The 72,089-nt window shown below is 34.0% G+C and overlaps 5 protein-coding genes and 1 pseudogene across 5 annotated transcripts; 2 read left to right on the forward strand and 4 right to left on the reverse strand.

The window, feature by feature from the left end:
• Positions 1 to 13,868: 13,868 nt before the first annotated feature.
• LOC108211967 (gibberellin 20 oxidase 1-D) lies at positions 13,869 to 15,818 on the forward strand. The gene is made up of 3 exons (XM_017383701.2): positions 13,869 to 14,577; positions 14,860 to 15,181; positions 15,332 to 15,818. Exons 1-3 carry the CDS (start codon positions 13,886 to 13,888, stop codon positions 15,635 to 15,637), a joined length of 1,320 nt encoding a protein of 439 aa, XP_017239190.1. The 5' UTR covers positions 13,869 to 13,885; the 3' UTR covers positions 15,638 to 15,818.
• Positions 15,819 to 22,515: 6,697 nt separating this feature from the next.
• On the reverse strand, positions 22,516 to 24,669 carry LOC108210535 (receptor-like serine/threonine-protein kinase At4g25390). Its single transcript, XM_017381862.2, has one exon. It carries the CDS (start codon positions 24,572 to 24,574, stop codon positions 22,634 to 22,636), a length of 1,941 nt encoding a protein of 646 aa, XP_017237351.1. The 5' UTR covers positions 24,575 to 24,669; the 3' UTR covers positions 22,516 to 22,633.
• A 7,832-nt stretch (positions 24,670 to 32,501) lies between these two features.
• LOC108215397 (subtilisin-like protease SBT1.3) lies at positions 32,502 to 35,462 on the reverse strand. The gene has a single exon (XM_017387898.2). It carries the CDS (start codon positions 35,053 to 35,055, stop codon positions 32,728 to 32,730), a length of 2,328 nt encoding a protein of 775 aa, XP_017243387.1. The 5' UTR covers positions 35,056 to 35,462; the 3' UTR covers positions 32,502 to 32,727.
• Positions 35,463 to 42,949: 7,487 nt separating this feature from the next.
• On the reverse strand, positions 42,950 to 44,582 carry LOC108213485 (3-ketoacyl-CoA synthase 5). Its single transcript, XM_017385284.2, has one exon. The coding sequence runs from the start codon at positions 44,460 to 44,462 to the stop codon at positions 43,107 to 43,109; it is 1,356 nt and encodes a 451-aa protein (XP_017240773.1). The 5' UTR covers positions 44,463 to 44,582; the 3' UTR covers positions 42,950 to 43,106.
• A 9,847-nt stretch (positions 44,583 to 54,429) lies between these two features.
• Positions 54,430 to 56,607, reverse strand: LOC108211513 (pectinesterase-like; annotated as a pseudogene).
• A 5,200-nt stretch (positions 56,608 to 61,807) lies between these two features.
• Positions 61,808 to 65,098, forward strand: LOC135151359 (uncharacterized). Its single transcript, XM_064089767.1, has 2 exons — positions 61,808 to 64,287; positions 64,363 to 65,098. Exons 1-2 carry the CDS (start codon positions 61,808 to 61,810, stop codon positions 65,096 to 65,098), a joined length of 3,216 nt encoding a protein of 1,071 aa, XP_063945837.1.
• The last annotated feature ends 6,991 nt before the right edge of the window (positions 65,099 to 72,089 follow it).

The following is a 72,089-nucleotide window of genomic DNA, read 5'->3' on the forward strand; positions in this document are numbered from 1 at the left end:
TTTTGAAAGATTCCCCTCAACCTTTGTTTAAGGCCTCAGAAGCTGAACCTCTGTTAGAAACTCCTGTTGTCATTAAATATGAACTCAAACAGGAAGACCTTAAAATGAAAGAGAGTAATGAGAAGAAAGATGAGATCCCGACATCACTGAAACCAATCAAAGTAAAAGGCAATGTTAGGTTGCCTAAAGCTGGTTTAGGTGTCAACTCTGAAAGAACCAAATTCAACAAGCCTAATAGTTTTGTGAACAGTAAGAACAGAGATAACAGATGTCATTCTACTGAGAACTTTAAAACTGTTAACAAAGTTAGAGTAGAATCTGTTGACGTTCCTACTGTGATGACTGATATTCCTGTTGCTCCTGCTTTTGATGCATGTCATAAATACTGTGGTGTTGATAATTGTATGACTTGTGCTTTCAATTTGATGTCTGCTTATTTTAAAAATTTGCATGCTAAAAATGAAAACACATCACCTAGACAACACACAAACAACAAGCATGCTAGATCAAAGACTGCTAGTCCTTCTCACAAGAGAAAGGAGACTTATGTTCCAAAGCCTAAAACTAAGTTTTATAAGGCTGTTGTTAAGGAAGTAAGTTCAGTCAAGTCTGAACCAAGTATCAGTCCAAGGGGCTCTGTTGTTACACCTGATAGAAATCAGTTCTTTAAGTTTGCTGGACCCAATCAAGTGTGGGTCCCAAAGAATGTTTAATCAAGTTGTCCTTTGCAGGGTGCCAGTGGAGTTGTTCGTGTTACCTGGGTGCTTGACAGTGGAGCGTCAATGCACATGACTGGCAATAAATCCCTGCTGGAGGACATAAGAGAAGGAGCTGGCCCTACAGTCAGTTTTGCTGATAATAGCAAAGGTCGTACTGTGGGATATGGCAAGTACAAAATTGGAAGGATCATCATAGAAAATATTGCAATAGTTGAAGGACTTCAACATAATCTCCTGAGTGTCAGTCAATTTTGTGACAAAGGATATTATGTTCATTTTGAAAAGGAGATATGTATCATTAAACATATCAAGGATAAGCGTCCTTCACTATGTGGCATAAGGAAAGGCAATATATTCGTAGCTGATTTATCTTCAGGACCAGGAAACGAAGTTCACTGTTTCTACGCCAAAGCATCTGCTGAAGATAGTTGGTTATGGCATAAGAAACTCTCACACCTCAACTTCAAAACCATGAACTCTCTTGTCAAGAGAGATTTAGTGAGAGGTTTGCCTTCCCTGGAATTCTCATCTGATGATCTTTGTGAAGCTTGTCAGAAAGGAAAAGCGAAGAGAGCATCTCACAAAGGCAAAACCATCAATACCATTACAGATCCACTTCATTTGTTGCATATGGATCTGTTTGGCCCTGTTAATGTTGCATCCATTGATGGAGGAAGATATGCCTTGGTTATTGTGGATGACTTCTCAAAATTTACTTGGGTTTACTTCCTGGCTTCTAAGGATGAAACCCCGTTGACAGTGATTGATCATATAAAGTCAGTTGAATTAGAAAAGGGTGTGCCAGTAAAAGCTGTAAGGTCAGATAATGGCACTGAATTCAAGAATCAAACTCTAATTAACTATTACTCTGAAAAGGGTATTAGAAGGCAGTATTCAGCACCAAGGACTCCACAGCAGAATGGAGTAGTCGAAAGAAAGAATCGTACACTGATTGAAGCTGCAAGGACTATGATTGCTGAATCAAAGCTTCCACTGTACTTTTGGGCTGAAGCTGTGTCTACTGCCTGCTATACCCAGAATAGGACCTTGATCAATAAAGATCATATGAAAACTCCATTTCATTTGTATAAAGACAAGAAACCATACGTCAAACATCTTCATGTCTTTGGAGCCAAGTGTTTTGTTCTCAAGGATGGTGAAGAGAACTTGAACAAGTTTGAGCCAAAGGCATATGAAGCAATTTTTGTTGGTTATACAAATAATGCTTATAGAGTTTTTGTAATTGATACTCTGTCAGTGAAAGTTAGTGTCAATGTAACATTTGATGACACTAAACTACCAAGTTTACAATCTGCTGATCCATCTGAATCTCTGAAGTTTGATAACTATCCAGATTCTGATTCAGATGATGATGTGCCACCTGAGGTTGCAACAGGTGATGACAACAATGATAATGATCCAGGCAATGGTGGAGGAAATGGCAATAATGCTGGAGATTCCACTAATGCTAGTGGTGGATCATCAAGTCAACCTGGCAACAGCTCAGGGGGAGCTGGTGGATCAACTAGTCATACACATCAGCCTAATGATGATACTGCTGAATCATCAAGGACACAACTTCCAAGGGAAAGGATTTGGAGCAGAGATCATCCCTTTGATCTGATTATTGGTGATCCTGATGTTGGTGTAAGGACTAGAAGTGCTACGACAAATGAATGTCTATTCTCTGGTTTTCTTTCACAATTAGAACCAAAGAAAATAGACGAAGCACTTGCTGATCCTGATTGGGTTCTTGCCATGCAAGAAGAACTCAATCAATTTGAGAGACAAGAAGTCTGGGCCCTAGTTCCAAGACCAAAAGGAAAGTCTACAATTGGATCTAGATGGGTCTTCCGTAACAAGTTAGATGGTGATGGCATTGTTGTAAGAAACAAAGCCAGACTGGTTGCAAAAGGTTATTCTCAAGAAGAAGGAATTGATTATGATGAAACCTATGCTCCAGTTGCTCGTCTTGAAGCCATCAGAATATTTCTTGCATTTGCTGCACACTCCAACTTCAGAGTTTATCAAATGGATGTGAAAAGTGCATTTCTGAATGGAAAGCTGGAAGAAGAAGTATATCTGGAACAGCCCCCTGGCTTTGAAAATCCAGAATTTGCTGATTTTGTGTACTTCCTATTCAAAGCTGTCTATGGGCTTAAGCAATCACCAAGGACATGGTATGACACCCTCTCTGAATTTTTAATTGAAAATAAATTTACTAGAGGTGTCATAGACAAAACTCTCTTTTACAAATTGCATGATAATGATATGATATTTGTTCAAATATATGTTGATGATATTATATTTGGTTCTACTAACGACAACTTGTGCAAGAGATTTGCTAAGTTAATGCAGAGTAATTATGAGATGAGTATGATGGGTGAACTGTCCTACTTCCTTGGTCTTCAAGTAAGCCAAAAGGAAGATGGAATATTCATTTGCCAATCAAAGTATGTCAGAGATCTTCTAAGAAAGTACAATCTAGAAGACTCTTCTCCGGCAAAGACACCCATGGCCACTGCCACAAAGCTTGACCAGGATAAATCTGGTAAGAAAGTTGATATCACAAGCTATCGAGGTATGATTGGCTCTTTACTTTATCTTACTGCAAGTAGACCAGATATCATGTTTGCAACATGTTTATGTGCTAGGTTTCAAGCTGATCCTAAGGAATCACATCTTATAGCCGTCAAAAGAATCTTTAGATATCTTAAGGGTACACCTGGTTTAGGTATTTGGTACCCTAAGAATACTGGTTTTGACTTAACCGGCTATACAGATTCTGATTATGCAGGTTGCAGGATTGACAGAAAGAGTACGTCTGGAAGTTGTCAATTTCTAGGACGTCGATTGGTTTCCTGGTACAGCAAGAAGCAACACTCAGTGTCCACTTCTACTGCTGAAGCTGAGTACATAGCTGCTGGCAGTTGCTGTGCTCAGATTCTCTGGATCAGAAACCAATTAAATGATTATGGTATTTCGATCGACAAAATTCCAATATTTTGTGACAATACCAGTGCCATAGCCATTTCAAACAATCCAGTGCAACACTCCCGAACCAAGCACATAGATATCAGGTATCATTTCATTCGAGAACATGTCATGAATGGTACTGTGGTGTTACATTTCGTACCCACAGCTGATCAGATTGCAGACATCTTCACTAAACCACTTGATGAATCCACTTTCTCTAAGTTGGTTTGTGAGCTAGGGATGTTAAATATGCCATGATTCTCTTTGTATATATTTTATATGAATTATATATATTATTATATATTTTTGTGAATTTTCTGTGTAATTATATCTGTTTTACTAGTTTTTATATAATTGTTTGTAAATTATCTGATAATTTTTCTGTGTAATTATGCATGTTCATATGTGTCTCTATAATTTTCTAAGTGCTGCATACTCTCCTGTAATATTCTCCATGCATTTAGATAATTATATGTATTTATTTTGTATTTTTCAAAATTAATTAAGCATAAATATTTGTTTTTAAGTTAATTCATTTTAATGAATTAAAGTTAAATTCATAAGTATTTATATTTAATTAAAGTTGAATTTTACAAAATATATGTGTAATATTTTATATATTGTGTGTATTAGATTTTTGATTATAAGTGCAAAAGGTTTTAATTGTTTTTAATAATCAAAAATCCTAATATTCTATTTTCAGTTTTATTAAAATTCCGTTGTATTGAGCTCGGTATGACATTTTTAGAAAATGTCATACCGGCTGTAGCTTCTACGGTACTACACACTACGGCATGACTTTCTAAAAGAAAGTCATACCGTAGTCATTACCTACCCCCTGTACAGATCTCGGTATGACATTTTGAGCAAATGTCATACCGCACTTCACAGATAGTCATACTCACTCGTTCGGTATGACATTTCTTTGTTAAGTCATACCGACCATTCAAAAGTCGTATGACTTAACAAAAGAAAGTCATACCTCATTTCTTCATCTCCTCCACACGCCTACACGCACAGACATTGTTCTTGAGCTCGATTTTTTCAAGTTTTTGCATCAAAACTTGCTGGTTACTTTAATTCAAGCCCATAAAGCTTGCTGGTTACTAATTTCTCACCAAGACAAGTCGAAGTGCTGCCGGATTTTTGATTTTTCAAACCGAGTTTGACTGGGTCGACTGAGTCAAGACGCGTTGGACCGAGTTTGCCCGAGTTCTTGCCGGTTCTGTGACCCTCTTGCCGTGGATTACTTGTTCTGATCAGTTTGTGGAAGTTTGAATCTGAAGTTTTTGAAACCCTTGTTTTTGGATTTCGGATTTTAGGGTTTTAAGAGTGTAATTGGGGATTTTTGAAGTTAGTGGGGGCTAAGACATTGTTTGGAGACTAATTTGTGCCATTTCAAGGATTAATTAAATTTTAATTCGATTTTACACATTTAAATCGAATTATTAATTAATTAATTAATTGATTTGTTAATTATTAATTGAAATTTGTGAGAAATTTGAAAATTATTATTTTATTTGAAAAATTCTCACTTAATTCATTTTTTAATTTTAAAAATGGCCGGTCGTTTTGTTATCGAGGAGACTAATTTGAATGGATTTTTCGACCCCGAGGCCAGTTTGGCTCGTTTTAGACCGTGGGTCCGGTTTCTGAATAGCCAGTCGCTCGTCAGCACTGCTATTACAGCTCATGCAGATCTCCAGATACAGCCTATTCAGGACTTCTACACGACAGCCCTGAACACTACTTTGTTGGATAATCATCGGATTTCTGGAGATGTACACAGAGGACGTACGATTACTGTCAGCACTGATGATGTTAATAGGATTTTGGGGTTTCCCAGGGATAATTTTGTTGAACTCCCTACCGAAGCTGAACTCTCCAATTTCTTCGAGACAATCTTATATCAGGGAGAGATCAATTTGCCTAGAATGTTGAAAGGCAATCTGAAGCCTGAGTGGGATCTTTTCTTCGACACTTTGGCTAAAGTGTTTGCTCCGACCACTCGCAAGAACTTTAATGTGATAACCTCGCTGCTTCAGAAGATTGGGTTCAGCATTGTTTATAATCGTCGGATTAACTTTGGAAAGCTTATTCTTCAAGCCATTCTTTCCAAGTTAGGGCCTCTAAGGAACCGATCTGTTGAACAGAACGCGAAGGTTGCATGCTTTTATCCTCGCTTCATCATGTTGTTTCTGAATGACAAGATGACTGACGCTGAGAAGGAACACTACTCCAACTCTCCTGTGGCACAAGTTCCTCGTGCCTGCACCAAACTTATGACTCAGTTGGATAACAAGAATAAATTTGCTAATGTTCCACTAATCACCACTCCTCACTTGCTCCAAATGTTCAATGCTCCTCTTCAACCATATCAAATGCAAGTGGCTCCTGCACCACAACCTCAGCAGCCTCAACAACAGCAGCAGCAGCAGCCTCAAGAACCTCAACCCCTGCAGTCTCAACAACCTACACAACACCATCAACAACAACTTCTACAACAACAACAACAGCAGCATTCACCTCAACAATCTCAAGAAGCACAATCATCACACCACTCATCCAACCAATCATCATATCACTCACCCATCCATCAAACAGAACAATCTAACCCTTCATTTGAAGATCAAACTTTGGATTATGATCTCTTCGAGCATCAACCATCTTCATCTGAACCTCTCCCACACCAAACACAATCCCAAATCATCCCACAAACACAATCTACCTCACAACCCCTACCCTCTGACTCTCCTATCAACCCAGAGCTGCAGTCCTTCCGACAGGACCTACAGGTAGCTCAGGTACTTTCTAACTTATCATCTAATTTTAATGTTGATACGTCAGATTATCGTTGTGATCTTGTTTGTGACATGGATTTTGTTTTCCAGCCTACCAGCAATGAACCTGAAAACACACAGGTTCATAACCTAGCTGAAGATTCTCTTCAACAAATATTCGTTTCTCCAAACACATCAACCAACACTTCAATGCAACCTGTTCGTAAAGTTGCGAGGAAACGGAGTTCGAGTAGTTTGATGAATAAACCCACAGCTCTGTCTCCCTCAAAGAAGCAAAGGGTGGAAACTTTGGAGACAACTGTAGCCTCATCTGTGCCTTCCCAACAAGGCTCAGATTTTGAAATGGCAGATAAGCAGTCTCTGGACCCATTCTCTCTACAGGATGTGGCCATTGAAATTGACCGTCCGGCCGCGGTAACTTGTACAGAGTCAAGCACTGCGCTAGCACTCACGCTAGTGCCAACCCAAACAGATACACAGGTTACTATGTTTACTGAGTGCACAGATTTTCAAAATCAATGTATTATTTATGAAAACTTTGCTGATCTCCCTTTCTTTTCTGATCAGGCGGAACTTGGCAGCGTGCAAGTTAATCTGCCCTCACAGGCTTCCGGAGGACAATTTGTTCCTCCACTACCTTTGAACCCATCTCAGGGGACATTGGTAGTATATACAGGTACAGCGGGAAGAGTGAATGAACAGAGTGATGTAAGGCAAACACCGAGCGATACACATGCACGTGAGGCTAGTGAAACAGCTTTGAGTGTACGTGAGGTGAGTGCACACACTGACCCTGCTCTGTTTGAGGAACAAATGGCTAAGTTACGAGCAGAATTAGCCAGAATGATTGCTGAGAATGAAAAGCTCAAGGGTGCACAGTTGGTGACCCTGCAACAGAAAGCTGAGGAGAGGCCATCCAGTTCTTACAGGGATGAGCTTAAAGAAGAAATACATGACTTGGCTGTTGAAATGAGGTCTAATCATGAACTTTACATGTCCAAATTTGAGACCATCGACAGCAAGTTAGATCAACTCCTCCGAAACTCCAACAAGTCTGACGATCAACCCTCTGGAGAGGATCCCTCAACTAAGGGGGAGAATAGAGACAAAGGTGACAGGGATGATAGAGGCAATAGCTCAAATCAAAGCAACAAGGGAAATACCACTTCTGGATCTGCCCCTGACAAAGAAACTCATAAGTCTAAAGGCAAAGAACCGTTACATCAGTCCGATAATGTTTTCAATTCTGATAGTTATGAGGACTATCCACAGGATATGGATGATGATGACATCTTCGATGCTACCTATCGTCAAGCAGAAGGAGAAGAAGGTATATTTGATGAGGGTTATTTGTTTCAGGATGAAGAACCTGTTGACCTTGAACATGAGGAGAATGTCCGGAAGTTCAAAGCTGAAAATGAAGCTAGGAAGCGTAAGCTTCGTGATTTCCAAAAACTTCTAGAGGACAAGTTGATCACAGAAGAACAAATCAAGATCGAGAAACAGAAAATCTATGATGCTGCAATCAAGCAGAAGAATCTTGATATAAGGAGAAAAGAAGGAAAAAGCTGGGACATTGCAAGAAGAATATTTAATGGACCTCAAAGGGAGCCTTTCGACGACAACAAGTTCTTATCTCTGATCTATGATCTTAGAGAGGTAAACCCTGACGAGGATGTCTTTATGCATGCCTTTGCTTTGGAATTGAATTATGTGACCGTGGGGGTCAACAACCTGCTAGAGCAATGGGAGCTAATTATCTATACACAGAGGAATGGTTCTTTCAGATTATCTGTCGAATCTCTGAAATCACTCTCTGTATCTGAGCTCTGGGTGCTTCGGAATAAGGTAAAGCGCAGCTCCAACCTGAATGAACTTCTTCGTGACAAACTGCTGGAACAAGCTGTATTCAACAGTCCTCAGGTTGTCAGGAATCCTTACTGTATTAAGTTCGTTCACAAGGAGATCTTCAGCACTGTCTATCTCAACGAAGAAGCCTTGCGAAAGTATCCAGCTAAACAACTTGCTCTTGCCTCCACACTGTTAAGAACCAAGGGCTTTGCTTCTAAAGCTAAGTCTGATGCTGATGATGTGATTCTTGCTCACTGCACTCGAAATAATGTTGCTCAGTATTTTCGAAGGATGAAAAATGTTACAAAATCTCAGCCATCAGACTTCCGCGAAGACCCTGTGGATTTGGAAGTACTTCATCAACTGGCTCTGGCAAAGGAACGAAAGAAGCGTGGTGAATCCACTACATCTGAAGTGCCAACCAGGGAAGAACCATCAACTCCTATCCTTCACACGTCTGATATCGAAGAAGGAGAAGTTGATCTTTAGATTCATTAGGGATTTGTAATATATGTTCAAAAAGAACATCCTTTTGTAATCTATTGTAATCTTTTGAATTCTGGTCAATGTTTAATGGAATACCAGAAACTTTTTGCTATTTACAATTCATGTTTAATCCTTTGTCTTATCAGTTAGTTGAGTTATCCTCTCGATAATTTGCATGTTATATTAACAAACAAATAGGGGGAGATTGAAAGGCATATGTTTAGCCTATTTGTAATTAAAGAGGTACCAACTCAACTCTGATAAGAAAGCAAGGTAAATAGCAAGTACTGTTGAAGGAATCCGTACGAAGAACGTCAAGTGATTTATTGAAATTATATGTCTGAAGAATTTCAGGATGCTGCTGCACACCACTGGAAGAAGTTCATTAATATGTTCAAGCCTCAGTGTACAAATAATCTTTTGTAGCACGTCCAGAATTCCAGAAGGTATAAAGTTTTAATACTTTATTTATTCAGAAGATTCCATACTATTGTTACTAATGAAGAAGAACTACGAAGACAAAGAATCGACGAACAAGCCACATCTCAAGTGTCTATTTGATAAAGAATATTTAATTCAGCTAGATACAGATGAACCAGACAGTACATTTGTGTGTCAGCTACTCTAATTAAGTATTCTGCATCAACTACAAGTGGCCGTTCAATCAAGACAAAGATCTACAACTTTCATCAAAGCCTGGAGTCCCTGTTGTTGAAGAAATATAATTTAATAAATATTTCTTTAATTATTTCACTTATCAAAATAATTAAATTAGTTGTATAATTTATTTATTAAATTAATTCACCTTCGAATTAATTTAATTTATGAATTTATATAATTAATATAATTAAGTGAGTGATTATTGAGTATTTATTCAATTAAATATAAAGGTTTTATTGAGTAAATGACTCGGCATGACATTCTCAGAGAATGTCATACCGTGTCATTGTTTTAGACTTTCTCAGCATGACTTCAAGAAGTCATACCGTGTCTGTGCTACAGACATTGTCCGTATGGCTTTAACAAGTCATACCGTTTGCTTGCTTTAGGCTTTGTCTGATATGACTTATTAAGTCATACCGTGTCATCCATTCAGACATTGGCAGTTGTGTGTATGACTTACGTTATCATGACATATAAATGTCATACCGAAGTGTTCTACATGGCTTTTGATGTGTAAGTCATACCGAATGACTTAATGACCAAGTTTAAAATGTCATACCGTGCCTATGCAGTATGACATTGCTTGTTTATGTCATTCCTTCTTCTTGTTTGGCATGGCTTTGTTGTTTTAAGTCATTCCTAATCTAGAAAGTCATTCCTTTCAATGTCATACCTAGATCTAAGTGGTTTGCCTATAAATATGGCCTCACTTCTTCATTTCTAAGTGTTCATTGCATTGTAAACTTTCAAGTTGTTTGTAACTTGCTATTCGTTATATCCACAGTTTTCTGTGCTTTGATCACTCGGTTGTTTTAATCACTAAACTAGAATACATCCTGTCGAATTTATTCTACGAACTTTAGTGGACATTAAAACGAACCTTATTAATTATATAACGACTTAAAACATTGTTATATTAATTAATTAAAATCTGATTAACTAGTTTAATTCAAATCAGATTATTCCGCCGCGATTATTTTGTGACGATTGTATTCAACCCCCCCTTCTACAATCGTTTCAGGACCTAACATATATATATATATGTATATATATCAATACAAATATATAATATTGTAAATGATATATTAATTTTTTTCTACTTATATAATAGTATTGTACTATTTTATAATGTTTTAATGAAAATCAAATATGTTCTAATTTGAACATTTTTCATAAATTTGTTTGACATCTATATGATGATGAAATGATAATTTTTTGTTATTTAAATATTAATTTATTTTCGATTAATATGTATGTAAATTAATATGATGACTCATATAATTTGATCATGAAATTTCAGAATTCATATTCATATGTCTTTAATTCAATAGGATATACATGTACTATTTCAAGAAGGATATTTCTTGGATCGAAGGTCTCCTATTTTTTATTATTTTTTTAAAATTGTATATTCACATCCATTTATAAGAAAGTTGCCCTTAGGGACAATTCTTGTTTCAGTAATAGGTTTTTATGTGAAGAAGGTCAGGGCAAGTCTTCGACTTTTGACTTTTTTGTGGTAAAATTAGAAGAAAACACAACAATAAAAAAATATTAATTAATGAAATATTATTTCGCCCGAAAAGATGCATAGAGAGACTTACAGAAGATGAATCTACTTATCTACTTATATATATAATAGCACAACAGGTTCGTGGTAAACCTCCCTCCTGAGCAAATAAATTACCTGGCTCCGAACCCGAGCCTAACTCCGAACCTACCTTCTCCTCATTTATATAAAAAAATTGTTTTTGGCAAGAATTCCGAACCCGAGCCTAACTCCGAACCTACCTTCTCCTCATTTATATAAAAAAATTGTTTTTGGCAATAATTGAACCCAGACCTCTCTAATTCTTGTGCACAACTTAAACCAATTGAGCTACACAAGCAATCAAGTTGTTATTCTAAAACATTAACCACATACATTAAAACTGTGGTATTTATATTCTTTCCAATATCTTATTTATTTAAGATAAATTATTATTTCGGCTAAGTCTCGTATATTGTTTAAATGATAGATTAATATCAATAAACTAATTATTTACATAAATAAATTTAAAATTGAAAAAGAATTTGAATAATAGGGCTCGAATCATGATTCCACTTTCTAAAAATAGATATAATTCATATCCGAATAAAAATGAACAAATTTAAATCTAACTTATTCTAACAAAAAAAATTCAAATCTAACTTAATAGTTTAAACGAGTACCAATACAATATTATAGAAATTTTAATTAATGAATGTGAGAAATAAGCTCAAAAACTAAGATTTCAGTGAGCATCTCTGAAACAAAAAGTTCATGGGCTTTCAACGACTATGTCATATTAAAAAAAAATTATTATAAAAGGTGATTTATAAAGAGATTACAATATTTTGAAGAACACTAAATAAGGTAACTAAAAGAATATTATTATTTAGAATATTTTTTATTTTAAAATTATGAATTTAGAATTGGACGTGTAACTAAATCTGTTTTAAAAGATTGTAGATATAAGAATAATGTCAAAGACATCAAATTTGGTGTTAGAATATATATCTAAATGATGTAATTTTAATGATATATGAATTTAAAATATTATAACTTGTGATATAAAGTCGATTTCATGGAAATTCTATATTGTTAATCAAAATTCAATCAAATAATAATAAAAAGCGTTTACGAGACCTACTAAAAAGAATTGAGTTATAAATTTTACTTGATTTGTTTTTAAAAAAATAAAATTACTTGGTTAAAATAAAATAACACAGAGAAATAAGCTATATATATTAAAGTCTTAAAACCATAACTTTTAATATGCCGTCGATCAATATATAACATACCAGTTAAATAAAATGATTCAAACTAAAATTAAATTAATTAATCATTTAGAAATTAATCTAAAAAAATATAATTAATTTTGAACCGGATAATCTGACACGATACGGTGAAAACTGATATCTGATTAAACGGAAATAGATCAAGAATTTTTTTTTCGTAATCCAGAATATTGGATATCGAATATTTGAATTAGTCTTTAACAATTAAGCATGATGTGCTACATTGCTCACCCCTAAGAAATACGAGTATCAAAATATTTAAAAATTTAAGTTTGCACAAAGCTAAAAAAATAAACACACAACTACTTGAGCTAAATATATTATGTTTTTGTGAACTTCATGAGGTGTGACTTATATCTCCTCTGTTTTTGTTATTTTAAATTTCAGGAAATCGTTGTTTGAGATCTGGTTTATAACAATTACATGAAAAATCATTAAAAGTCTTAATCATCAAGCTTAGAAAACTAATTATAAAAAATTAAAATTTAACAAGCCAATATTATAACAGATTGTATCAAAGTAATAATCTTCTAATATTTCTAATTAACAATAAAAATATAAGACATTAAAGTATTTTATGTTGATATGAAAATTAAAAGGTTAAACCACATTAAAGATGTCAGAATTTTTTTGGGCACAGTTATAGGGTTATTAGTTGAAATTATACTTTTATAAAAATAAGGTATTGGTCTTTTTAGTTGTTACAATTTCTATTTATGCAGAATGTGTGCAACATATGCTAAAAAAGACTGTGTTGATGATCTGCCCATCATGTGTCACTTAACTATGACACCAAATCTACGCTCAAAAAAGAAAAAATAAATGTAAAACAATGTACGCCACACATCTTCTTCTCACGACGATTTAGGATATCGTAGTTCAGCATATCAAAAACAAGTTTTCACCAAAATCATGTTATATTAGATTAAATAATTTAATAATTTTCAACAATAAATTACAAATACTTTTAATTGAGGAATAATATATTTAAAATCTAAAAATTCTGGTATTCATGTCGAATGTAATTTTGAACCTGTAGATAATATGATGATGACCTCTATATCCTCACGAGTTTAAATATAAGAAATGAATTCAGTAGTAGTTTTTGATACATAATTTTTAAAAAAATATAGTACTTATTATTATTATTATTATTATTATTATTATTATTATTATTATTATTATTATTATTATTATTATTATTATTATTAATGCTATTAGGTTGCAAATATAACATTTTCATATCTGCTTATTTTGTCAAAAAATAAAAAAAATCATCAACATTATTTAATTTTCATATTTGCTATTAGGTTGCTCGAAACAATACGATGACACATCAATATTATTTAAAACACGATATAAACTAGAGACCCGTGCCTCGCACGGGTTTTTATGCTAGTTTATTTATGATAACTTAACCTCACCTGTGCACAGGATAGAAAACCGGTAAAATAAAATTGTCATCCTGTATAGCTTCACGCCTTCACCAGCCAGAAGCTGTCGTCACCTTCTCTAATTGTCCATTTACGTGCCTTTGTCCTGTAATTTTGATAGGTGACAAGTCCTCATATGGAAATAAAGTTTTGGTACCCACTTCGATGTAGCTTCAACTCGTACTTGCACCTATATATGTTGCATAACACTGAACAGCCTATATATATGTCATACCCTCCTCCATCTTTAACTTACCACAAACTACAAGCATATCCTATCGACTGTGATAAAACAATGGCAGCCTCAACATTCCTATATCATCGTCATCAACAACCATTCTATCCCAAGTCACTAGTTTTCGATTCCTCGATTATTAAAAACGAGCTGAACATACCTCAAGAGTTTATATGGCCTGACCATGAAAAACCAAGCTCACATACTCCACAACTCGATGTTCCTCTCGTCGACGTAGGAGGCTTTCTCTCTGGTGATCCTGTTGCAGCTGAGAAAGCTTCGAAACTCGTGGGACAAGCATGCCGAGAGCATGGATTCTTCCTCGTGACGAACCACGGGGTTGATGGAAACCTAATATCGGATGCTCACAAGTCTATGGACTTGTTTTTCGAGCTTCCGCTTATGGAAAAACAAAAGGCTCAAAGAAAGCTGGGCGAACATTGTGGGTATGCTAGTAGCTTCACAGGGAGGTTTTCTTCCAAGTTGCCGTGGAAGGAAACACTTTCATTCGAACACTCTACTAAGAAGACCTCATCCACCTTGGTCGAGGATTATTTTGCAAGTGCACTAGGCAAAGACTATGCTAAACTTGGGTACGTACAAGAATTCTTAATTATAATAACATTATGGGTTTGGCTAGTGTGTGCCCATGGGAACATGCTAAGAGCTAAATTTGATATGTGGAGTTTTTGTATATGAAAGGGTCCATTATTATTAATAAGTAGTAGCCAATCAAAAATAAGTTAAATATATGAAATTTGGTACTTAGCATGTGCTGATGGGCACACCATAGAAAAACCGTAACATTAGTAGCTGGTTAATTGCCATGGTCTCCTGTACTAATCTATCTCTTGCATGCTTGCCAATTTAATTAGGAAGGTTTACCAAGATTACTGCAACGCGATGAGCAGGCTTTCGTTTGGCATCATGGAGTTGCTGGCAATCAGCCTTGGCATAGATCGGTCTCATTTTAAGAATTTTTTCGAAGAGAATAACTCCATAATGAGGCTCAATTACTATCCAACTTGCCGCAGACCAGAGCTTACTCTAGGAACTGGACCTCATTGCGATCCCACTTCATTAACCATTCTTCACCAAGATGATGTTGGCGGCCTCGAGGTTTTCGTGGACAACCAATGGCAGTCTATTCCTCCTAACCCCAGCTCCTTTGTTGTTAACCTAGGCGACACTTTCATGGTATAAATAGATGATTTAAACAACATTGAATCATCATCATGTATATATTGATGGGAGATGATATGACATAATTCTTTTTAGGTTGACACAAATTAGTCTTGCTTTCCAAGTACTAACATGAACTCATGTACATTTTTGGAAAAATTGCAGGCTCTATCGAATGGAAAATACAAAAGTTGCTTGCACAGAGCGGTGGTAAACAAGCAGAATCCTAGAAGATCTCTGGCTTTCTTTTTGTGCCCACAGAAAGATAAGGTGGTGAGGCCACCAACAGAGCTGGTGGACCAAGACAACCCAAGATTATATCCCGATTTTACGTGGTCGGCTTTGCTTGAATTCACACAAAAACATTACAGAGCTGACATGAACACTCTCCAAGCCTTTTCCTCATGGCTAACTACTTTCAACAACAAAGAGCATCTGGGAGAGGGACGTGTTAATTTTATTTTCAAATAAAAACATCTTCTAGTAGACATAGACTGGATAGTAACAATAAAATGATTTGTAGCTCTCTATGATAATGATGTTGTACTTTTTCCTTTTTTCAGTTTTTTATCCGTCGAGTCCGTGGTTAGTGGTACCACTTGTATATATAGAATGGTAAGGATATGCTATGTTCTTGTTTCTCTTTGTTTAATTTACTGGTGTGAGCCGTAACTTAACGTGATCGATTTGCTTAAATTATTTACTGGTGTGAGCTGATTATGTAGCGTGAGATACTCTCACATGAACTGCTGTCGAGGGTGATTGTCTCACAAGAAAAGTAGCAGTGACATAACGATCATAAGATTGATAATTCTTGGATCGATGGAGATTCAAAACAGAGGGAGTACAATGGAGCAACTCTGGGAACTGGGGTGTTTAATGCTCTATGGAGTCCTTGGGTTGATACCCGCTAATTGAATGCATCCAAGCCTAGGGAAAAGAAAATGCATGATCCACATTAATACAATCATTTAAAGACAAAATACACCTAGCCAGGTACCAAATCTCCATTGAAGATTGTCAGTACACAGTCGGCAATCGACACTTTCCTTTAATAACGTGACTATATTATTCTCAACTTTACTTGTAAATCTTTCGGGTGAATTAATTTGTTGCCAGTCTTCATCCCTTGCGAATTCTACAAGTATACACCAGTTCATTCATTCTTTTAAAGAATTAAATAAGTTCTTTAAAAATTAAAACTACACATTCTTTAACACAATTCTTTAGATATATATACAATATCTGAAAATAATATTTTTAATGTTCTGATCTATTAGAAATAAGAAATAGGTTTTGTAAATAGAACATGCGATGTCATGTTCTTTTTATATTAAAACAAAAGAAAGATTTGTAAAAATCAATTGAAATAGATTTTATAACTAGAATATATATTTTTATTCTTTCTATATTTAAAAACCAAACAAAAAGATATTTTATAAATAGAATATGATACATTTATATTCATATATATTTAATCTATTTCTTATTTTCTGTTTTAATTCAAATATGAGTGTTATGTCATTGTTAATTCTTTTATTTTCACTAAAATGAAAATCTTCACTTTAATACAACATATATTAATACATTAATATATATTAATACAAATATAGTTTACAAAATATCTACGCGAATTATTAAAATAAACTTGCACATGAAAATGAAATACATATTACCTAACCTCATCCTTTTATATTGTCCACGAATATCAAGCTTCACCTTTTGTTGATTTAATCGACGGATCAAATTTCATTGAGTACAAAAGTCGCATCGACGAGAATCAATATCAACATCCCCACAAAAACTAATAATTAATCAATGACTTGTGACAACAAAATCAAAATCTTTAACCAGCTTCCAGAGAACTCTTCACGTGCTACGTTTTTTGTGTTCATCATTGCTCAGTTCAATCATATACAATAAAACCACCTTCCCGGCATTCCTTTCATGTGTCCATGAGATTGACAAAAATTTAAACAGAGTACAAGTTAAATGTATTATGTATAGTATGTTTATCGATCGAGTTTCTCGACCACATCTGAAACCCCGAACGAATCTTCAAAATAAGATCACCACCTTGCACGAAATTTAAAACTCATAAACCCTGTGGCTACCCATGATAGTACGATACATGCGATCTGAGATCCGGTTGAGACAATCCTAATTTGGGATAATACATATTAAATATGTATTGAACGGTGAGAGACTTAACTATTTTGGAATAAAAAATTTTCTCAGGTCATCTAATTTGGGATGGAGGGAGTATATGAGTATATATATCTGAGAGTATTGGGTTTTGTAATCCAAGTTAAACTTATTGACGGATGAGTATCCATATTTTGAAACTTAACGGTTAGACTTTACTTGCAGTTTGTCACTAGTTTTTCGTTAAAAATTTCCGTCACGATTTCCGTTAAAGCTAAATACGAGTAGTTAGTTAAGGGATATTTTCAAATACTTGTAATTTATAACTTACAATTTTTATAAAAAACACACATATAATAATTCGATTTTATATTTAAAATATATTAATTTTTTAAAATAAAATATAGTTTTTTAATTAGATAAAGTATGTTTTAATTATATTTTTAAAATCATGTTATAAAATCACAAAGTGGTGGTCTCGAAAATATATAAAGATTATTACCGTACGTTTGTAACTCTTGACTTTGGCTCAATGAGAGATGATTACCCATATTTTGAAACCTGATAGTGATACTCAAAAGTTTATAATGTGTTGGAGTTTGTAACTCTTCCGTTAAACTTTTTTTTTTTGTTTGATTACACTATAATTATGGTCATAGTCATAGTATCCGTTCGATACCTAAATTTGATATAGATGAGAATCGAACTCATATCCTTGGAGACGACCGATGTTAAAGTTAAATATGAGATGTTAGTTCAGGGGTATTTTCGTACTTGCATAATATAATTTTTGATTTTTATCGAAAAAATTATCTAATAGTTCAATCTGATTGTGTAAAATATTTTTTACTTTACTACTAATACTCCCTGCTATCATTACTTAAAAGAAACTAAATATAAAAAATTTTACAGTTACCATATACGTCACATAGAATTACTCTCACATGTTACGATCTCACGTATATTAGGATAGTTCCATTAACCATAATTCACACTTATCTCCTCCAACTCATCAAAATTCTTAGCTAAATTTTAAGTTTTAGATAAGGTGTGAAATTTACTCCACTCATACCACACATAAACTTTGTCTAAATATATAACCTACTAATTGATATTCGTTATATTTAGCCAACCACTACAGGCTTGTAGAATATCTGTAGCAAGATTTCGTATCATTTATTACGATATGATAATATTCATTCTATTTATAACAATTTGAAAGAATAATAACTTACGATTTTTGAAATATAGCCAACCAATATAGATAGTACCATCAAAGCAAAATGACTAGCTTAGAGCATCTCCAACCATCTAAAACCCTTAGCTAAAAAGTGAGTTGGCATACTTAAAATAAAAAAATTTAGCCAACAGCTCCAAAAACACAACTCCAACCATGCTCAGCTGTTGTCTAAAAATTTAGCCAACCTCCTATCGATGGCTAAATTTGTCGAACCTCTACAAGTCTGTAAGAAAATCTGTAGAAAGATTGCACATCATTTATTACCATATTGAAATGATATATTCTATTTTAACAATTTAAAATATTAATAACATACTATTTTTAAATTATAGCCAACCAATATAGCCAGTACCATTGAAGCAAAATGTCTTACAGATTCAACAAATTTTACATAATGTCTTACAGGTCCAATTTAGCCAACGATTATAGCCAACGCCGTTGGAGATGCTCTTACAGAACACCGTTTGAGATGCTCTTATATTTCACTAAATTTTAAAAAAAACAGTCATATATAGGGCCTGTTTGGATGGTGGAAGCACCTTCTACTTACGGCTTCTGTTTTTCTTGACCCGTTTGTGTAAATAAGTAGAAACATTTTTAAGAAGCTGAGAATGCTAACTTCTCTCTCAGAGCTTGTGCTTCTTTTTTAAACACTTTATTCACTTATTTACTTTTCACTTCTACTCCACTTCTTTAATTTAAGTAAGAAGTCACTTCTTTTAAGCTAACTCAAACGGTCCCATAGTAGAGAGTGTGACTCTATTAACAGATTTATAGACACTGAGTGTTAAATATTGAACGAGAATTATACTCATTCCGTCCTAAATTAGATGACCTCGTTGACTTTGGGCACACAATTTAAGGTCCATTGACCGCATAGCTACATGACTTATTTTTAAAATTTTATTTTTGCAAATAAAAGTTTAAATATGAAATCTTTATTTACAAAAGAAAAAACAAAAAAATAAATTTCAGAAGTATACGGTCAATGTACCTAAAGTTACGTGTCCAAAGTCAACTAGCTCATCTAATTTGGGACGGAGATAATAGTGTTTTTTTTTTTTATCAACGATAATTATAGTTAGTTAGCTTGACTGACAGAAAAAGAAGTTAGTGAGCCTAAATACATCCAGCCTCTGCCTCGCAGGGAAGGGATATGTTATGACTTATGAGGCGATGGAATGACTTCACAATGAGCCTATAACACGATGCAAACAAAGTTTGGACAAGGCTTTGTGCCGATGCCTTGATTGGATCGGTGGTGCTGACTTTGCTTTGCATGACGAGTCTTTTCACTAGTATTATAAAATTCATATACGGGAAAAAAAACATTTTATTTTAAATATCTTATAAAACAAGAATTCTTTGAGGTCTATCTTTAGTCAATGGAGGCTAGCTGTGTTTTCTTTGGTTCTGATAAAAAAATTAATCCAGCGAAATAAGAACCAAGCTCCAAAAGTAGAGAGCTCAGTAATGTCCTTCATCGTTTCTATTTCACCTTTTATATACAAGGTATAGTTCTGCACCAAAGTTAATCGACCCTATATAAACATTGATCATCACACACATAATTTTGACGACTTCCAAAAAAATAAATAATAATAATAATCTCCTACTCTTGTTATCCAGAAATCATGGCTACTTGAACTACGGTATATTCATGGTCCTGTTGTTTCGGCAGTTAATTGAAGTATAATCTGACTTGGGCTGATTTCACTCCCACTTTGTTATCAAGACAAACAATCTCCGACTCGAAAATGATCTGAAATTATATTTTACTCCGAAGCAAAATTACTTTCTGTATTATTGTTCAATGGTATATGTGACACGGGACCTGACGCTGATTGCAACTACGAGACTGCAATGACTACAAGTGAAACCTTGAACTAGATAGACTATAGATGAGAAGTAAACATATATTAAATTCTCTGTTACGTTAAAAAAATAAAATGTCAGCTTGATAGTAGTTTGTATACAGATACAGTACAAATCACTATATCAGTCCGTGCTCTTGAAGGTTGTATAGCAAAAAAGAAGTGATATGCTGTTCTTAGTCCTCAATTAAATAAACTGAAATGATAAATAGGACTGACAACAGCATATCACTCCTTGCTCTTGAAGGCCGTATAGCCAAATGCTTGCCTGTTATAGCGGCTTCATACACTGAAAACACCAATCTTTCGTAAGTAGCCCCAACATTAGGAGAATGAACTGATTTAAGAGGCCTAAAATGGCAACAAAATCAACCATGGAGGGCCTGGACTATGCCCGACTACACATCCAAGCCTTCAAACCATCTTCAAACCTAGACATTGTCGTCTTACAGCATGCCTGCGCTAGTCTGCAGGCTACTCAGAGATGGTAGATAATCTTTACATTTGTGTGCATGGAATTCATGTAGTCTAAAATATCCAACACCAAAATTACCAGAGGCAGGAATCTTGATAACCGTGGACAACATAACAAGGGTAAATTAGAGGTAACCCATGTGTTTATGGCAATAATACTCATAGACATGGATCACCTTGTCAGAATGACGGTCAGGGCCGGCCCTAGAGATTCGAGTGCCCTAGACGAAAATTGAAAATGGTGCCCCTATTTTTCAAGATCGTAAAGGAAAATTTTACATACATTCAAATCAATATACAATGACATAATCAAAAACACTGTTTTAAGATTAACACAGTAAATTCAAATACAAATAAATATATAAATGCATAAATTTATTAGTATATACTACACATGTAAAGATTTTTTGGTGCCCCTGGGACAGTGGTGCCCTAGGCGGCCGCCTTGGTCGCCTTACCCAAGGGCCAGCCCTGATGACGGTTAATGATGCATCTAGAAGGGAAAAAATTTCTTACCATCTCATGAACCTGATGGTAATTAGCTTCATGCTCAGAAAATATGCTTGGAAGAGCTTGATTTCACACAAAAAACAAGCTACAGGAAAGTACACAGAAGTAAGTTATATTGTACTCGTTGAATACCACTACAATTGGCCATCCCTTTAGCAAAGTTCAGCATTACATAGGCATCCTGAATCACATAAAAAGAAAACATTTGGAAGAAAACAAAAACAAAATAATCATCAATCACTATTCAAAGTAATAACAATATAAAAAATGTATGCCTCAAACACTTCACTTGCCATTGTAAAACATGTGACTTTGCATATCATATACTAGGTATGAGTAGACTTCCCCAAGTTTGCTTAGTCTTATTCCTGATGTCATCAAACTAAATCATAGTCAATATTTCTTTTTTTTTTTTTATTAACCAAATCTGTCTTTGTATAAAGATAGCTAGATCCTCATGCCTAAGCTTTAAAATGACTTGATGCATTAAACTGCACCATATCTGCTATGAAAGCAAATAATGTCTAAACATGAGAAGTTTGTGCCTAAACACAATATATGTGAACTGTACTTCCTGTACAATCAATTTAACTTCAATTTCAATAAAAATAAGTTAACCATCCATCCCGGGTGAGTACATACCTATACCTGTTTTGGAAGTAGCATATTCAATATCCAACCTATGGGCTTGGTTGATATGAGAACCCGATTATATATAACTGAAAAGTAGTTTTTTAATACAAAATTATTTTTCCAACTGTTCTTATTTATAAACATCCGATGATAGTTAAACTTCTTAGGTTTCAGTTCCCCACTAAATTCTACTCTTCAACCTATTCCTGTGGTAACAGTAGCATAACCAATTCTTTTCTGAGAGCTTGTAAATAATACATCCTGACATGTCATAAAGCAAATATACTACTGCTTTGTGCTAATTGATGTAAAAAGACATATGAATGAAAACGAACATACCTGCGGATCATATCCTCAGTCCTCTCCAGCACACTGGCAGGTATCTGATAACTCCTGGATTTTGTTAATCTCTAACCATAATATAACAAATGACTTTGTTTTTCCATTCAAAGATGGTGTTACTAGAGAGTTGGTAGCAATAAAAGTTAAAATTCATTGACTATGTAAATCCTGTTTTTTACATTGAAAGATATTTAGGCAATAATTCAAATTAGTATACAACTGTACAGTACATTGCAAATACATCAGATCTCAACGTGCCTTCTTACGGGACCTTGATGTGAAGCCGGATGGAGGTGAAGGGGAAAGCTCAACAGGCAATGGTGGAGTATCCAAATCTCCAGAAAGCATTCCCACAACCTCTTTCATAGTAGGCCGGTTTGCAGGTAACTTCTGAAGGCAGAGTAGTGCCACCGTCAAGCAACGTAAAGCTTGTTCTGTGTTAAAAGACTGAATTGATTGGTCAACTAGATCAAGAAGCTTCCCTGAACGTGCAAGGCGCCTTGCCCATGACAAAAGATTAGCGCGTTGGAATTCCGACAATGGTGATCCTGTAACTTGAAGTGGTCTCCGTCCTGAAATGATTACTAACAACACCACACCATAGCTATAAACATCACTCTTTTCAGAGAGATCAGTACAAGTGCTGCACTCGGGAGCAACATAACACACAGTTCCCCTCATACTTGGTGTGCTACTAATGCCACCGCTTTTAGGGATCTCCCCGCTTACAGAGTCGTGACTATTGCGACGAGCTCGCCAAAGCTCACCACTCAACCCATCTAGCCACCAATCAATACTACCCCGGCTACCCCTGCTTCTTCTCCTTTTTTTCTTTTTATCAGAATACATATCATCATCATCCCTTTGCCACCATTCCTCCTCATTTATGTCATCATTCATATTCCCTTCTTTCTTCTTTTTCTTCTTCTTTTTAGCTAGTTCCTCGCTATATTCCTCCCTCCACCACTCCCTTGCAGGCCTTCTCTTCTCTTTCTTCAAACTCTTCTCCTCATCCAAAGACACCCACCAATCTAACGTTCTCCGACTCTTTTTCCTCTCAGGTTTCCTAATTACCCTGGACTCACCCCCACCCAATTCCATCTTCGGCGGTTCTTTCTTAATCTCACTTCCAATCCATTCCGTCACATAATCCTTCACACGGCTCGACCCATTTCCACCATTGTCTTGCTTCCACCACCAATCTTTCCCTGCACCACTCTTCTTACTCTTCACATTCACCAATTCATTCCCACTCAGAACACTATCCCCATCAAACTCCCTATTATCTAAACACCCGGACGGGGATGCCCCCACAGACACATCCACCACTCCCTCTGGAGAAACCTCCCCAACCTTAACCCTAACAAAACTCTCTGGCGACTGATCCGTAACCAAACTAAACTCATCGAAAACATTATTCCCAACCACACTCTCCACCTCTTCTTCCATCACCGACTCATTATCCTCATTTATAAACTCTTTTCTCACCTCAATTCCCTCCGGTTTCACCACCGCCAGTCCAAAATCACCAATCTTAGCCTTAAACTCACAATCCAACAATATATTACTCGGCTTAATATCCCCGTGAATCACCGGAGGATCACAACAATAATGCAAATACTCCAACCCTTTGGCAACATCAACCGCAATCGAAAACCTAGTTTTCCAATCCTTCAGCTCCCCACACTTCCTATGAAACAAACAATCCTGTAAACTACCATTCTCCATAAGCTCATAAACAAGCACCATACGACGTCGTTTCCGATCCGAGGAAAACCCAATTAGAGCCAAAACAAATTCAGAACTAAACTTAGAAGCTAAAAACAACTCGTTTTGAAACTCACGCTCACCTTGTAAAGACCCCGAGTCCATCACCTTGACGGCGACTTTCACGCCGTTGCTTAGGGTTCCGCTATAGACCGAGCCGAACCCGCCTTGGCCGAGACGGCGAGAGGGGGAGAACGAAGCTGTTGCGCGTCGGAGAGATGCGTAAGAGAAGCGGCGAGGCGAGGTGGAGGTTGTAGAAGGGGAGGTGCGTTTGTGTGTGAATTTACGGAAGCAGAGAGTTAGAGCTATGAGGAAGGAGAAAGCCACGGTGATCGGAGGTAATAGAACGTGGTGCTGTGTTGCGGTGGTTGTGGCGGAGGACAGTGGCGGCGCCGGCGAGGGTGCCGGGAAGTGACGTGGCATAGTTAAGTCAAAATAGACAGAGAGAGGGAAGTGAATTTGGGAACAAGGTTTTGTACTTTGAATGCTAGTTGTACTAGAATTCGCAAGTTCCTAGAATGGAAATGTTACTACGGTGGTTTTGTACAGTTACCATCAAAGAAATGTTAAAAAGTCCACGTGTTTGTTCACTAAAAAAATGAAGTCAACGAGTATCTGCTGCTTTTTTTTCTTTTTTTTTTGAAATAAAAGTATTAATCTAACAATAGAAAGTCATACGACAGTTAAACGATATTTTGAAGATAAAATATATACAAATACAAATATATGCTTCATGCATCCTCGTTGAATCACCGGTAATCTCTTCATCATGCCCTAATAGAGCTATCGTTTGAGCTATCGACCAGAACTGCGATTCCATGCAAACTTTCATCATCAAATCAAGACACCCGCTTACAATGAAGAAGCGAAAACAAAATTCTCACGAGGGAGAGAAAACAACCTTAGATCCGGAGCGGAACCACAAAAACAAGAGAAATCAGACTGAAAATCCACCCGGTTGAAATTGAGAGGAAAGACAACGAAATCTCCGATGGTTTTAGATCTAAGAATCTTCCCGAGAATAGATCTGGAATAGGACCACAAAAACAAGAGAAATCGGACTGAAAACCCACCCACTTGGAAGAGAAACAACGAAATCTCCGATGGTTTTCGATCTAAGTTTTCAGATAAGAAGTATTATTCGAAGACTATAAAGAAAACAAAGTAATTAACTGATTTGGGGCTTTCCACCGGTGAAAACTGATGGAAGCCCCAGGTGGCTACGACAAGAGAGAGGTCAGACTCTAGAAATAATTAGGGTTAGATGAGGGAGTGTACTTCTTATCACTTGGTCTCTACTGCTTTTATACGTAACCTAAATTTAAAAAATTAAAATATTTACAAGAAAAAGAACTTTAAAACAAAAAAATATGAGTTATTACTTTTATTAATTATATTTGATTTGAATATGATTTAAAAATTCCTTTTTCTTCTAATTATTTGTACTAGAGATTTAGCAGACTGGTATACTAATTTATAGATGGAAAATGGTTGTCTAAAATAATAAAGGGAAAATAGATTTTTTTGTCACCGAACTTATTATGTTTTTAGAAACTTGCCACTCAACTAATTTTTTTTTCTTTTTAGTCACTGATGTTAGGTTTGGATTTGTTTTTAGTTACTAACTTAAGTTCGGATATGATTATTAGCATTGTGATAATTTTTTGTAGCATCATTAACACATAGTGATAGTATATAATTTTTTGACAATATGATGTATGTTTATATCTTTGTATATAGCAATAATAACATAAAATGAGGTGATATAATATTAAAATCAGGAAAAATCGTAATTAGAATTCTAGAAATTCATTAAATCATCAGTATGGAATCAATGACTTCAAATAATTTATGCTCTCCATGATAAAATAAAATCTAATTGAGTGATACGATACATCATCTTTCAATATTAAAGTTTCAATCACCTAGTTCAGCCTAAGATCTCTCTTAAATTTATCCTCATAATTTTTAATAACTTTATCTTTTTATAATTTTCAAGATAAAGATTTATTTTTTTTGAAGGCAAAAAAATAAAATATATATATATATATATATATATATATATATATATATATATAGAGAGAGAGAGAGAGAGAGAGAGGGGAAAACTTATTATTCGATGATTTATGAGATTTTTTTTTTGCGTATAAAAATTTAAACACTAAATTTTAATTCGGAAGCAAAACTAAAATAATTTATGAGAGTACACTTTTTGAAACCGTAATATGCGTGTTTAACTCTTATCACCGAAGATAAACGATCCCGGGTACATAAAAGTACTATATATAAAGATAGACATATATCAAATCATCAAAACATTACAGGTTATCACTATATTTTCATAATACTACAAAAAATTAATATAATGGTAATAATCAAATCCGAACCTAACTTTAGTGGCAAAAAATTTTCCGAACCTAACATCAGTGACTAAAAGGAAAAAAAAATTAGTTGAGTGGCAAGTTTCTAAAAACATAATAAGTTCGGTGACAAAAAAATCTATTTTCCCAATAATAAAATGAATTTCTAACTAATCATTTTTAGGTAGATTGAATCTCGATTTTCAACATTTTTAAAATATTATTTAAAATTTTTAGATATCACCACCAATTAAATAAAGTATACTACCATATTTAACGAACAAGACACGGTGGGTGTTTGGCAACCTCTTTTAAGCCTCTCGGTTTATAAGCCAGAAGCACTCATTCGTACCGTTTGTGTAAAAAGTCAAAAAGCACTTATAACAAGCTAGGAACGTTAGCTTTTGTTTCAGGACTTCTACTTATTTCCCAAACACTTTAATCACTTTTAAGTCTTATTTTGCTTGTAACTTCTACTCCACTTATTTATTTTAAGAAAAAACACTTATTTTAAACTCACCCAAACGGCTCCACAACCACCTACCAAACTTAAATTTAAATTTGTTATTTTCTTAAACCAACCAAACGGTCCGTTATTCACGTTGATAACGTGTGATTTCGTTTTGAAGAACTCAACTACTTTGCATTTGCAAATGCGTTGTCTTTGGTTCCCCTTTCCGTTATGAAAGTCTATCTCTCATCGTTAAACTTCATCAACCGCTTGGAATATAATATTACTCTACTCGTAGCATTTTTAATCTTTAATTTAAAGCCTCTGTGGTACTATATGTAAAGTAGGAGTATTGGTTATTTACAAGTGCATGATTTTAAGCAATCCACTTTGATTAACAGTAAAAAAATAAAGATGAAAAAATAGTGAAAGGAAGAAATCAAACTGATGCCAATTCCAAAATTTAAAGTAGCTAGAGTGACTACTGTATCTGTAATTTACTCCATTAACTTAAAAATAGTGGTTGAAAAATGGATATCTTCCAACAAAAGCCAGTGCCAACGGATGTGCGCTGTTCACTACGACAACTCTTTAAGTACATTCAAATTAAAATCATATTTGATCGAATCTTACTTCATATAAAAAAAAGTTACTACTGCTTTTTCTAATTGTGGAGAACTGGAGTTCAGTATCATGAGAACCAGATGCCATGAACTTTTTAAAGTTGCAAGTCAGCTTTGTATAACTTGTCAGCATGGACGTCAGAAGCTCTTTTTTCTTCTTTTTTTTTTACTGTCAGCACTTTTATGGTACAAACTGAGAAACTGTAACTCAGCTTCTACATCAAAATCGGGGCAACCTGAGACTGTGTAGTTTATATTACTGCATGACTGATTTACAAAAGCGGCGGAACCAGAATTTCATAAGATTTAGACGGGACTGATACTAAATTCTAATGAAACTAGAATCTCTTATGCTTATGCATATGCAGTTTCCCTGGAGTCTATCTGCTTTTACTTTTAAACTACAGAAAATAGTTCATTTCAAAATTTGTATCCAGGTGATTTTTAATAGTGTGACTGTGAAGCCATAGGAAAAAAATTAGTCCGAGAAAAGCAAAAGATTTTAAAGAAGTTTGTGGACTTGGACCATCTTGATCTGTCACAGTATCTCCTAAATCTTGAATCTTGATACAACGTGCCCTGAACATTAATGGAGTGGTTCCGTAATAATAAAATGTTTAAACAAAGGAACAAGTACATATGCTACTCCGAAACAAAACACCACAGCAAAGAGCGTAATACACTAATGTAAATTTGGAGTTCAAATCTTCAGCCCCTTTGTGCTTTATATCTGCTGGATCTTGTTGTGATACAAATTATTAAAATATAAATGAAACAGAAAAGGAAAGATTTTGGGGTCTGAAATATATCTTTTGTCCAAAGTCTATTCAACGTCTTGACGAGATTTTAATAGATATGGATGATTTCACAGTAACGGTAAATAAGTGACTTATAAAGAGTCCATGGTAGAATATTGTATAAATTTGTTGAATATGTTTTATTGAATTTGTAAGACATTGTGTTTTGATATACCGCTTATATTGATTGACTATATTTTAAAAATAATATATTATAAATATTTTAGATTGATATAATTAGAATATATCATTTCAATATGTAATAAATAATGTAAAAACTCTTAGAGATTTTTTATATATTTGTAGAGTTTTGACTAATATAACCGTCATAAGAAGATTGGAGGTTGACTATATTTATAAATAAGAGAATTGTTTCATTAGAGTTGAGTATTTTTACATAATTTTTTACTTTTTCATTTAAAAAATGTATTAATGATGATTAAAGATGCTCTTATATAATAAATAAAAATATTTATTTTTCTCATGTGAACTCGAATTATGTCATTTTAATAATCTGAAATGAGTAAATATATAGATAATTACAAATAATATAATTAAATTATTTTGTTTAAATACCAATAATATGTTTTAACGAAATGGACGAAAAAGTTGAATAAAAGCTTGTAACTAGAAACAAGAAGAATCTACCGATGCCTTTAACAAAACATTTAGACTATAGTCGGGCTGGTCGGCAAACGGCAACAAATTGTGCCTCCAAGGCTCCAAGCCACGAGTTGACGCCCAATCTCGTCAAAGATCTCGCCAACCTACTTATTATTCAATCATATAAGCAATTCCGTTGGGTGGAGGCTGGCTTTACAAAATACACATGTCAATTCAAAAACAGAATAAGAGTTTTTACTACGGTTTTGACTAAAGTAGCTAAAATTGGCTATTAAAATACTATAAATATTGACGGGAAAAAATTTGTAAGATATTTTGTTTTTAAAAGACTGATTATATTGATTAATTATATTATATTATTAATGATAAAATATATAATTCTAATATGTTCATTAATGAATATGATTTTTTTCACTTCTAAAATTTCGAATATTAATATTTTTTAATTATTTTTAACTAATAATAGTCTATGTTTAGAGATGTTCTAACCACCAATTTAATGTAAAATGTTGCAAACGGAGGGCACTTAAAAAATTCGATACTTAGAAAATATCTATGAAAAATATTCTTAATTTTTTTCCTCAGATTTAGTTATAATTAATATATTAAAAACAAAGAATTCGAGACAAAATTTTGGATGGTTAGCATCACTCGATATATATATTCTCTGCAACTCGCTAGCACGTTACACTTGATTCCATTGATTGCGTGCCTGATCGATGGGAAATATTTGTGCAAAATTCTCTATATTAGCATTTCTGATAGAAAAATGTCGACATGTTAACCTACTACCTTCATTTCTTAATAATTAAAAACATTTACATAAGCAACTCAATTTTTGTTGACATTCAAACTCTAAACCAAACACATAAATAAGTCTAATTTCAAACCATTTTGATATTTTTATGGAGTCAAATTATAATTTCAAAATACCACATGTTTAACCTACTACATTCATTTCTTAATAATTAAAAACATTTACATAAGCAACTCAATTTTTGTTGATATTCTAGCTCTAAACTAAACACATAAATAAGTTTAATTTCAAACCATTTTGATATTTTTATGGAGTCAAATTATAATTTCAAAATATTCAATTTTTTTTTTTTGACTAATATGAATTATAAATTTACAATTTGAGCATCTGTTCTCAGAAATTCTCATGGTGAGCCGCTCACGGAGTATAAACTTAACCACTTCGGCACTACTTTTGTTATTTTCTTTCATGAATAGATCATTTAAACCTCTGTGTCCGGAAGAACCGGGTTCGACTCTGACTCATCCAAGCTAAAAAAAACACTACGGGTTATTATCGATACCCAGACCCCAGTGAAATACATTTGACTTCCGCATCAAATTCAAACCTGAAGCTTTTGGGCTCGGCTGCATTACTTGTTTGTACAAGACAAAATACATTCTGTAATTCTCTGTATTTTTACATCAGTTCTCCTATGGACATGCGTTGAGTTGGGTTGCCGCAAGGCCCGCAAGGAGGACCCTCAGGCCTAATATATCACAGGCCCACTAATCCCTGGTTAAAAAGCCATCACTCATTTTAGCTTAGTTTTAAGTTTTAAGTTTTAACTATAACTTTTTCTTCCATTAGGAAATCTTTATATTTTTATTTTTTACACACTGTAATTGCAGTGCACCATGCAAACCATCAGCTGGACTCTGTAAACAGCACATAAGGTTACATTTATTACTGTATTTGCAATTTGCAGTAGTGTTCTCTATAGAAAATATGCCTAGAAGTCTAGAACTCAGAGAAAACTATTGAATTTATATTCAGATTGCGATGATTTCATCCATTCTACGAAGAACAAAAAAAATTAACTGAGAAAGTGTTTAAATTTAAGATGAAGGTAAGTTCATGTTTAACCTAAGACTCTGCTGAGAAGGTCTCACTTCTAGGCATGACAAGCATAGGACTGATAGGATATAACATATGATCCGGTAAGCCCTCCTCGCTGCACCTTGATGTTTTCCTCCTCTCTGCACGTTGATGTTTTGAGAAAATTGTCACATGATACCAAAGTTCTACCGGCGCAGAAGTGCAAAAGCACTAGATTCCGTAAATTTGTATGTGAACTCGATAAGAATGTCAAATTTATAAGAGCGGCTTTTGTACAGAATGGCTACTAAATTTATACAAACAAACCGCGCATACATAAATCCTTGACCTTGACCGCTTGAGCACTGCCATTTTGTTATTGTCTTGTTAATGCAATCAGAAGTACTACTGTCTGCTCGCTACTTATTTCTTCATATTTCAATTATATCATTGCAGTTTTGAGTTTTCCCATTCCCACTGTCTTGGAAGCCTTGTCAACAAAGCTTGACTGTGCAGCTGATCGGAATTCTTATGAGTATCTCTATTTCTTTCTGCATTGTGAGCTATGCATCTAAGATGAACATCTCACGGCATCATATAAATTTACAACAGCACATCGGATGCAGATTCTTAATATTGCAGCCCAGACGTACCGCTGTTGTACCTCATGGTGGAAATGCAGGTCTTGTATGAGGAATCCTCCATGTTATTGAGGAGGTAAACTGAGGTAAACTTTATGACTGTCTGTACTTTCTGTTATTTTTAGTTATTGTTCATGGAATTGTTAAGCAGTAATGGCGTTTCTGCGCAAGAACAACTTAGCAGGCAAAAACAGCACGTAGAATATAAGGATCAGAGATTTTCTTTTAAGGCTCTTTTTGTGGTTTTGATCAACAGCGGTTTCACGTATAGGCTTCAACAGATCTTATTCAGAGTACTTACTGCTTCCTAGTCACTAAAATCTAGACTTCTGGAACCCATGTTTCAAATATTTTAATCAAGCTCATCTTGAGCCTGGCAGGATTAGGTTCTCTGCTCAATACACACTAATTGGACATTAGTAAATGCAATTGGAAGTTAGAGAAGCACAACTAGTTTCAGAGTAATGACTTCCGGAAAATAATATTTCTGATAAAAATTTTAAGAGCTGAATGCTTGGATCTCTCGATGGCATCCTGCTGTTGAGACTAACTAGACAAGTTACAATAATTAACGATCACATCATCTCTGACTGCAGAGACAAAAACATCAACTACACCTTTCTGTGGCTAAGGAAAATGACATTAATTATGTTATACACTTTTTAGAAAAAAAAGAAAAAGAAATCCTGAGTTTCTCTAATACTCCAACACAGTTGAGTTACTCAGCAATCTCTCTCCCTGATTTTGATCTCACAGTTAGTATCTCAGTACCTGTTTTTAATCTCACAGTTAGTATCTTTGTTACTGTACATTGGTCAATAATTTAGGCAACTGATAAATTTGCTAATATCTTGATGATCATTTTGACCGTACTGACATTCCTGCCACAACTTTATATATCAATTTTGGAACTTTGTTAGCTGCTGTGAAATGCAAACAATACAGTTTTTGCATTAGCAGAAGAATTGAAACTATGTGTACACCAGAACTTCTGCCAAACAGTCTTTTTATCTTTGAATATCATACTAAAAAATAGTTGTTTTCTCATTAGTAACAGCCAAATCACCTCAAGTTGGTAGTTGCAATCCTCATACTTGGAGTTGCAACACTTATCTAAGGAAAGGAAAGATCATTGCAAGAAAAAATGTAACAAGTGCATACAAATTTAAAGAAGAAAACCGAGCTAGGCAGTTTGTAATCGTAACAAAACATCTATTTATTGTGGTGCCTCTAGATCCATTCATCTTTATATTGGTACTGGAACCCTTGTCACTATAACTGGTGTTCTAACCTTGTGTACTCCGTCCTTCCACATCAAATGTCCAAACTCAGGCCCGGCTTGTAATTTCTTACCTATGAAGGTAACCTTGTAAGATAATTTCTGATGTTTCTTCGTGAAATGCAAGGTTGTTGGCTCAACCTTAATGACTACACTTTTGAATGGTGAAACTACAGCGTGGTAATTTGAAACAGCTTTTCCAACATTTGTTACTGTCCTGTGGAGGGTCAAGACCGAGTTATTTCCTTTTTCCAGGAATAATACTGAGAGCGCTGGGTAGTTGAGATCTCCGGGACTAGCAAGTGTGTTTCTGCAAGACCTGTTGGAGAACTTAGCAAAGACTACCATGTCACCGGGGCTCAGTTGAGCACACAAGAATTCAAAGTAATCTTGTGGCTTGAGATCATAAACTAGGCCGGGGTTGAGAGCTTTCAGTGGGTTTATATGTCCAGCACCGTGGTCATATGGAGTTGAAGGGGCGCCTGTGGAAGCATCTCTTAGAGGAGTGTAATTGTTATCATGAATGTAAGCCGTCGTCATAATGGCAGATTTTATAGCTGCAGGGCTCCAGTCTGGATGCCTCGCCTTTATCAATGCAGCAATGCCACTCACATGAGGACAGGACATGGATGTTCCAGACAGGATATTGAAATTTACAATTCGTTTATCTGTTGCCAAGCTTGATGGACCAAGTGTATTAGTCCAAGCAGCGAGTATGTTCACTCCTGGTGCAACTATATCCGGTTTCAGAACCTCTAGACTCAGATAATTAGGCCCCCTGGACGAAAATGCAGCCACTACCGGGGAAGGCTTTACTCCTAGTCTGGTTCCCTGAAAGGAAAGGGTTGCTGTAGGATGTGAATTTGTCATAGCATATTCCTTAATTGATCTACCAGCTTTTTCCCCAACTGCAACGGTGGGGAGCAGGTGACAATCTGCTACCAATTCTTCCCCATTGTCTTCGGTGTTTGCCAAGATCATTCCAATTCCCCCTGCATCTTTTACCACTTGGCCTTTTTGAACCCGAGGAGTAACCCCTCGGTTGCAAATCACTATCTTTCCCCGGACAACCTTTGGATTCAGGGTGTCCTGCAGACACAAAGAACTCGGATCCAGGATGCTGGAATTACCACCTGTATACACCAAAGGATACTGCTTTGCCGGGGACAACTTCCTCCTGCCTTTGTAAAGTGAAGATCCTGTTATTTTCTGACCACTACCGAGCTTCACAGTAGATGGGAAATCTCTGTCCATTGTGCTGGCTCCCACTGTAGTAATCCATGGTGATATATTCGTCAAACTAACTGGAGTTGGCCCCCCATTGCCTGCTGAGCATGACACAAAAACTCCCTTCTCCATAGCCCCGAAAGTGGCTATGGACAGACTGTCGTGTTGATACGATGAGGATCCACCGCCTAAAGAGATGGACAAAACATTCACTCCATCAGCCACCGCCTGATCAACTGCAGCAAGAATATCAGAGCTAAAGCATCCAGAAGCCCAGCAAACTTTGTACGCTGCTATCCTCGCGCCAGGGGCCATTCCTCGGGCAGTTCCCTTAGCATAGCCTAAAAGATTCGCGCCTTGCACGGGAGATCCAGCAACCGTTGCTGCAGTATGAGTCCCATGCCCATCCTGATCTCTTGGTGATTTATACTCTTCCTGCTCATTAATCTTCCCTGCCCCAGCCTCGTACCCGTGATAAAACATCCGAGCACCTACAATCTTCTTATTGCAATGACTCTTATCAAATCCACGCCCAATTTGACACGTACCCTTCCAGCGAGCTGGAATTGCTGTCAAGCCAGTGTCATTGAAACTCCTGCTCTCAGGCCATATTCCAGTGTCAAGTACTCCCACCACAACATCATGATCCGCCAACTTCTCAGACCAAACACTCGTGCTCTCCTCCGATCCAAGCCCCAGGAACCAGGGACTTCTTGTGGTGTGCAATTCATACGCAACCTCAGGAAACACAGCCATCACAGCAGGATGTTGCTGCAGTCTCTCCACTTCCTCCAAACTCAGCCTAGCAGCCACACCATGAAAAGCTGTTTGGTAGCTATACATTATCCTCTCATTCTCACCATCATCATTTTCTTCATCATTTAGCTCAGCAGACACAGATTGTATCACTGAGGCATACCACTCTACATGGTCACCAAAAGTCTCTGGCTTGGCTAATCTATCGATTTGGACAATGTATGTCTTTGTAAACGGACTTGCTGTCAAAGACACAACATTGGTTATGGTAAGAGAGGCTAATAACAGCAAAAACACCCATTTCACAACCATTTTTTTCACTGAGAAAAGAGTAAGAATGCTACTGACTCAGTGAAGAAGAAGATGAACAGGGAAGATGGGTGCATCTAAAACTAGAAACTTTAATCAGTTAATAAAGAAGAGGGGCCTATCTCTGTATTGCTGTACAGAAAATTTAAAGTAGGTGGTTGCATAAATGAATGTCAGTGGTGTTGGGCTGGGGAGAAGTTAATCCAGAGCTTTTCCCACCAGATTTACTCTACTATTTCATCAGCTGAATTTAAGTGAGGGACATGTATCTTGATCAAAATGGGTCCCAGAAACTGGAAATCAACGGTGATGAGAGGTGGTTTCCATTGGCGGAATTGATTGCAGAAACTAAATTCATGAGTATGGGTATAAAAGAACTAATAATCTGTTACACATTGTATTAAAAGCTAATGAAATGCTTGCAATTTGGTGGTATAATCTTCATTACTTTTGACAAGAATCATGTTTCTCATGACTAAGTGAACAAGCAAACCACCATGGGCTGTTCCTTTGTGATAAATGAGGTTGCAGTGTTTTGCATGATGTATTATTTTTCGACATTATGTTATGACAGTACGCTTCTGCCTTCTCGGCCTTTGGCCTTTGATGTGCTATATACACTTGCAACTTGCAAGGCCACTATTTCTCCGGGTCTAAAAATTGCCGATTTGGGCCAATTAATTTCGTATAAATGTTTCCCTTTCATTTTTAATATTCGATTAGTCGCTATAAATTTTCTTAAATAATATGTTATGCCGTAAATTAAGTTAATATATTGAATTTTTATATGATATTTTAAAATATCTGATCAATCCTTCTAACAATTACCGACCATCCGATTAATCCCTAATAAGTATTTTTATTGGTTAACCCCGGGTACCCATTTTTACAATTATGTTCTTACCCTGGTATTACCGGATTGACGGAGTGTGTCACTATCACAAAAATTTAATCGGAACCCCTCATTTTTAACGTTTGATTCATTAATTTGACAAATATACAGTAGTAATTACTTGTTCACTGAATTTTCAAATTCAACACATCCTCCATCTCATATTATCCAACTTCAAAATTTTAAAACTTATTTCATTAGAAAATATATGGAATTCCCTTCAAAATCCATTTTTCAGATTTTTAAAATAATTAATAAATTTTCTTCAACTGAATGATGAAAATTTGGTATGACTATCTGATAATCAAAAGAGAACACATAATATGAGTGAGTTTAACGTATCAAGTGACCCAATGTATCAAGTGGGTCACTGAACTCAAAAAAGTATCATGATGATCACTGAAGTGGTCATAAATATCAAACAAGTATATTGAAATATAAATTCAAGTAGTAAAAATATTATTTATAAAGTTTTACACATTATTTTTATATTCTCCCTCCATCTCATATTATCCAACTTAAGAGTATCAACTTATTTCATTAGAAAATATATTAAATTCTCTTCAAAATCCATATTTCATATTTTTAAAATAATTAAAGAATTTTCTTCAACGAATGATCAAAATTTGGTAAGAGGACAGAGATGGAGGGTACATAAATCTTAATGAAATTAAATAGCAAAATCTTAACCACCATGAGTCGATTAAAATCTTAACCGACATGAGTCATTATAAAACAGATGGTCGGACTCAGAATCTATCGTTTTGCTTTCTTGCAGTTTGGGCTCTCAACTTTTGATACGGCAAAGATGACTTCATATCCCAACTTTCAACTGTATATGCATACCATACTTACCTAAACAGGTAGCGTTTTCATTTTTTTATAAAGGAGATATCACTTTTAACTTTTGCAGAGCAGACTTATTGGTTCTCGCCTCTCGGTTCTAGTCAAAATGAAAAATAAACGCAAAGTTTTGTCAAAATAATTATATAGTTATATATAATAAGCGTAAGGGAGATAATTTGGTCGCATGGTCCTCTGGTTCAAAATCTTATCATCCGTTGGATCTTATATTGAACAAATAAGCACCGTTAGATTGGAAAATGAACTTCTGTTCTACAAGGCAACTGATATCACCTTGCATATTTATAATTCCTTTTCTGGATCCAAAACAAATTCTGTCTTTCACGTGTATATGATTTTTTTAATCCCAAATAAATATTTTCTACCAGTTTTATTCGTAGAATCATATAAATCTCACAGTCACAATTTTTTTATAATATTTTTTAAAATTAATAAGCCGGATTTATGTGATTAGCAAATACAAAAACTTTTTCTTAATCCAAAATAGATTCTACCTTCTTATTGCATGTTTATGATTCCTTTTCTTAATTCAAAAACAAATTATGTTTATCAGTTTTAATTTAGAACCATATAAATTTTTTGAAAAATATTTAAATCACATTATATTTTTTTTTTATTTTTTTTAACCTGGGAACCCGCAACCGCTACCCTTCGAATCACGCAATAGCGTTAATCCACCCTTTGGGAGTCGAACCTGTGACCAAGAGGATACATGTCCTCTCTTTAACTAGCTAAACCAAACCTTGTGGGCTATTTAAATCACACTATAATAATTCTAATATAAAATACATTTATAAATATAATCTAATAAGAGTTGGCAATAACGTATTCCACTCAAAAATATATTAAAATTTGATAGAAAGAATTTAATACTTTGGCAGGGTACATACGAGAAAAGGAATGGCTTCATTACAATAGTTTATTTGAAGTCATTAATGGCTGTGATGATGTATTTACCACAGTTCTAACTTACAAACAAATTATGATTTCGAATTGTATTTTATTGAAAATTTTAATTTATTATTTATAAATTAAATTTCTTCACACCATTTAAAATATATTTAAGAAATTTATAAATAATTAAAAAGCTCCCGTGCCTTACACGGGCTATAAGCTAGTAAATAAAATAAACGCAAAGTCTTCAATGGTATGTGGGTTTTTAGCACACATTTCTATTTTTTTTTGGAAAATCATTATTTTTGGAATTTTTTGAATAAAATATATGATTAATTTTTTAATTCAAGAAATTTTTTTTTTGAAAATAATGATTTTAGTTATGCGGTCAAATGACTTAAATGAGGTCAACTTATCCGAATTTTCGATTCCAAAATATTCAAATTTTTTTATGTAACCAGTTTATGAACCGCGTTTCGCAACAGCATCATAATAATTTTTTTAATTGAATTCGTAAATAAATAAATATTTTATTATAATTGTATTCGTATATTTTTTAGTAATTGTATCTTTATGTGATATAATAAAAAAATTGGGAATATAATCATATATGAATAAACTAAACTCGTATACTACATATTACATTTGAAATTTAAAATAAAATAATAAAAATTATTTTTTTAATTTACTTCAAAGTTTTTTTTTTAAGTTTTTACCGTTGGCTTTTTGTCACTTTTCATTAGAAACTTTCATCGAATAAATTTGAAATTTAATAAATAGTTCTAATTATTCTATCAATCCTATAATTCATAAACTTCTTTTAAATATATATATTTCAATATTATCTTTTAACTTTCTTTAGTTTTTATTTTTGATATTTAGAATTCAAAATATCAAGAAAATAGAAAAAATAGTTATTTGAGAGGGATCATCTCATAAAGTTTTTTTCTAATAAATTTGAAGTTATAAAGTAATTTGATTTTTCATTGTTATAATTCTTATTTGGAAACTTTCTTCCATGAAATATACTCTAATATTGTCTTTACTACTATGTAGAAACTTCTGTGTTAAAAAGTTTGAAACTGAAAAGATAATTGTGATTTTTTTTTCTATACGTTATTGACTTCTTTTCAACAAATTTAAATAATAAAAGATAGTTTGTATATGTGATATTTAAAATTCAAATATTAAAGACAAATTAGAAAAATAAGTGAGAGCTATTTGATAACGTATCAAATATTATTTACAACTTAACTTAAATTATTTTTTTGCAGTTTTTTCATCATAAAATATATTTTAATATTTTTTTCGATTTGAAACTTAACTCAGATATCTCTCCTACCATTTGAAAACTTTCTATCATAAAATATTTTTTAATATTGACAATTTGAAATTTCTATCTAATAATTTCAAAATCGAAAAAGATAGTTTTCAAACTTTCTTTCAATATATTCCAAACTAAATGAAACTTACTTCAAAATAATTTTGAAATCAGAAAAGATAATTTTGAAAATTTCATGCAGTATATCAAACTAAAAAGTTATTTTATTTTTGACATTTATAATTCACAAATAGAGAAAGTTAGAAAAACATTATAATGTTTTTGACATTTATAATTCATAAATTCAGAAAATTAGAAAAACATAACAGAGCTCATAAAACTATAATTATCTTAGCTAAATAAAAATGAAATGAAATAAAATTCTTCCTTCAGCTTCACCGCCACCTAAAAACCAGGTGAAGCTTCACCTCAATGAGTCCATGACCATTGTTAGAGAGTCCTACTATCCCTTGGTAAATTACGGATGACCACCTTATAATTCCCACTTATGCCTTTATTTTTAGTACCCCACTCACACACACCCCCCCCCCCCCCCCCCCCCCCTCGCCCTCCTGGCTTTTATTATGTCACCTACCCTACTTTATTTTTATCTCTAAATTTGTACTACAAAAGACTTGCGTGACAGACTTGCCTGTGACTGGCTTCAAAGAATCTATAGACCAACTTCTGCACTTGAACACTACTCCTATAAACCAATGCTCGGAAAACCCCGATTCTATTAGCCAATCAATATTCTTCAATCATATATTCCCGTATGAGTATGTTTTAATAATTATTTTTATTTCATTTTAAAAAAACAAATCGATTTTAATTTATAGGACATCTTTACATATTGAACTATAGCCATAAAAGCTGCACATCTGTAAATCACTCAAGTATTAAAAAGCCTTCTTGTTTAATGGTTTTGAATTCAAAACGATTTGAGTCTCAGATTGACCCGAAAAATGGTAGATCGTGGAACAACTCCACTCATAAAAATATTCACATAATCTAAGTTTTTATTAAAATTAATATTTAATAATACGTGTAAGTGTGTAACATAACTACATAAGTATCTATAAATGAATCTTTTATCATTAGTATTAATACTACCGATATCCTAAGTACACGAGAAGATAAGACCCTAGCATCGTCGTTCAAAAGAAACTGGATCAACGTCCGTGGTATTGGACCCCTGGGGAAAAAAAGTTAGCTCATGGGCCACGTATCCTCTCATAAACTGAGCTCAACTTATCCCAATGCATAGAGCTTCTTATTGTCTGGACACCGATTTCAAGCCCAGTTAGTTTCCCACTTTCTACGTTTTATCTCTCGTGGCGGGTCTAAAAGTCTATATAAGTAAAAGTTAATTGTTTTTTTTAAAACTCAGCAAAGGTTAAGGCTGTGTTCACTTGGATGGAATGAAAAAGGTGGAGAATGGAATGGAATTTGTACTATAAATTGGGGGTGATTAGAGAAATTGTCTATAATTTTCATTTATTCAATCATTACATTCCAACTATTTCAACTACAAATCTAACCCACATATTATGGAAGGAATGTTCATTCCATTTGTTCATCATGTTTCCCCATTATCTTCTTCATGAAAAATTTTAACTCACTCATATTTAATTATTATTTTATTATATTTACCTTTTTCTCCATAAAATTTATCTATATATTTTCATTTCATTCTCCACTCATTCTATTCCACCAAGTGAACACAACCTAATTGTTTCTCGTAAGTTCTTGGAGGGAATTGTTCAAGCAACCGCGTTAATTAGTTCATTCTGGTATGAAAGTTCACACTGAACCTGCTCTAGCTTGGCATTGTTTAATTTAGGGTTAACTAGATGGGAAATCATGCCCAGCATTGTCCATACAAATGTTGAAGTGAATAATATATTTTACTTGGGAAAAAAAGGTAATGTTACTTTGGAACAGATAAAATAATATACTTTACTTGGGAAAAAAGGTAATAAATATTTTTTTATTAAAAATATAATAATAAAAATAAATTTGATATGTCATTTAATTAAGAGTTAAAATTAAGTTTTGTCAAAACAATTATAAAAATAAACCAATATATGGATTTAGATGTTAATCTAATTTAATTTGTTAATCTAATTTGATTTGTTAAACAAAAATATTTTAGGTTTAAAATCTAAATTAGGTTTGGAATCACATACCTGACAGTGTTAAACAGAAGAGTACAGCAGGGCTTAGTAACGGAGCTGTAATTTACGGAGCTAACGGAAAACATCACCAACACATATTGCACGGAATTGTATATATGAGGTACATAATGTGTTCAATTCTTACTTCCGGTACACAAAGTGCACATGAAGCATATTTTAGATACACATATTGCATTTAACTCTAAATATAATGAATTATAAATTCCTTCTTATTATATTACTTATCTCAAATGTAAATATTACAATTCATGAACTAATATTTCAATCATTATTTTTGTTCATTTCAAGAGGTTATGGCCGCGCTCAATAGAGTACATTTTTTAGCTTGATAATACTGAGAATGCTATTTTTCTGCTGGAAAATAATACAACATTCAAATGAAATTTTTTCAAAAACAATTGTTCTGCACTTTCTAAGAAAGTGCAAAACAATTGTTATCAGTGTTCTCACAAATAAAATGTTTTGTACTATTTTGTGAGGGGTTATTATTTATAAAAATGTATAAAAAATGATTGTAACATAATTTTGTGAGATTATGACAGTTCTAAATTTAATAAAAATAGGATGGTTGTTCGGAATTACTCCTCTGTTTTTTTTAATGACACTTTTGACTTGGGCACGTAACTTTAGGTGGGTTCACCGTATAGTAAAAATTATTATTTTTAGTTAATATTTTTTGTAAATTAAAATTTTGATTATATATTTTTATTCAGAAAAAGAAAATTTCAAAAATAATATTTTTAACTATTCAGTTAAAGCACTTAAAAGTGCGTGAAAAAAAGTCGAACGTCATATATTAAAAAACAGAGGGAGTATAACCCCAAGAATGAATATGAATATGCAGAATTGCTAGTGTTCTAAAAATCCCTGATTTAACCGATTGATCCCCGATTAATCCCATGCAAGATCGGCCACCGATCCGATTTTTTAAAATCCGATCAATCCTTATATATATTTCTTAATCGAAATATATGTGATAAATTATTAGAATTAAAATACTATATTACTTTAAATATGAGTAATTATAAAGTTTATGAATATAGCAAATATATAATTAGTTACTAAATAGCTAATATAATAATAACTAAATATTAAATAATATTTTTAAATTAAAATAAATCTGATTTTCACACCGATTAATCCTTCCGATTAATCCCTGAATTGGTAGCTCAACCGATTTGGTCCGATTCCCGATTTCTGTAACACTGAGAATTGCACATAATGATTACCGGTTTTGATTGTTTTAAGGAAATTTTTTTTAACTTATATTGTTAAATGAAACCATTTAGTGTATCGGAGTGAGCCGGCCAACTACAAATATACTTTTACTATCAGTTCCCAGGAATATTTAAAATGCAGTAGGTAGCATATTTATTCTCTTACAGTAATTTGTTGCAGTATATTTATGCTCCGAAGCTGCAATTTTGCAATTTGTCAGACTCCAATAAAGGATGTCTACGATATGTATCAATGACATGTGGTATGAAATGCATGTCATACTGCCTCTAATTCTCCATCTTAGATCATGTTGACCTTTCTTGTGTTTTTGCAAAAAAAAAATGCCTAAGAAATAATAATTTGATTAATAACAAACAATTCAGAGCTGCTCAATGCGACAAATTTAGACAATATAAGTACTCATCAGAATTCTAAATTCTTCATAATAAAAGGAGATTAATTATTGATCATTAATCGTCGACATTGCAGCGTAAATATAATAATCAACAATTGCAACAAATAAAATGTTTGATATGGCCTGCTCAATACCATCAGTCTTGATATATCCTTGGTACTAATATATATCATGATCCCAATCAATTTTTTCAGCTCAAGAGCTTTATATGTATCAATCAGTGAATGTGAATATAGAAAAGGAATCCTCCTACTACATACTGGATGAAGGAACTACAGGATAGCGAGAAATGCAATCAGCCCATGGGCCAGTCTGAGCCTCTCCGACAATAGGCCCTACACACTCCCAGAGTAAGCTGATGCACTTGTATCCACTTCCAAGCCCAAGTTGCCACACTTTGTCACCCTTCTTCACATTCTCCTTGGCCTCCATGTAAGCCAAAACATACCACAATGAAGATGATGACTGGTTACCAAACCTGTGCAGTGTCATCAAACTAGCTTCCAAGTCTCCTTCTCCAAGCTTCAACTCTTTCCCTACTTTTCTCAGCATAGGTTTCCCTGTGGTTGGAAAACAAAAATGTTGCACAACTGATTTGAAATCAGGCACATAAATCTCTGTGCTCTTGTCTATCATGCACTTCCTGAGTACACACAGAGCGTACCGCAGTTTTTCGACTAATGGCAAGATTGATGAGCCTAGAATGACTAGATGGGAGCGCACAGCTTCTGCAAAAGCTTGCAGGGACTCTTTCTTGACAGTCACGCCAGTGAATCCCTCAGAGTCCTCTTCGCGCATGGCGGAGTAGTAGGCCTTGTCATCTGAGGCTGTTTGAGTTCTTAAGCTGAAAAGGAGCTTGTATTTTGAGTTGTTTTTTAAGGCCTTTTTGTTTGACAGCAAGACTGCTGCACTTCCCATCCGGAACATGCAGTTGATGATAAGTTTCTCTTTTTCTCTGCCTTGGTACCATCCGGTTGACAATATTTCTGTGCTCAGAACGACAGCGTTTGAGTTTCTACGCGTGTTCAAGATGTTTTTAGCCATGTCAACAGCTATTGCACTTGCGCTGCATCCCATGCCAGTGAGTGTATAGCTCTTGACATCTTCCCTCATCTTGTACTTGTTGATTATGATCGAAGAAAGCGATGGTTCAGGGCAGAATCCACTGCAATTCACTATAATGACATCGATATCACGAGGCTCAAGATTTGTTTTGGATAAGAGATCTTCGAACACAGGGAAGAGGACCATGTGGACCTCTTCCATCGCTTCACGGTCAGTTGGAACTGGTGGAATATAGAACAAAGATGGTGGATAGTAGGTTTCATTACCTTGTCCAGAAAAACTGACAATCTTCGACATGAAATCGACACTGTCTTCGTCTAGAAAATCAAACAACCTGATGTGTTCAAGAAAGCCTGCAATGGGAACCCTACAGTAGTCTGGGGGCTTCAGACATGAGAAATTCACAAGGTAAACTGTTTGAGATTTTGAGATGTATAGCTTCATGACAGAGACTAGTAGAAGAGTTATTAATATGGTGAGTAATGCACTAAACATAATGTGATCATTATGATAGTGGTTAAGCATTATTGAGAGAGCTTCCATATATGGATTAGAAGATGAAAGGGATCAAGAGGATTCAAGTACAGAGAACCAAATATGGAATAGACTAGATTACATAAGAATGATAGATTAGTTTGATGAAAGAATTGATCAAGGGATGCACTTTATATATAGCATATTGCTGTACTTGAGGGAATGATCACTTCAAAGGTCACGTTGGGATAATATTAACAAATATTAGCTGTTCATTCTGGTATACGTTCACATAAGACAGCTACAGTTTGCGGACATGCATAATAAATATACTTAGTAGTATTTTAATAGTTTTTCATTTGTTACGAATTTCATGTAAATATGAATATTAAATGTGATGTTTTATCACCGAGGTCACTAAAATTGCATTAATCAAATATGAATATAATCAAGTGTTCGTCCATTTTATTAGAAGAAAATGCTAGGTATCGTTCTCAAATTTTGATGCTACGAATTGAAAATAGTCATCGGTCTCCCACGTTATTTGTAAAAAATATTTGGAGATAGAATTTGAAAAAATATTTGAGGATAGAATTTGGATACGTGGTGCTATTCTTTATGACAGTTTCATAGTTATTTGGATTTGGAATCTGTGCGGGTCAGAGTTGAAAATAGGATAAAATTTATTTGAACATCTTGACAATTATTAGAAGACATTTTATTTTAACAAAAAAGATTATTAACGAAAAAAAACGTCAAAGAAATTAGGGACCCTTTGGGTTAGTTTAGAAGAAGTGTTTTGTTGTTTAAACTAAAGAACTGAAGTAGAACTGAGAAATGAATAAAAATTTATAAATTATTAAATTATATAAAAAATAAGTAGAAACCGTAAAAAGAAAAGTTAGCATTCTCAACCTTTTATAAATATTTCTAATTTTTTTAAACAAACAGGGGAAAAAAATGGAAACTATTTTTAAACAAGCATGTATAATCAGACTTTAGACTTCTAGCCCTCTCCTGAATTATTGAAGGATGCCGGTGCCTAGTAGGCTAGTAATACAAGAGTTAAGCTGATGGAGCGTTAAACTCGAGCCTATGATCCTTACCTGAGCATCGACTTCGATTTTATGTTAAGTAGCAACTCTCGTTATAATATTGAGAGATACTTTTCTGATCTTGTCAGTAAATAGGTTGATTCAGCTCATATTTATAATTGCAAGAAGGCAAAACTTGAAGGATGATGAGTTGTGTTAGAATTAAAGACCTGCGAATGTTGCTTTGGTGTTTCTGGTTGGCAGAAACAAGTCGATTTCAAATTTCAATACGTGGCTGAATTTCATTGGCTAGTTGCTTCTCATATTAAACAGATCGCAACAAGAAAGCTACAGAGTCCACAAACTCATTGGATCTTTCTAGGCTATGGGCTTCACCATTATATTCTTCCCATCTCTCTGTCCACAATACTGCCAGCTTTTATTAATTTACCAAATCTTTGAATCCACATTTATTGCTATGTGTTCTTTTAATCTTTTTCGTATAGGGTTAAAAATGAGGTGGGGAAAATGGGGAATTCGTCCCAACTCGTACTGAATGAGGCAGATCCGCCCCGCTAATATGGGGAATGGCGTAGTAACGGGGAATGATTTTCTGCCCTGCCAAGATATGGGGCAAGTATGATATTTGTTGAATCCCCGCGGGTATTCCCCGCCCCGCCCCACATATATTTAATATAAATAAATAATTATATATAATATAATATATTTATTATATTTAATATTATTATTTTATAATACACAAAACTATACTTTTACGATGTATAACATGTCTCTTTGATTTCTATTATATTTAATTTTTTGCTTTTAATATACATATGTCTCGTATATTTTATTAAATTCTAAAGAAAAAATCATTGAATTTTAAAGTAATTATTTAAAGTATAATATTATAGCAGCGGGGCGGGGCGGGGCGAAATTATATTAAATCTCCGGTGGGGCGGGGATGGGGATTAAAAATAAATCCCCACGGAGAATGGGACGGGGACGGGGCAGAAAAAATATATATGTGGCGGGGTTAGGAGATGAAGTCTCCGCCCCGAACCCACTCCATCTTTAACCCTATTTTCATATATGAGTTCAGTTTGTTACTTAATATTCACTATATTTTACTAAAATATCATCAATAAGAAACTATTTAAAAAAAAAACAAGATATATAATCCCTCCATATGTGTAATAGTATATGTATTAAATCTACTTAAATTTGTCCGTAAATTAAATATTTTTGATATCTATATTTATAGATTTTACAAAAAAGATTTAAGAGAAATACATTTAAAATTACTTTTCTCTATTATAATCAATTTATGTCATAAAAATTGTGTATATATAATTGAGCTACCTGTCACTCCCTCCGTCCCAGTCATTTCTATACAATTTCCTCTTTGGATATCTCATCATTTTTATACATTTCTAAAATAGCAACTTTTAATAATATAAAACACTATTACACCAACTATTTTCTTCCACTATATATCTTTATTTTATAATAAAGCTTATTGCACTTTGTAACCCCACACTTTAGCTGATTAGCAAATCAGACCCCACACTTTGAAACGTGACAGTTTGTAACCCTAAGTTTCATTTAGCTTTCGGTTTGTAACCCTGACCCACACATCCGTTAAAAACAACCGTTAACTTTACTCCCTCCGTCCCACCAGGTTCTTACGCTACTTTTGAGCACGCATTTTGAGACTCCTATAAAGTATAGTTCCAGAATATATTTTTTATAAAAAAAATTCTGAAAAAAAATTTGACGTTTAAACTTTTATTCAGAAAAAAAATAAATTAAAAAAACGTTATTGAACTATACTTTATAAGAGCCTCAAAATGCGTGCAAACAGTGAACGTAAACATCCTGGCGGGACGGAGGGAGTAACTGTTTAAGAGGTAACTCTAACAGCTACTTTACCCCCTATGACCTCTCAAAATTTATGTATTATATTTTAAAATTATTTATGAACACACACAACAATATATATTAAATTACAAATAAATTTTAAAATATGTATTTATTTTAAAATTTTAAAATAAGTTACAACGTTTATGTAAAAATAAATAAATTTTCAGATTCTAAATCTAAATACGTATTTTAAAAATTATTTTAAATTGTTTTACATCATTGTGTGTGTTCTGAAATAATTTCCAAATATGATACATAAATTTTGAGGGGTCACGTGGAATAAAATAGCTATTGGAAACTAATATACACACGGTTACCTCTCAAACAATTAAAGTTACCAGCTGTTTTTAACGAATGTGTGGACCAGGTTACAAACCGAAAGCTAAATGAAACTTATGGTTACAAACTGTCACGTTTCAAAGTGTGGGGTCAGATTTGCTAATCAGTCAAAGTGTTGGGTTACAAAGTGCAATAAACTCTTTATAATAATATAAACTATTACACCCACTACTTTCTTTCACTATCACAAATCTATAAGTAAATACAAATGGATCCTGTCAGGCCGTCATTTTACCCATTTTTCATCTAACTTTACTCATTTTTTACACTTTTTGTTGGTCTTCGTATATAACCTATTGGGACGGAAGGAGTAGCCGTTAGAAACAGTCATTTCACTATATTATTAAAGATGCCGCATCATTTCTTAATCTTATTTTAGAATTAATTAATAACAAATCTAGTATATTTTTAATAAAAAGTTTTTCATAGTTTGTTTTATATTTTTATTTATTTTATACTATTTAAATTGGATTAGTTTGACTTTTATATATAATAAAATAAATATTTTATTGGGTGGAATATTCAAGAATGAATGATCGGGGTATATGTGCATCGGCACATCTGAAATTATGAATGGCTTTCCCTCCTCTATGTGTCTTTTTAAATGCGTATATTCAAAAAAAATTAAATTTTATAAGTCAAGTTTTTTACTTCTATTACTAGAATAAACTAGTTGAGAATCCGCACGTTGCGGCGGCCTATAAAAAGTATATTAATGATTAAAAATGAATATTTGTAGGATAAAATAATATTTGTACATTGTCACCTTCCTCCAATAATATTAAGAATGCAATAATATTTGTACATTGTCACCTTCCTCCAATTTTTTTGGATTGATTGTGCACAAAAACATCTAACTTAAATCCGTGAGATATCGGTTCTATAACTACCCTTACTTGTAATAATCTTTATTTTTTAATACTATATGAACAGTTTTCACTTAAAAATTGCTTGAACGGAGCAAAAAAATAATGCATGAATCCCCTGTACAAAGTAAATCATATAAAAATTAACAACAACAAACATGTTCGATGAACAAAACAAATATTATAAAAGAATAACCAACAAACATACATCACTGATAGTTAATTTATTGATATCATCCATCAATATCAAGTCAGGACTATATTCTTCTCCCGTGTTTGGATTTGTCGTGGTCCATAACTACCTTTGCTTGCAATCTTTTTTTAATATCATATAAATAGCCTTCACTTATCGTGGCAGAAGAAAGGCACCGCCGAGTTATAAATCGAGCAAGAGAATTATCACCCGACAGAGGTAGGGTTGTGATATTGAGAGAAAGAAGGTTGTGTTTAGATGATCTTAAATCCGACAACATATATTATTCGAGGACCCTTGTTCCTCATTGCTTAGTTTTTACAACTGAGTCGTCTGAACACCGCAACAGCCATGGAACTATTGTGAAGGTCAATTGTGAAGCTACCATTTTCGGGATTGATGTAGGCTGGATTACTCGAGAAGCCTTTGTATTCATTTTCAATTTCAAGAATCCTTGGATTCAGTTTGTTAAGCAGTCTGGAAACAATGCGGCTATTTGTTTAGCTCGTTTTATTGTTTATCAACCTGATTGCATTGTTAGTTGGGGAGTTGTTCCGACTAGACTTGTTTTAATTTAATGGAATGAATTTGCATTTTGTCAAAAAAAAAAAAATCCGACAACATATAGGGGTATTTATAGTTGCAGAGAGACTTGTGTGCTACTCTTTCCCATAATTAAATAATCTGAAACAAAATCAGATTAAAACTTTCAAACTGCTATATTCCATAAATAATCTGAAACAAAATCAGATTCTGAAACTTGCTACTAATATATCCGAAACTAAAAAAGGTAGTTTTAATTTTTGATATTAATAATCTGAAACAAAATCAGATTAAAACTTTTAGGAAACTTGTTACTAATATATCCGAAACTAAAAAAGGTAATTCTAATTTTTGATATTAATAATCTGAAACAAAATCAGATTAAAACTTTTAAGCTGCTATATTCCATAAATAATCTGAAATAAAATCGGATTCTGAAACTTGCTACTAATACATCCGAAAATTAGAAAATAGAACGGAGCGATGTGAGAGGCGCCACCTACACGTCCCTCGCTTCTCCTTTATATAAGTATATTGATTTAATTAATTTTGTGTATTTAAAATTTGCCAGCTATAAAAAGTTACGATATAAGTACTACAGCTTTGAACAAATCTTAAAAATACAAAGACAACTTTGAGGAAAGTATCTAATAGAAAATCTGAATGAGAAACAGATTAATATATATTTTAAGATAATTTTGTTTTTTCAAAGAAGAAGAAGAAAAACATGTAGAAGGGATTCACCATAAGCCATCGAAATCCTCTATTTTAGTGACCAGGAAGGTGCCGGCTAGGAGACTCTCAAGTAGAACATAAAAAATTGTTAATTTTTTTTTATTATATATCAGTTTTCTGTTATCGATTTTTAAGTCACTACATAAATAAATACTTTGAATGAGGGAATATAAAGAGAACCTTTATTACAAATATGGAAATATTTCTGATTATTTTTCTTTATTGTTGTTTATTTATTTAGTTATAGTTCTACGAACAATGAATTCATTGAAAAAGAATCGGAGTCAACTAACCACTAACTACTTTGCATGACTAATTATTTTCATTAATTTTATATTTTAATCACGTATTTATGGCTTCAACAGACACACATGTCCAACACTAAGAAATATATTTTTTATACAGTGTCTGATCTGTACTTTTTGTTATTGTTAAAATGGAAAACATCAAATAAATGCTCATCTATGTAAAAACAATAAACTAATGAAAACGCAACATACATGAAAGTTCAGCAACACTTGTCGGTCGGATCCGCAAATCGTCCGCATCAAAATAATTGAAATTATGTGAATTATTAATTCTTGCTTTTCATTTATAGTGCAAAAATATTTGTAATTATCGGGTCTCATCAGTTAAATAATATATAGATTAAGTATTATGGAATTCGCATTTAGGAGTATTCGAGTGTAATCATAATTTTTAATTTAATCAGAAATAATATCTTTTGAACATCTTTATTTATATATAGTTTATTATTTATAAGTCAACTAATCATTAACATTGTTCAATTTTAACAACAGTCAATATCATTGTTCTGCTTTGCTTTAAGTTATATAATAAAATCTAATGTATTATAAGTTACAATTAAGTATTAATCGATATTCGATTGATTGGTCTGATGTTATCGACAAAAAAAGGTTGTCTAAGCCATTTCGTTCCTTCTACCTTTGAATTAGAATGATTATGTTGTCGAACATAATTTGCAATTTGTCAGATGTTTACAAATATTATAAAACAAAAAAATTAAAAATAAACTGCCTAAATTATATTTTATTCCATTTTAAATTTCAATACACCAATAGTTAATGAATTCTATATAAATTTGTCATGTATACTAATATATAGTTATTTTCCAAATGAGTTATTTTTATAGGATGTTGAACAGATTAGAACATATTTATTCTCATAAAAATCTAATCCTAACAAAAATTATATGAGTTCTCCTCTCCTCCCAGAGAATTGTGCTTTTGTGAATATATTATTTGCTCTAATTTCAATCATAAGTTTTTTGATTATATCTTTGATTCTCCTTAAATATGCCTCTTGGATCAGAGTCTATCGCTTAGTTGCGGTTTATCTTGATTCACGTGATTTGCAGGCTATTACGTGAGCTCGTGGGTTTACCCAAGCCTATCGCTTAGGTGCGGTTTATCTTGGTTCACGTGATTTGCAGGCTATTACGTGAGTTCGTGAGTTTACCCCGTGCGCACCAAAATATATATAAATAAGTACAGTGTAGTTGCATATTTTGTTATGGAAAATGCTTGGTGTACATAATTGTACAAAATTCTGTACATGTGGTGGTCGGTTTTTAATTGGAATGAGGCCCACTTACATCAACAACTCTAATTAAAACCTATCACATCAATTGTCACATGTATAAATTTTTCGTGCACTAAACAGTACTATTTTGTTATTTTGGATATGCTCTGCCCAAAATGGGTCCAGTGAGGTGGAGTCTGGAGTGTTAACAAAACAAACAAGTTAGAAATGTAAACTTTCATTACCATTTAGTCATTTACCATGCTAAGAACAAGTAACTATGCTGCATGCCTGCGTTCATCTGAGGTTAAAGGTAGGTTGATTAAGCATGTGCAGAATTTTGGTACTTTGGGACGACAAGTCTACCAGTTAAACCGGTTAAGTTTTCGAAAGTAGACTATGAATGATTGAATGTACGATGATGAAGCAGACACAAAGAGTTAATAAGGGCACAGTAGATAAGGTTATCATTTTCATGACATTGATCGTAAGGTTCCCTGGACAAGTGACAAACGTGTCGAAACTCTTAAATCTTTAGAGACTAAAGGTTGTCCATGTATTCTGATAAATAAGAACAATCACATATTGCCAGACAACTGTTGCAAGCAAGTCCAGATATTTGGGTATCATTCAAAGGTTGTGACCTTGAAATCATGTGTGAAGAAAGATATCACCTTCTTAAGGAACCAAGCTATCACAATCTCATCTCATAGTTAAAGGGATCTCTTGTAAGGCAGGAAATGTTATTTCCGCTGAAGTGAAGCTACTAGGCCTTAGATCTCCCAAGTTTTGGCTGTAATGTCGCATGCAAAATGTTAGAGAACAGAAATTGGAAGAATAAAAATCTCAACGTAGATCCACAGGACCACACATGTAATGAACAACAAGAGAGAAGAAAGAATTATCCCAATTTCCAGCAAACTGGACTCTATTTGTATTGAAACTAAGCTAAGATTTGTTTCAGAGTTTTTTCCTGGTGATTAACAGCAGAATTGTCAATTTTTCAAATAATATATAATGTAAAAATATATTTTTTCAGGCCATAGACTGAATACATGTCCATTAGGTTGATTGGTATCAGGTGGAGAGCAATGAAGCATATTTATTCTGTCCTCTTCGTACCTTTCTCCATTTTTATTTATTCCACAGATTTTTGAGATCTGAACTGTAACTCAGAGCTAATATGTCACGGATGGAGTATGCAAATTGTTCTACGTGTAAGTAGTGCTTTAATACGCTCAAAATATTTTTCAGTGTTAAATATAAGAACTGCAATAGTACAATGTTTGTGTTATTCAACAAATTCAGTTTTTTTCAAAACAGGGTTACAAGCTTATACAGCTGAGGATCATCACAGTACTGAGAGATAAACAAGCTTCTGTAGGATACGTATATTTGTAACTTTGGAGCTTGATGCAATAAAAAAACATGTCAGACAATTACTAAAAATAAGTATGCACTTTCACTGACAGCCAACTCACTTAAAGTATATATAGGGCAAGAAATAGAACATATAGTCTACATTATCATTGCTCAGGGTTTGTGTTCCTCTCCAGCTAGATTAGAATAATCATATGAGTGAAGACTAGAGTGATGGGTGTTTGTGGTTAATTAGTTCATTTTTCTGAGAACACCTTCGCCAAAACTGATGAACCCTGTTTCTAAATATTCTCTGCCCAAAGCCTTGGATTTTTCGACCCCAAAATCTTCATTTCTCAATATTAAAACCCTGGTACTTAAACAGAGTCGATACAGGTTTTTATCCGTAGCTCGGGGTTGTTCGAATCATCAGACCAAAAATTTAACAGGTGTTGTTGGCCTTAGCCCACTCTGGCATAAGGCATATTTATCTCTTCTTGCCATAATGTTTGTTTCCGGGGTTTTGTGGTTGTCCTGTTTGGTCGTTTTCACAACATTCCCTATGTTGAAGAGACTGTTCCTTATGTTATCACCTTAATTTTTGGACAGGTGGATTGTGCCTAGGAAAAAATGGTATGAGAAAGTTGGCCCTGTTCTTTGTGACTGACACCCGGATAGTGTTCGCGTAAGGTTGATTTTGAAAAAGGATAGTTCAGGCATCAAAAAGTGACTTGGGTGTTTCGGAGTTTGGTTCTGAAAATATTGCTAATAGTGTTGTGCACGGAGGTTTGCTTCAAAACTCGAATCTGATGCAGAGGTTGCAGGTGTTATTGCACATCAAGTATAATGTCCCAAAACCAGAGGTCTTTTATTCATCATACCTGTGTTGTTTGGTAATTTCTACTTACGTATCAAGAGGGACTACTTACTGTCTGGCATAAATAATTTTGATCAAAAAACAAGGGGGAAAAAAATCATATGTGGGTGTCAATTTGATAAACCAAAATGCAAATACAGGAGAAAATTTGTTACTACCTGATAAGAATGAAAATGCAGATCTCCAAACAGTCGAAATGCTAACTGTTTCCGATAGCAGCTCCAATGCAAATCCCAATATACTGTATGTGTGTTAGATATTTGGATAGTATATATTAGTAACAGGGTATGATCATATCAGCTGTCATGTTAGTGTTGGCTTTGTTGCTTATTTTAACTCAACAAGTTAGGCTAATCCTAACAAAACTCGCTCCACTCAAGTCTTACGTAGATACTAGTTACTAGATACTAATCCGGGATTTGATATTCAACTGTATCGTATGCACGTATATTTGATATCTATATATGATATTGGCTGTATGTGTAATACTTAATTAACTCTTCCACCTTACATCATCAGCTACATCTGATGAAATATGTTTTATTATTTAATATTTGCAGAAGTCCTCTAATCACAGCTTGGCAGAGTAATAAACAGATTGCTCTATCTGTTGATGTATCTATACTTTATACAAGCTTAAGGCATGATTATATTGCAAACGAAATAGTGCATAATTACAGAGAAAAGTTGCCAGTTTCTGCAACTCTTATTGAGAGTACAATTTAACCGAAAGGCACTCACTGTTCTGAGGCATTACCCAATTTACAGCAAAAGAATCAAATAAATGAAGATAAATCAAATAGTAGAAGTGAAAGGCACATTCGTAGCAGGCAACCATGACTTCCCAGCTATGAAATTGGCAACACTAAACTTCGATGCTTCTGTTTGGCTAGTTATAACACGGTAGCCTCCCCATTTTACTCTTCCGCTGGTGGAAGAACCAGGACCTGAATTCTGATACTCTCCGTAATACAAGGTATCTAGAGCAAAATTGCCATCCCACTCGAACCAACCAGCTGGATCCACCAATGTTTCCATGTAATTCTTGATATAAACAGTACGAGAATACTTCTTCCAGGGGCGTCCCAAGAATGTCTTGAATGAACTTAGCACAGGCTTCAAGTCCGCGGAAGCCATAATGCGCGAGTTGTGGATGACAATTCCTGTGTTCTGGTTAGGGTCATCTCGGCCTTGTGCTGTCACCATATTTTTTTGCTTATCCATCGGTTTTCTTGCGTAGATCATGCAATTTTGGAAGACTACAGCTGCGTTTCCGAAGATGAAATCAACTGTGCCGTAGATGTAACATTCTTTGTAAAACTGACGTTGGGAGTGGACGTAGAGAGTGTCTTGATATCCATCGAAGCCACAACGGTAGAACACCGAGAGGTCAGAGCCTGATCGGAGCGCCACGGCCTGGTGGTTCTGCGGACCAGCCGTGTTACGGAATGTGATTCCCCGGGCAATGAATCCTTCCCCTGTCACCGCTGCAATTCAATAAATGAAATTATATATAAGATGTCGTTTTCATGAAATGTTCAGATATATTAACTTGACCAATTAAAAGATATGATATCACCAATGATGATTCGGTCTATTGTAAAACAAATTAAAGGTTGAATAATTCAGTTACAACCACGCCTAATTAACGATAAATTATTCGTAAACAACTTAGATATCATTAATTATCTGGTTTCTTCTGAGCATATCCAAAACAAGAGTTGACAAAGTAGATGTGGTTTGGTAGATTATATAGAGTTAACTGGAGATTAGATTTGAGTGGTAAAAAGTTGACAAAAAGTTAACTTAAAAGGAGGTGCAGCTAGGATATATACTTACCAACAGTTGCAGAGTTGAAGGTGGTACGTGGAACCTCCTCCTACGCTTCGGCTACCGGTGATGATTGTAGTTCTCATGCTATCACCAAGAAGCATGATGTTCTTCATCTTGTTCCCAATCTCCAAATTCTCCTTATAAGTACCGCTTTTTATTCGTATGACGAATCTTGAAGTGCCGCTTCTCTTTGCAGCGGCATCAAGAGCAGCCTTGATGGTTTTGTAATTTCCAGAGCCATCTTGCGCCACCACAAGGTTCACTGCCGGGGTAGATGACTGCAACAGCTTTCTGTCGCTGGGCGAGACCCATGTTGGGAGTCCATCTTTGTACGTTTTCTTCTCAGAGGTGGTGTCGTTGTTTTTCAGAGCCAGCGTGTTCCTGATCAGCTCCGAGACATTATTGTTGGATGTCAGGACAGGCAAAAGAGAGAATTTGGAAACACCGAGCTCAATGAAACCGGCTCGACAAGTCTCGAAGTTTGTCAGGGCAGAGCTGAGCCACGTTTGCTTATCAAATTCAGTACCAAACTTGTTGGAAAGTGTTTGGTTGAGTTGATATACAGTGTCTTGATATAGCTTCAAGCAATCAGCCCATGCAGCCTTTTCTTGCTCGGTGCGGCACTTGGAGCCTAGCCCCTTTGTTTGAGTCTCTGCATTAAGAGCTCTGTCAAGGGCTGATTCCACTGCCAATTTTCTGAATTCAGACCTGCTCTTGGGCTCGAAACCGCGATGGCGGCTATGACTCATGAAGTAGTTGCATTGTTTAGGGTTCGGCGTTTGGTTGCACCAAGAGTTCAGGCTACTTGATACAGATAGTGAGAGAATTGACAAGAGAGAGATGCAAAAAATGAAGAGTTTCATAGTTACTGTTGATTGTTGTTAGCTGACTTGTATACTATGGGATGGAATAGATAGTGTTAAACTTGCCATATTTATAGCTGAATGAATCCAAGAAAAGTTGGTGACAGATGGGCTTTTAAGTCATATAAAATGATAGGAATGTCAAAGTTGATATGTTACAAACCTGGGGCCCTCGTATTCTTTGGAAGAAACCAGCATGAAGATTCTCAACCTGTTTATGTTATTTTCGAACTATCTTAACTTATTATGTTAATGTTCAGACCACTGGATTATTCTTTGTTCCGTTAATTTTCAAATGAGTAGGCTGGGATTATATTCTCTACTACGTGTAAGGTGAGAATGGAAGGATTGGTGCAACAGTTCATCATGTTGAGATGGAAGTCTAAAGTTGACCACATAATAAAAAACATGCATGCATGTTTCAGGTGGCTAGGGTTTGATCAAAGACGACCATCTAATATGTACTAACAGTTTGGATATGTCAAAACTCAAAAGTGTTATCCGTTTGCTGAATTCTCAATAAACTGAGGCTGGGAGCTAGCGAGCAAATATTATTCAAAGCAGACGCGCCTCCGACGACTATTGAAATTAGAAATGTCGCCGTATTAAAAATCAGTGCAACTTTTTTTTAGAAGATACAGATGTTGCTGTGGGTAAAGAAATGTCCTTATATATGCACTCACAAATCACACAAATTGCTCGCATTCTATAACACCGTAGAATTCGATTGAATTTTAACAAATCAATGAAACGTTAGATTCGTATTTTGTCCTATTATAATATATATATATATATATATACATATATATATTGTATATATATATATATATTGTATATATATATATACAATATATATATATATATATATATATACATATATATATATTGTATATATATATATATATTGATATATATTGTGTGTATATATATATATATATATATATATATATATATATATATATATATATATAGATTATGGTTGCATATGCAACCACCGTATTTTTGGAAAATATTTTCAAAAAGATAGTATATTTGAAAGATTTTAGATAAGGTAGTATTTTTGAAAATAAGATTGGAGAAGTTAGTATTTTTGAAAATAAGATTGAAAAAACAGTATACAAGGTAATTCCCCTTTAATTTGTTGAGTGCTTCTAATAAATTAATATTATAAATTAAAATTCGGGTAATACTAACAATTATATGTAATTCTTATAAAATTAATTTATTTATACGACATATCTGACATCTTTATTATTATTATCAATTATATATTATCCATTTTACTCGAAATTAATAATTATTATTTTTATTTTGTTCTATTAATTATTTTTACACGAAAAGAAAATATATCTCAATGGAAGACATGCATATCTCGAAGATATTTAATGTAAGTTTTTTTTATTTAGATTGATATTAAAATTCTGACAAATATATACAATGATATAATTATATTATATCTTGAATGAGTTGTTAGTAACAGTGTTGATCTACTATTTTTGTTTATAAAAATTTGAAAATAACAATCTTGACTGATTTAAGAACTGCTAAAAACATGTATTAAAAGTCAATTATCCAAGCAATTAGCTTGGGTGTAAAAAATATATATGTAATCAAAATAATTGTTTGTTGGATACAAAATTTAAACATAGGATAGGAGAATGAGTTCTATTAGAATTGGCGTACGAATTCCGGAGAAACTGATTGCGTCGCTGGTATATAATATAACTAATCTTATTATTAATTTTTTGAAAGAAACTCTTATTTTTTGTCAAATAACGAATATTAAAAAAAAATTCAATATTTATATCTAAAAAAATTATGTTTTTATAAAATTAAAGACTTAGTTTCTTTATATATTTTGATGGCCAAACAGAAACAGCTTAAATTTATTATTCAGCTATCCGTTATTAGTTACTCCCTCCGTCCCGGTAGATTGTATACATTTGGTTTGGACACGGAGACCAAGAAAAAGTGTAAAAAGTGTGTAAAGTGAGATGAAATGTGAGTAAAGTGGTGGGACCCATTTATATTTAATGATAGATTTGAGATAGTGGAGGAAAATAGTGGGTGTAATAGTGTTTATATTATTATAGAATGGAGATAGTGGAAGAAATAAGTGGGTGTAATAGTGTTTTATATTATTAAAAATTACTATATTTGGAATGTATAGAAATGATGGGACGTCCCAAAAAGGAAACTGTATAGAATTGATTGGGACGGAGGGAGTAAAAAACAGTGCAATATTATGTCGTTAGGTACATTAAAACGTTAGAAGCGAATTATATTAGTGGTTGCTACCCTGTGGGGACACCTGGCCGGGGCCTGTATGATAATCGACTTAGCCACGTCTTAGCTGATGTTTCTGTACGGGTTTAAAAGTGATTAACTTAGACAATCGTAATATATTTTTTCTGCAAATCAAAAATAAATTCATTACATTATCGGATAATATGTTTTTTTAAACTTTTAACTGCATCAAATGTTTATTTTAAAACATTATATAATATAGATTTTTTGTTGGAATGATTTTTTAACGACGGCACCATAATCCATCCCCTTATTCCCGCTAATTAAGAGGAAGGAATGTTCTTCTATCTCTATTCATAGTCCTACAAGAGCCAAAAAGTTGTTGAATTCTCTATTTTTGCGGCTGGTGTCCTGCAAGGCTGTGACGCGGTTCTGTTTTTTATATATACGTTGTACACTTTAATACTTCAAAGATGAGGAGTGCACGCTTTCTTAGTCATCTTCGACCTTGCTGACATTTTCAATGACAGGATACGAAGACTTTTTATAAACTGGATGTTAGTACAGTATATGAATATATGATATCCGTAGGAATTTTAGGGGATGCCCATGGTTAGTTGGCATGAGTATATGTATAAGGTGGACAATTGGAGTCTAGTCCTGTCCGAATGACCTGATGTTGGAGAAGATGTCACGGGGGAGTTTACAAACTGTTTAGTTACCTGCTTATACGAAACTTAAGAAAGAACAAAAAAATATTTCTACAGGATGAGAGGCTTTCAGCCGATCAGGTTACCGGAGGCTTGTCCCAAAAGGGGCCGCACGCTGAGGATATGGGTAGTAGGCGGTGCTTGAGAGCCTAAAGTTTCATAGGCCATCGTCATAAAGGAGAAACTCCTACTACCCTATGTATATATATATATATTTAGTCAATAAATATATATTTATATTAAAATTTAAATCCAAACTTGTCAAATAAATAAAATAAGTAATAAATACTATGATAAATAGATAAATATTATCAAAAAAAATATTGGTTAGACACCTGATTGTATAAATATAAAATTAATTGATTATACATACATACACACATACATACATATATACAGGCAAACATTCCAGAGAGGGACTCCTTATATGGAATTACATAGTGCGCCACTATAAATAATCAATTTTATTATAAATTCTATTATAAAATACATATAAAACGTGATTCTAATTTAGAATACTACAAAATATATCTATTTTAAGTAATTTAACACTTAAAATTTGATGGAAAAAAGTATATTTTCGAAACTGACTCTACAACAGAATAATTCTGGATGATTATTATTCTGTTATAGAATCATGTTGAGATATTGCATAATTTTAGATGATCTTTGGAAAAAAAAATTGTATAACTTCGTTTTCGGTTTAATAATCAAAATTTGCAATTATATTTCATAAAAAATATAATAAAATATATATTATATGTATATTTATAATGGTGTGCTACGTAACTCCATATAAGAGGGTATGCTATGGAGTGCTACCCCATATATACATATATAGATATATATATTAAATCTGACAAGCGTTATATATTAAGTCAACTAGAATCAAATAAAAAATTTATATGATTGTATTGATATTTCGGACGCTGTATTTTAAGCTCGGCTCTAACAGCTCGAACAGGTTATCTTGAACTTTACTTGATAAACTCGAGTTCAAAGTCGGCTAAGGTTGACGTCTGATTTTTTTATTAATATTTTTCTTTTGAGAGGCTTTTGGGCATACACTACTAGAAAAAGTGGATTAGACATCGCTGTTTAGACATCGGTTGCAAATCACCTCGATGTTAAACGATATCTTTTACATCGGTTGCACACAAACTGATGTCTTTTACTAATCTATGCATCGGTTATTCCTTTAACCGATGTCTAACACGTGTTTAAAATTTTTAAGCGCGCGGTCCTCCCATTGTTCCCCGCCTTAGCCAATTTTTTGTGAAATAACTCCCGCTTTTCTTAAACCCTCCATCTGCCCCCCCCCCTCTCCCCCTTTTTCCTCAATCCTAAACTAAAAACAAAAACAATAACATAAATATAAAAAACAAATAAAAACACTCATTCCCCCCCCTTTTCAGACACAAACACACAGGTAAACTCTCTCTCCCCGACAGCTTCTCCCCTTTTCAAACTTTCGTTTTCTTTCAATCAAATTTCTTCTTCACCTTTTTTTCTCTCGTTTTTTCGATTTAACCTAACTTATTTCCCTTTTTTCTCCTTTTGTTTTGTTCGATTAAGCTTGGATTTCATGGATTAAAGGTTGGAGCTTTCAGTTTTAGGGCTTAAAGGTTCGATTTACAACTCGGAATTCATTTGGGTTCCAGTCTGGTTTGAATTGGTTCGAGTTTTGGTTTGGATTGGTTCTAACTTATTTCCCTTTTTTCTCCTTGTGTTTTGTTCGATTTCAGGGATTAAAGGTTGGAGCTTTCAATTTTAGGGCTTAACGGTTCGATTTACAACTCAGAGTTCATTTGGGTTCGAGTCTGGGTTCGAGTGGTTCGAGTCTGGCTTTGGATTTGTTCGAGTGGTACTTTATTTTTATACCCATTCTCAAATTTTGATTTTGCTTTCGATTTTTTGTTCGATTGTGATTTTTTGTTGTTCTTTGTTTTTATACTTATATATGTTGCTTTCAAAATTTTGTTCTTTGTTTTTATATTTAGATGTTTTTTGTTGGAGTTTGGATTTATTATGCACAACTGTTATTTTAAATGTTTTAAATGCTTGCAATTTGCTTACTCACTGAAAGTTTCGATTAAGAATGCACACTGTTTGGATTTTGTATAATGCTTGCAATTTGTTATCCTTGAATGTTTTGAATGATTCATTACAGTGTATTCTTACCTGATTATAGTGTAATTAACCTCTATGGTAGCATATTTTCACTCTTTTAGGCAGTTAAATTAACGTATGTTATTATCACATGAGCTTATATATATATATGTGTGTGTGTGTGTGTGAAACTCGTATTTAATTATATTTTCGTAATGACAATTAGGTAGGTCCTGTATAGATGGAACAACATATGGATAAAACATGGATCGGAAAAGACAGGGACACATTAGACTATGAAATCGGGGTTGAAAATTTTTTGATTTATGCCGAAGATAATAGTGAAGATCCTAAGAGCATACCTTGTCCATGTTCACGCTGCGGTAATTTCAAGAAGTTATCGGTAAAAGTTATTAGGGGTCATCTGTATGAGAATGGGTTTAGCTTGGGTTACATTAAATGGATTTGGCATGGGGAATCTAAGACTACTTCTAGATCAACTGCTGCTTCTCACACCAAACAGGCTCCTGATCCTAATCCTGATCTGACAGAAGCCTTTGGTGTTTGCGAAGCAGCATATAATAATTCGGGGGCTGATAATTACGATAAAGATTCGTATGAATTCAAGCGGTTTGTAGCTGATGCTCAACAACCTTTATATGAGGGTAGTGAATGCAGTAAACTAGATTCAATGTTAAAATTGCACAACTGGAGGGCGCGATTTGGTATTAGCGATAATGCATTTACTGATCTATTATCTTCTGTGGGTTCCTTACTTCCTGAGGATCATGTCTTGCCTGTTAATGCGTACGAAGCAAAGAAAACCTTATCTAATTTAGGCCTTGAATATATCAAATTCCACGCATGTCCGAATGAGTGTGTTCTGTACAGGGGTGTAAACGAGAGTGCTTCTGAGTGTCCCAAGTGTAGTTTATCTCGATGGAAGCTGGGGAAGGATGGGAAAGCTAGGGTTAATATTCCAGCGAAAGTAATGTGGTACTTTCCAATTATTCCCAGATTTAAACGGATGTTTAAATCTGCTTCAACCGCTAAACTTTTAACTTGGCATTCTGACAAAAGAATTCAGGATGGCCAAATGCGTCATCCAGCAGATTCACCTTCTTGTCGGAATGTTGATTATAGGTGGCCAACCTTCGGTAATGAGCCAAGGAACCTCAGCTTAGCTTTAGCAGCAGATGGTATCAACCCACATAATAACGGTCTAACTAATAGATATAGTTGTTGGCCAGTAGTTTTGATAACTTATAATCTTCCTCCATGGTTATGCATGAAGAGGAAGTTTATGATGTTAACCGTACTAGTCTCTGGTCCACATGAGCCTGGTAATAACATTGATGTCTTTCTACAACCACTGATTGATGATTTGCTGAAGCTATGGAAAGAAGGCGAGCCAAATGTATACGATGCTAGTACCAATTCTTCTTTCACTTTAAGAGCAATGTTGTTATGGACGATAAATGACTTCCCGGCATACGGAAATTTATCAGGTTGCGTGAATCAGGGGTATATGTCATGTCCTGTATGTGGTGACGACACTGTTGCGAAATATTTATCCCATAGCAGGAAGATGTGTTATCAAGGTCACCGTCGCTATTTGCCTAGGCATCATCCTTATAGAAGGAAGAAAGCAGCTTTTAACGGCGAACAAGAATTTGGACAACCACGTCAACCCCTTTCTGGAGAACAGGTTCTAGAGCAACAAGAGCAAATTAAATTTACTTTTGGAAAAGAAGTAAAGAAGGCAAAGAAGGTAGACTGTCCATGGAAGAAAAAGTCAATTTTTTTTGACTTAGAATACTGGAAATTTCATCATGTACGTCACTGTCTCGATGTTATGCACATTGAGAAAAATGTGTGCGACAATTTGATTGGGACACTACTTAATATAAAGCACAAGTCTAAAGACAGTGAAGCATCTCGTAATGACATGATGGAAATGGGGATTAGACTTGATTTAGCTCCGCAAGTAGGTGTAAAGAGAACTTACCTACCTCCTTCTGTTTTTACTCTTACAAAGGCCGAAAAACGAAAAGTGTTGGGATCACTATTATCAATGAAACTGCCATATGGACACGCATCGAATATTAAAAACTGTGTATCAATGGCTGATGCGAAGTTGTTTGGACTCAAGTCCCATGACTGCCACATACTACTTCAGCAGCTGCTTCCGGTCGCAATCCGGTCTGTACTCCCCAAAAATGTAAGGGTTAGCATTATCAGGCTGTGTTTCTTTTTTAACTCTTTGTGTAACAAGGTTGTAGATGTATCAAAACTAGAAAAATTGCAAGCTGATGTGGTACTGACATTGTGCGAGCTAGAAAAGATTTTTCCTCCGTCATTTTTTGATGTAATGATACATCTCACCGTTCATTTGGTCCGAGAATTGCGACTCTGTGGACCTGTTTTCTATCGATGGATGTTTCCTTTCGAACGGTTTAATAAAGTGCTCAAAAGCTACGTGAAAAACCATTTTTATCCGGAAGGTTGTATAGCAGAAAGATATCTTGGAGAAGAATCCGTTGAATTTTGTGCGGAGTTTGCTAAGCAGAGTTGCACAACTGCTGGTCTTCCTAAGGACCATGACAACAAGCTTTCTGGTCCATTATCCGCTGCAGTAATAAAGTCGGTTGAAGAAAGAGAACGGGACGAGGCACATTTAAGTGTGCTTCTAAACAATCATGAAGTTCATCCATATATTATGTAAGTCTGTTTTTTTTAGTAAATTGTTTACATAACATTTTTCCTGTTTTTAATTTAGCTTGTGCTTTTTGCAAGGATGCACAAGGAATATATTGAACATATTTATGGAGGGAGAAACAAAAGCATTCAGTGGCTGATTGGTGAGCACAATCGGCTTTTTGCGGACTGGTTTCAACAAAAGGTTAACGATGAAATAGAGAATGGTGAAATTGTTTCACAAGCGATAAGATGGCTTGCATGCAAACCGTCATTTACTGTTTTATCTTTTGAAGGCTATCTGGTAGATGGGGTGCGCTACTTCACAAAAGACAGAGATAATGCGAGGGTTGTACATAATAGTGGTGTCTCCTTAGTAGCTAAGACGGTCCAGGTTTCCAGTGCTAAAGATTTAAATCCCGTGGAGAGCGACATGACCTTTTATGGAAGGATTGAAGAAATATGGGAGTTAGATTATCATGCATTTAAAGCCCCATTATTTCTGTGTAGATGGGCAGACAGCGACAAGGGAGTGAAGATAGATGATCTTGGCTTCACACTCGTGGACCTTAGTCGACAAGGACACAAAAATGATAAATATGTGTCCGTTGACCAAGTGAAGCAAATTTTCTACGTTGAAGATCCAGTTGATTCTACATGGTCAGTTGTATTAACCTCAACGAGTCGCGACTATCATGAAGTGTATGATGATGATGAATTAGGAGACACGATATTGGAAAATCCACCTTTTTGCTCTAAAATCCCTGCAATTGATCCAGAGGCTGATTCTGGAAATCTAAGAGAGAATGGAGAGGGAATTTGGATCAAGAAGTGATCCAGATTAGTATATCATTTTGATTTGAACATCAAAAGCAACTTAATATGTGATGTTGCTAATATGTAATATTAACTGCTAATTGTAGTAAGGAGATTTAATTTCATATTGCCTTCTGATTTAATATTGCTCTGCTGATTTAATATTGCTCTTGTGATTTAATATTGCCTTGTATTAATATATGCATAAAATATTGCCTTCTGATTTAATATTGCTCTGTTGATTTAAATTGCTCTTGTGATTTAATATTGCCTTCTGATTTAATATTGCCTTGTATTAATATATGCATAAAATATTGCCTTCTGATTTAATATTGCCCTGCTGATTTAATATATGCATAAAATATTGCCCTGCTGATTTAATACTGCCCTGTGATTTAATATTGCCCTGCTGATTTAATATATGCATAAAATATTGCCTTATGATAAGCTAATTTCATTTTACAGATATATTGAAAAATGGCAAAGAAGGGCATTGCACATAAGGACAAAACTGTGCAAGATCGGGATAAACAGGAAGAGGTAAAAGAACATGAATCTAATGCTCCACAACTTGAAGCATCGCAAGAAGCACAAAAAACAGAAACCCCCCCCCCCCCCCCGCTGGAGGAAACTTCTAAAGCTGAAGAACCATCACTGACAATAACTAGTACACAGTCCAAAAAGAATTCATCTTGTGGATCAAAAAGAAGTGTTTGTGCTATGCAGAAAGTAATCTTGAAAAAAGCTCAAGGAAAGAAATTCAAAGTGCGATGCAATGGCATTGGAATTCCAGTTGGAGATACCAGACACACATTACAGTCCTACATTGGCATGCTAGCGAGGACAATGGTTCCAATTGATATTCCTAGTTGGCCCAAAGTAGCCACAGAATTGAAACAAAAGATTTGGAATGATATTGAGGTATGATTATCTTTATAGTTTTGAAATTGCATTCCATTTTATTATAAATGTATATAAACACACAATCAGATGGTTGAATAATTATTGTAACTTGTTTGTTTGCCATTTAATTATATAGGATACCTTCAAGGTGCCTCCAGAACTTGAGAAGACATGTCTACAGTCGGCCGGTGTGAAATGGAGGCAATTCAAGACAAAATTAACCACCGAGTATGTGATGCCATATATTGGAAAAAGGAAGAAGCTGTATAAGCCTCCTAAGAAGTATGCATTCGTCGGTAAGGAGGCCTGGAGACGGTTTGTTGCAGAAAGGACAACAAAAAAATGGAAGGCATGTGCTAGTTTTTTTTCATTTTTCAGATCTTTAGTCTTGACCTAATTTTAAAAAATCTAATGCATTTCTACGATTTATTTGGATGCAGAAAATTAATAAAAAGCAGAGTGAAATAGTTCGTAAGCGAAAGTATCCCCATAGACTGTCAAGAAAAGGATATATTGGTCTAGAAGAAGAAGAAGTAAGATTTTATTAGCATTATGTGATTTCGGCACTGCATCATCTTCATTTTCTACTCACAATTAGTCAATTAGTTTCTATACTTGACATAGTTAAAGCATTTTAATCAGGTTAAAGCAGGGCGATTGAAGCCGGGCAAAAAACCTAATCGGGCAATATTCTGGAAAAAAGCTCGTACGCCAAAGGACCCTGCGGCTGTGATTGATAAGGACCTTGCGACGAAATTTAAAAAAATTGTAAGGCCATCTGCAATACTTTTTGTACTCTGTAGAAATTGATAAACCTACTCTTCACAACCTGATTAATTGTTAGCGTGTTATAACAGGATTCTTTACTCGAGATGCAAGAAAAAGGTGAATTTAAACCATCCGGGGACAGTGATGTTCTCTCTGCTGTACTAGAAACCCCTGAGCATTCAGGTAGGGTTCGTGGAGTTGGAAGTTTTGTGACCCCGACAACTTATTTCAATTTGCCAAGAGGGGGAAAGAACCGAATTAGTAAAGATGAATTGATTGCCCGTGATAAAAAGAGGGAGGAGGAATTTGAGAAAAGAACAGAGGAATTTGACAAAAAAACAGAAACTTTGATGTCACAGATTGCAGAATTAAGGGCACTGATTGGGGCATCAAATCTTCAGTTGTCATCAAAGTTTTCTGAGGGAGATAGTTGTCGAGCTGAAAAAAGAATGGCAGATGATTTGATTGTGGAGCCGGTAGCTGCAGAAGAGTTGATGGAAAATGAAGGTGCCAATGATTGTGTTGTTGTTGATACAATTGACCCTCCACCTCCACCAAATGAAAAGGTAAAAAAATATATGCAAGTTTTATGTCCAATGCAAAGTTGCCTTTTTTAATTATTGTGTCTGATCAAGGAGGCTCATATTTGGATCCATATAATTATAAATTCAGGGGCCGCGTAAATGTGAGCTGTCAGTGGATAAAATTGACAACAAGGTAGCTTTTGGTGTTGTTTTTGATGATGAAGATATGGCTTCAACGGTTCATGGAGTGCCTCTCAAACCGGAGCATGCTCGTGTCTCAGTGGACGGAATTATTCAGGGAGGTGCCCAAGTTCCGGTACCGATACATGGTGAGATAGAGACGGTCGAACAAGCGGTTGGCTCACTTCTAGCCTGGCCTCGAGATTTGATAACCTACGCCCCCAAAGGTCCTACTCCTGTTGAGGTATATATTTTCTTAATGCCTCTTTATAATATTGATTTAAGGAACCTTGAAATTAAAGGAACCTTTAATCATAATTTTACATTTTTGATAGAGAAAGAGAAAAGTAAAGGAACCTGCAAAGAAGGGTGAGCTTCAAATTGCACAAGACCTTTTTGGTAAGGTGCTGCTGAGTGATAACGTGCCTGAACGATACAGGCTGTTGTATAAATATGCAAGCTGTTTTATGAAAGCAACTGGAGCCTCCATTCAAATTCCTTGTGATTTTGATGTGTTTGGAATAGAAAGAACCATATTCTTATTGTCTGAAAATATAGTTTCACTCTCGGAATATAAAATGTTAGGACAAGCAGTTATATCAACATATATGGCGTAAGTTTCTTCTGTTTTTTTATTGTCAATCTTGTCTCATTTTATATTTGTAAGGATAATTATATAAATTATAAATGTATAAAACTTTTTTGGCAGGTTCTTGTGGACCACCATGCAGGTTCATGATAGGAAGAGTTTGGACATGTACGCATTTGTTGATCCATCGAGATATAAGTTTAATGCTGAGTTTGAAACTTATATCATTAGTAGACTGAATGATGGTGTTCTTCATTTCATGCCTTTTAATCAGAAGTATGTCAAGTGTTCAATATATTTGTTTAATTTTTTTTATTAATTCTTAATCCTCATATTGACCTTGACCTAATGACAACAGTATGCACTGGATGTTGGTCGTAATTTGGGAATCAGAAATTTTTTTCCTCAATCCATTGTCACATGCGACCCGTTTTCCAGAACTAGAAAATGCATTAACGGGGTAATTAATATTTTTTTAGCATAGGTATTTGATATTATTCTATCTCTACATCTGTTTAGTACTTAGGTTTGACACAATTCTTAATTTTTGTCTACAGAGCAGTTAGGTCTTACAATGCTCAAAAAGGAAGGGTGATAAAAAATCCCAAAATTATAAATCTCGTAGTAAGTAATTATGAAGTTTAATTTAATAGGTTCTTTGTAGTTTAATTTGTTTGACTTTGTTGATTGATTATATTGTTTGTATTATCGGAATAGGGCTGCCCTAAACAGCCTGGTGGCATTGAATGTGGATATTGTGTTATGCGATATATGAAAGCTATCATTGAAGACAAAGAAATGAATTTCTTTAAATTGGTAAGATTTATTTATTTGATTTTTGGTACTTAACAGAGAAATGAATTGTCAAGTACCTATTTTTTTACTAGAACAATTTGTTTATTATTGTTTTTTTTGTTAAATGTGCACAGTGGGCCAGCAAGAATCGGAAATCCTACACCAGGAAGGATCTTGATGTTGTTCGTATGGAGACTCTTGGCTACATCGAAGGATTCATGTAGCTAGCTGCTTTGCTTCTGATTTAACTTTTGCAAAATGAAACTGATGCTTATTAATTATGTCGTAACATTCGTAAACTTACCATGATTGCTACTGCTATTATGGTCGTATAATTATGATACTTTAAGGTTGTACGCGCGTAGCGCAGGCTGTTGATTTGAATATATGTTGATGGCTTTTGGTAATGAAACAATCTGGTACTTTAAAGTGGCTATATGGATTTTGTGCTAGATCTAGATAGTATTGTTTTGGTTTGATCTTGTGTTGGCTTGCTGGTGATTTGGTTAACTAAGGCGTAGGCAGTTTTGTATGTTTTGGTTGAGAAGCAATTTGGTTTTTTTGCCATTCGGTATGTATGGATGCATATAAAACAAATAGAACCTGTCCAATTTTTAGGCATATAGACATCAGTTTGTGCACACATTGTTAAAAACTGCAAAGCACCTGATGTAAATTGAAACAAATACATCGGCACATTTTTAAAAACTGATGTAAACAAGATACAACACATCGGGCTAGAATCTATAACCAATGTCAGAAAGAGGCTTTTACATCGGCACATGTTAAAAAAAGCAAAGCACCTGATGTAATTCGGAACAAATACATCGGCACATTTTTAAAAGCCGATGTCAACAAGATAAAACACATCGGGCCAGAAAAAATATCCGATGTCAAAACAATACTTTTACATCGGTTTCACTCAAAAAGTGATGTTAAAACGTATATTGACATCGGTTCTATTGTTATAAACGATGTAAAGGCTGATTTTGACTTTGTAAATTAATAGTTAAGTTTCATAATTAGATCATATAAAAGCTATCTAGAAACCATTGTAATGCACTTTCTGTTTAAAAAGAGGGAATATACATCGGGATTTAAGCTAAAACCGATGTTAACGAGGTCCCCAGACATCAGTCGGTAACCGATGTCAAATGGGGGTACCTTTCCCTACACCTGCATAGACATCGGTTAGGAAATCGTTTAACATCGGGTTTTAGCCGATGTCTATTGACTGTTTTCTAGTAGTGATATATGAATAAACAGACATATACAAAAACGTTTTTTTATATTTTATTATTTGTAATATTAATATTATATATATATATATATATATATATATATCATATTTTATTAAATAACTAATAACTTCATATTGTTTACATATAATTATGTAAAATGTTGTGTTTCTTAAAATTATTTAGTTAAACTACTTGTAATATGGGAATATGTAATATAATTTTTTTAATCATGTAATAATATTCCTAATTTCTTGAATAAGTTTTAATATCATTTTTAAGAAAAATTAATAGGTAATAATGAGTTAGATAATTTCATAGTAGTGTTATAACAATCTCGGGTTTAAGTGATTAACAGTTGTACCATGTCTTCGTCAATTTAAATTTAAATTCTTCATTAAGGGATAGTGTTTTATGTGTATTATTACATTCATTTAATTGTTAAATTAAACAAGTTCTAGTATGAGATTTTGATATATAATCAAATACATTCTTGCTTTATTGGAATAAATAATAATAATAATTTTTTAAAAAAATTTTCGTTACAATCATCAATATACTTATATAAATGATATTCGAGGGGCGTTTAGGTGGCGCCTCTCATATCGCTCCGTTCTATTTTTCTAATTTTCTGAAATTTTTGGATGAAAATTATCAAAAATTAGAATTACCTTTTTTAGTTTCGGGTATATTAGAATCAAGTTTCAGAATCTGATTTTGTTTCAAATTATTTATGGAATACAATAGCTTGAAAGTTTTAATATGATTTTGTTTCAGATTATTTAGTTATGGGAAAGACAAATTATTTATGGAATATAATAGTTTGAAAGTTATACATCGTTATCTCACAGATTTAAGTTAGATGTTTTTGTGTACAATCAATCCAAAAAAATTGGAGGAAGGTGACAATGTAAGAGCATGATTACTTTTCAAAAAAAAACAAATAAAATTAAAATTCGTCATATTTTAAATTGTTAATTACGTGTATAAATTTATTTTCATTTTTTCAACATGAATTATAGTCCAATTTTGCAATTTTATATATTAGTATTGGTATTACATCAAGATTTTTTATAATATAAATTTATTTTATCCTACAAATATTAATTTTGAAACATTAATATACTTTTTATAGACAACCACAAAATTAATTTATACTACAAATATTAATATTAAATCATTAATATAATTTTTATAAGCCACCTATATAATAAATAAATATTGAGTATGTGCGAATTCAAGTTCTACATCATAGAGATAAAAAAAAATTGTCTTAAATATAAAGAGTCAAAGAATTTCATTAATAAGCGATCTTTTGAAAGGAGTTAAAAACAAATCGACTGTATCAAGTATCATTAGGGGGAGATTGTTGAGTGAGTGTCAATTCAAATAAAAAAGACATTTTGGTAGGAACTTACGGAGTTAATGAATGTATATTATTTTTGAGAAAGCTACTCCCTCCGTCCCCTCCAATTCTTATCGTTTAAAATGAAGGGTTCGGCACGCATTTTAAGACTCATATAAAATATAGCTCCATAACTTATTTTTAAAATTTTATTTTTTTGAATAAAAATCTAATATTTAAATTTTTATACAGAAAATAAAAATAATAAAAATAAGTTATATAACTATATTTTATATGAGTCTTAAAATGCGTGTCGAACACTCAATTCCAAACGATAAGAATTGGAGGAGACAGAGGGAGTACTATAATAAAACTATCGAGGAATAAAATATAAAGGTAGTTTAGTCTTTGTAATTAAGTAGGTATTGAGCTTTAAAGCTCCTCCCTAGTTTCATTTTACAAGTTGAGTTTATCTTACAATGTAGCGGATTAATACATATCGGTCCTTCAGTTTCTTTCTTCTTCATCTCGTTTCATGGTTATAAACCTATATATAAATATGTATTATATTAGCTATCATGGTATCAGAGCCTCAGTTCCTGAGACCTAACAATTTAGTAAGGAAATTGGAGGAGCTTTAAAGCTCAATACCTACTTAATTACAAAAG

Source organism: Daucus carota, chromosome 3 (genome assembly GCF_001625215.2).
Source record: "Daucus carota subsp. sativus chromosome 3, DH1 v3.0, whole genome shotgun sequence".
Classification (NCBI taxonomy): Eukaryota; Viridiplantae; Streptophyta; class Magnoliopsida; order Apiales; family Apiaceae; genus Daucus; species Daucus carota.

Excerpts from the sequence above, each read along its gene's own strand:
- LOC108215397 (XM_017387898.2), bottom strand. The coding sequence starts at position 35,055 with ATGGTTGTGAAATGGGTGTTTTTGCTGTTATTAGCCTCTCTTACCATA.
- LOC108213485 (XM_017385284.2), bottom strand. The coding sequence starts at position 44,462 with ATGGAAGCTCTCTCAATAATGCTTAACCACTATCATAATGATCACATT.
- LOC135151359 (XM_064089767.1), top strand. The coding sequence starts at position 61,808 with ATGGAACAACATATGGATAAAACATGGATCGGAAAAGACAGGGACACA. Across the intron at positions 64,288-64,362 it reads GAAGTTCATCCATATATTAT|GATGCACAAGGAATATATTG; the intron begins GTAAGTCTGTTT and ends GCTTTTTGCAAG.
- LOC108211967 (XM_017383701.2), top strand. The coding sequence starts at position 13,886 with ATGGAAATAAAGTTTTGGTACCCACTTCGATGTAGCTTCAACTCGTAC. Across the intron at positions 14,578-14,859 it reads AAAGACTATGCTAAACTTGG|GAAGGTTTACCAAGATTACT; the intron begins GTACGTACAAGA and ends CAATTTAATTAG. Across the intron at positions 15,182-15,331 it reads ACCTAGGCGACACTTTCATG|GCTCTATCGAATGGAAAATA; the intron begins GTATAAATAGAT and ends GAAAAATTGCAG.
- LOC108210535 (XM_017381862.2), bottom strand. The coding sequence starts at position 24,574 with ATGCCACGTCACTTCCCGGCACCCTCGCCGGCGCCGCCACTGTCCTCC.